Below are 72,089 nucleotides of genomic sequence, written 5' to 3' on the forward strand. Positions count from 1 at the left end.
AAAAGTAAAGTAGTTTTTATTTTTTTATTTTATTTATTTTTTAACAAACGATATTATTTACACTAAGGGTGTGGAAAAATGAGTTAAGCTTCACAATGGGCTAGCAATAATGTGGTTCACATTCATCTTTGGTAAGAATCAAATCTAAAACCTCTCACTTATAAGTAAAATTGAATGCCCTTTTTTTTGGTCAAAAAAAAGAATATCATTAGACTATAATATTAAATGACAATAATTTAAAATAAGAAAAATATGATCTTAAATAATAAAAATTTAAGTCACACGTCAACTTAGAATTGAACTTTTACTTATTGCATTTACTGTCTCATGTTTCTGAAGTGTCAGATGTATGAATCTCTTCTTTTACCACGCCCGTATCTACCGTAATAATTGTGTAATCCAAAAGTGGGGATGCGTGCAGGAGTGCATCAGATTTGAAATGTATACAAGGATCGACGGTGTAATATTGGCCACAGTCAGCTAATACGGCGGTTAGGGGACAAAACGGTGTTCCGTTTTCGAGCGTTGACGGAAGTAAACGCTCATGATTGGGATATAAACCATTGCAGTAAAGGGATAATAGCGGTGGTCACCGTTTATCGTGAGTCCCGTCAGGTAAAAAAGTGGTCATGACAAAGACTGCCTTTTGACTCATTCCCTAAACTATATTTCGACAACAGTATTAAGTTAGAACTCAGATGGAATTAAGAAAGTTTATTTTATGGAGTGATGCAGCATTTTAGATGTCATTACATGGAAATATGTAGTACAATTTAGAGCTCAGAAAATGGTTATACATTAAAATACTTAATACAATTATTTATTAAAGATTATCATATATGATCGTCAACTGTTATTATAATACGTGATCATTAATTGATGATTACACTAAGTATATGCTGTATTGTAGCCAAGTCTTCTCATAGAAGATTTTTTTTTTTTTTACTACATTTTGTCTACACTAAGAACATCTCTAAGGAAGATAGCATTTCAGTAGCAAACTTAAATTTGCTATGTCACCTAGGAAAAATGCATTCTCAAAGGAGGTAGCAACTCAATTAGCAAAATAAAAAATTAGTAGCTTATTTTGTATATGGGAATTATTAACACTCTAAAAATCACATTCTACACTTCCAAACTTTTTATATTAAGAAAGAAAAATACACTTGTGAGAAGTGTAGAATGAGATTTTTGAAATGCCAATAACACTTCCCTTTAAATATTTACAAAGTCAGTTGCTACTTCTTCAAGTTAGCAATTGAGCCCCACAATGTATTTTAGAATTTGGCTACAACACTTATACTTTATTCAAAAGTATTGTTTAGTAAAGAGTTTGTAAATAAATTTGGTGCCAAGATAAAGTTAAGATACCAATAATTTATAGTGAAAAATAAAATTTCAAGAGTTGATGGGAGTGACAAATTTTTAACATAAAAATGTCATATGGTCAGCAAATGGCACTTTAAGGAAAAATTTTGCTAACTTTTTTGGAGATACTCTAAGTTGGGGGGAATGGACCTCACAATGCGTAGCCAAAATATTTTGGTTTGAATTTGCTTTTTGTGAAAATCAAACCTAAGACCTCTCACTTACAAGTAAAGAGGAATATTACTAGACCATAATACTAAGTAATTTCTCATGAAATACTTTAAATTTGCAAGATAAAGCATAAACTAAAAATATTAAAAAAAAAAACCTTATACTTTATATGATATGCATTAACAAATTACCAAGTCTCCTAAATTCTAATGCATGTTAATGCTTGTATCAATATGCATTGCAAAGTGATTTTCACACTCTTATTCTCTTCCACACCTTTGTTGTTTTATATCATTGAAGTATTATTAAAAGAAAACTAACAAATATAAACAAACAAAGCATGTTAATGGAGAAAAAGATGATGTATAAGTGATTTCTTTATGCATGATCTGCTGCGTGTATAATCTAATATATATATATATATATATATATATATATGTATATGTGTGTGTGTGTGTGTGTGTGTATATATATATGTGTATTTTGGGTTGAAGCACTATATGAAAATATAAGAAAACGAAAAACTACTCAGAAGGAAGTAAGGAAGGAGAGGACTTGAGTTCTGTCTTGTGATTATTGATTACATATTTACATTTATACTATTGTTTTTTACAATATGTTTTGGTTTTTATTTTTCACAAACAAGCCATATTGGAAGAGGTGGAATTCAAACTTTAAACCTTTAATTTTTCAGAGCGAATGCCTTTGCCCAATTGAATTGCAGAGTCCCATGCGCTTTTTACAATTGTATCTCTTGTATGCAGAATAGGGACGGTTCGATCCCCACTCACTCTCATTCTTTTATTAACTAACTATTTAATCCATTAATACTATCACCTTACTTAAATCTCTTGTTACTTAAATTGTTTTCCTTTAACATATTAACTTTTTAACCCACACACTTTTTCGACACATTAAATTAAGTTGAATCTCTTGTTATTTAAATTGTTTTTCTTTAACATTTTAGTTCGCAACATTTTAACTATTTAACCAATAAACTTTTTATGCACTGCCAAATTAGCTAAAATTGTGTGCTTTTTTCTGTTCACTCAAGTTCAAATCCCCCTCATCATAACAATTTAGTTCATCCTCCAATCACAAATTTAATTAAAAGTAATATGTGTGCCCAAATTCTACAATATTGTTGACATGTTTTTAAAAAAGATAATCATCATATATGAATTAACAAAAACTTCATTCAACAACATTGATTAATATATGACCTTGAATCTTCTAGGTATTATGCCGTATACATCACATGTAGCTCTAGAGTTTTCGTTAATGAAATTAATTCTTATAGTAGTGTAATTGTTATTATCATTATTCCATTTCAAAGAATATCTCTCCCTTGTATAAGAAAAGAGTGATCCACGGAAAAGAGACTACTATTAAACCCTACCCGAATCAAAATGTAATAAAGAAAGAGTGTTTATTTAACGCTTTCATTCTTATATAATGGAAGAATATGTGTGCTAAGTACATTGCATTTGCATCAGTTGATGAAGAGCCGCCTAGGTGCCCAACCTATACATATGCTACTCGATTGGTATATAGGATTGGATTGGAAGAGACAACTCTCTAATTTTAAGGTATACATATTGAATGTAGAAGAAAATAATTTTTCGTTTGGACAGGATTAGAAAATTATTAGGTCATGAAGAAAACTCTCCTTCTAAAGTTTCAATCCTGCAAATTTGAAGAGGATTGAAAGGGATAAATTTTCTTTGTAAGTAATCCATCCAATACTACATACCAAACAAGCGCTAAAGGGTCGATTCCACAAAATCATAATCTCAAAGTTGAACTTTGGATCTCTTAATAAAAAACCTAGATAAGGTACATATACCTTTAGGTCTATTTTTTTGGTAATATAGTAAGTATAAAGTTTAACACGCACTGCGCATAATCACCACATACAAGATGCTGTCACATCCCAGAGATACGTGAGATCAGAACCACCAATATTGGGTTTAGAGAAAATCCCATACTAATCAGCATGCTTATAAATATATAACCACCTTGATTTTCTTATCTTTAAACTTAATATATTAGTAGTGTTGGTAGGTGTTTGTTATATAAGACCCACATGATAGTAATTGTGTGCCACAACATGAGCCAGTTTTGGTCAAACTTTGGGTGTTATGATCTTTCAAGCAAAAAGAAAATCTTATTGCTGCAATGAAAGTAGAAGCATCCAAACGTTTTGGAATAACATTTTGGATTTGCTTAGTTGGGGTATCAATACAAAATTGTGTATATATATACTTTGGTTGTTCATGCTTTCGATGCGATATTCTACTAATCTAGATTTTAATATCCCACAGATGATCTTGAAGAACGGCATGTGTTGATCAACCCCGATCTTAATAACAATGTTGTTCATGCAGATTTAGACACGTCGCATTATTTTAGAGTTTAATTAATTAGGGATATATATATATGTGTGTGTGTGTGTGTGTGTGTGTGTGTATGTATGTATGTTTGTAAGAACAAATCTTATGATACACACACATAGTTAAGAAAAAGTGTACCGGTTTAATAAGTTTGCACACGTACAATTACATGCATGTAACGTACAGTAAATTATACATATATACACACGTATTGGTTCCAAAAAAAGATATCCTCTTAAGAGTACTGTATGTGTGCTCCAAATTTATTATCTTGCAAAGAAAAGAAAGCAATAGCCACTATCAATTAGTAGTTGTTACTTGAGTATAATAATATTATTAATGAGTTAAAAGTGGTAAAACGTCATATTTCTCACTAGTATAATATCGTTATTACACCACCAACAATAACTAATAAATAATGGTTACATATTGCTCTCTTTTCTTATAGTGCAAGTATAGTAGAAAAACACTATGAGACCATTTTGTCTAGTATAGTATGATACTCTTCTTCTGCATCTGTACGACGGTGTTGAAATGTTATAATCCATTGCCTGGGGAATTATTTGGTTTTCCTTTAAATGATGTCCTTTATGAGAGGTATTAGCAAATAATTGACTGAGCAGGAACTATGGTGCCCCAGTTGCTCCCCACGCCAAAATTACAAAAGATGCAAATTAAAACTACTTTAATTAGTGACAGCAAATAGGTCCCTCCATGGATAACCACTATAGCTCATTGGTCCTAGTCCTAAGTGCACTTCGTACGCTCTCACTCTCACTCATCTATACTATTCTCGATCCTTTAGGGTAAAGGTAAAAAAAAGGAAGTTTAATTACCATGTCTTTTTCATACTGCTAGACCTGATTGAAAATCATCAACGAAAAGACTAATAAAATCACTTATCCATTTACGGCCAATTACCATGTCGATACCAAGGATGAGAATTTGGTTTTGTTTTTATAAAGATAGGATCGATATCAATCTGTTAGTAGCATGTAACATAATGTTTTAGTTGAAATCGATTATCCAGGTTCTCTGCATAATTGCATTTTATTGATTAGGTTATGCAGTTTTTTTATTAGGGTTTGGTCCACTAATATTAATTCAATATACACAGCCAGCTTTGCAATGTTATATGCCTATATTACCCAAAAGAAAGCTTATTATCTTATAGGATTTAATTATGACCTTCTTCAATTGGAAAAAATTATATATTGTCCTTCTAATTAATGAGAGAATTTCCCCGCTTAATATTACGGTCTAGTGGTATTTCTCTTTATTTGTAACTAAGAGGTCATACGTTCGATTCGCCCTAAAGACGAATTTGAACCACTGTATTACAAGTTCATTGTGAGGCTTAGCCACTCCCCCACCCCTAAATGTAGATAATATCGTTTGGTCCAAAAAATAAAGAGAATTTCTAATAGCCGTTTTATTTGACTAAGAGCAAAGGCAAGGAGCTGGTTTGGATCCACCAAGGAGTAGCAGATCCAGATGTCCCTTGCCACAAGATAGTGACTCTCACCAGGAACAATTAACAAGCTAGGACCATCTTTAAGATGTGACCTTAAGTTGGAGGAAACCCAACTGAAAACCCTAGCTAGGGTCTCACGATGCTGATGTATATCAGTCTCTTTTTTTGAACTGCATCTTTCCTTGTCTATAATTGACACATTGATTTAGTGTTGCACTTGTGGGGTTCAATTCCCAGCACACTATTTCTACAGTGAGCACACGTTGCAGACCAGATAAGATCCCTATATCAAGAGATTCAAAATGTTCCCCCATATTCCTCATTCCCCATTACAAAAATTCTGTTTTGTCATGCTGCTGAAAATGAAATTCTTCAAACCTTTCGGTTAACCACAGATGGTAAAGCTGTGGTCCATTAAACAGAGAAATTATACCACGATATGGTACCACCAGCTGGCATTGCTGAATGGTAGTACATCTCCACTCAAATTTTGCCATGTGGTCAAATCTCGAGGCGACGACGGCGACAGAGTAGCCATAAAGATTAATTAACCCCCGAACAGAAGGAAAACCTTTTAAACTGGTGTTAGCTGTTAAACGGCGGAATTTTAAGTTTGTTGATGATGAATACATAATAATTTTCTCTTTGTCAAACAACTAGATCAAGATATCAAAGGTTTAATTTTGGACCATGACTTAAATAAAATTTATTGATCTCATATTTACTTATAACCAAGGTTCTAAAAGAAGTTAGACGCTAGTAGGACGGCTGGGGCCTAGTGCCTAGGCGACTAGACGGATTTAAGTAAATTTGTTGTATTTCGTGTAAATAAATGTATGTTTATGCTTAAAATACATATAATTTTATCATAAACTAGAAAATAGAATGAAATATATATTATGAAGTATTGGAACATAATGAAAACATGTGGAGCAAACATATAATGTGTGTTTATTTAAGTGTTAAATAAAATGCAAAAGGAAAGTTATCTATTTTTATCTAAGTGAGTCGCAACCTAGGTAGGTGTCAGCATGTCTAGGCGGGTCTGGACGAGCTAGGCAAGGTGCCTAGGTGGTCTAGGCGGGCTGCCTCAGCAAGGTCTAGGCGCTCTTTCTTAATTTTCACATACCTAGGCATTAATCGGGGTGGTAATCAGTCACCTAGCGCCTAGGCGGGGATTTTTAGAACATTAGTTATAACTTGTAATGAATGAAATTATAAGTTATGTGCAACATATTGATTCATGCGTTTACTAAAGAGAAATACAATTGCAAGAAATTTTTCTCGCATTCATATGTTTACTCAGGTACCTAAAGAATAAATAAATAAGTGAATCTCACATTGATTTCGAGATGACATATTTGAAAATCAAGGTATGAGATAATAGGGATGGGGTTTCATCTCATTGTAATTCCTTCACATATCCATAGTAAGCATACCACAAACTTCTGTCTAAATATGTGGCACTTATTTATAGTATATATGGTACCATACAACATGCATGCTACTTATCTAATAAGAGAATATTACTCTTAATATATCAGCTATTTTTCCCTTTTTTCAAAGACGAAAAGGCATTACAAAGACCATCTCGATGGATCCTCTTACAATACAAATCAAATAATAAGCTAAGAACTATTGGAAGAGGAAAATTACAAACCAATTAAATCCAAAATTAATGGTAATTATGTGCTAAATTAGCAAAACCATCTGTTGTTTTATTAGCTTCTATATAAATATGAATGATTGTATAATTGAATTAATTGAACACTGTGAACCATGCGTACATCTATCATATTACGTTCAATCCATTATACGAACACTGTGAAGCCACAATGATATTAAGGTGAAGTATTCATCAAGAATGTAAAGCCTGGCATGTACTATCACCACCAAATTTCTTCACGCATGACCAATTTAGTTTTGATGTTCTTTCCATGCAAAAGGACTGCAGTTTTGATGTTCATTCCGTGCAAAAACATGCATGCATGTGTCAACTGTTGAAAGACAGCGACTCATAGGAAACCTATGTTGTTTTCCATCTCTCATCAAATTTTACAAACACCATAAGATTTTCATGACGCTGTCAATTTTACGACCACAGAGAGCCCATCACACACACACACACACACACACACACACACATATAAAACTCATTTTTGGAATGCTCAAATTAAAAAGTGGTTTGCTTGCTAGCTAGTTTTTCACATGTCGAACTACACTTTACCGACTTCTTGCTGATATTTTTCAAGTTATTACATCAAGCCAAAAGGGGTCAATTTTAATAAAATGAAAGTTTTCTTATATGATTAAGACAATTCGTACACATATATGTAGAGCTTTCAGAAGATTGATCATTGAATTTTTTTGATTTCAAAATCTATGATATATAGCAATGTCAAAATAAATATTCCAAACTTTTGAGAATTTATCAACCATCGATCTATGGGACGTAAATTAAGCAATATTATTATAAAGTATTATCATGAGAAAGAAGTATAAATCTAAGGCAACTGTATATGGAAAACAATACACCTCAATTCTCTGTCGCACTTTATGTGAATTGGTGAAAATGAACATTAAATGCACAATCGCACGAAGAACAAACACCTAAATAAAATGTAGTTTTCCCGAGTTAAGAGTAAAAGTGAAAACTTATGCGGTGTTACAACGCGACTGATAAAGTTATTACTTAGACAAAGGTTTGGTCCTGATTGATGTCGACATGGAGAATAGATTGCAGCATAAGCCGGAATAATGGAAGGTTAAACTCCGTTAAGACGAATGGTAGAGGTAACCTCAATTTTTAAACTCCAATGCCTAGGAGAACGGGACTGTAGGAAATAAAACATGCAGAGGGTCACCTAATTCTTAAGCCTGCCAGAACCCAGAAGACATCATTTCAGCTTAGAATATCTGGCCCATCAAAGGCCCGTTTAATACTATATTTATAAAAATGATTAGTGGAATGCACTGATCGAGAGCGTCGATATGTCCGAGTGGTTAAGGAGACAGACTCGAAATCTGTTGGGCTTTGCCTGCGCAGGTTCGAATCCTGCTGTCGACGATTTTTATCTATTTTCTTTCCCTTTTTCCAAACTAATTAATTTCCGGGGCGGAATCGTCATTATACATAAAAATACTAAAACCCGTTGTTACGTTTGCTTTTTATATTTTATTTTGTTTTTGGTTTCTCCACCAAAAAATCATATTTTATTTTCTTTTAAAAGGGCAAATTCGTCATTACAGATCAAAATCCAATGCACCTTTTACCACCTGCCTCCGCTTTCCATCTCCTCTCCACTCGCATACATGGCTTCCTCACTGCACACGAACGCAACCCACTTCCACTCGCCCAAACCAGTCGCACCCACACCTACCCGCTCCACAACCCGCGTTTCATACGGTGCGGACCACGCGACAACCGTGGACCTTTGGTCAAAGGCCGGGTCCTCAGCATCGAGGCCATCCAAGCCGTTCAAACCCTCAAACGGGCGCAAAGATCCAACCCGGCCCAATTCCCCGCCCTTGTCTCCAAAACCCTCTCCCGCCTAATCAAAGCCGACCTCGTCGCCGCTCTCCGGGAGCTTCTACGACAGGACCAGTGCCACCTGGCCCTCCAAGTCTTCTCCGCCGTCCGATCGGAATACCCGCCCGACTTATCCGTTTACGCTGAGATGGCGCTGGCGCTGGCGAGAAATGAGATGGGGGAGGACATGGACCGTTTGATTTGTGATCTGGAGACAGAGAGTGGGGTCCAGTGGGAGAGCGATAAGGGGCTGATAAGGCTGATCAGGGCCGTTATTGGGGCTGATAGGAGGGAATCAACGGTCAGGATTTACGAGATGCTGAAGAGGAATGGGTGGGGGTCTATTGGGTTTAAAGCGGATGAGTATATGGTTAGGGTTTTGAGTAAGGGATTGAGGAGACTAGGGGAGGCTGGGTTGGCTGATGAGGTTGATTTGAAATTTGGGAGCCGGTTGAAGGGTAGTTTGGAGAATTCAAGTGTATAAAACTAGTGAAGGAAATTTTAAGGAGGGAGTTTTTATTTACACCATCCAAAATGTTTATTTATCCACATTCTAATGAAACAATTTGGGCTATTCAATTAATTTCAATTGTCTTTTTCTTTGGTAAATTGTATTTCCATTACTTCAGATAAGCTTTCAAAATAATATGCGAGCAAATCGGTCTGAAATCAACGGTATTACCTAACTTGCTTTGTATATATTATATAATTTAGGAGACTGACGCACAAAATAATTAACTAGGAACATAAAAACAATTTGCTGGTCGATTCAATCTTAAAACACCGGTATTTCCTTACTTTAGCACATAATTGACAGGTTTTGAAGATAACTGTTATTAGTACTTCAAAAATTTCATTACACACTCCTCACAAGTGTACTATTCTTTTTAAATATCGAAAATTTAGAGTGTCAAATGAGAATTTTGAAATGCCAATAACAATTCCTTATTTTGAAATATACGTACGCCCCAAATTAGTCTAAAACCGACGTTATTACCTCATACGATGTCTCTGGTAAACACAAATGTGAGAATTTTTACAAACTTATATTAATTAATTACCAAATTTTCTTAATTGAGTTAGTTCCAAAGCAGATCAAATTCACACAAAAGGTATAACGGATAAGGGCATAGAGAGATCAAAAAGGCAAAAGAATGAAGCTCTCTCTAATCAATAGATGAATGAATGATTCTAAAAGGAGCAAGATTTCTAAATTTCATATGTTATTTTCCCCTCAATTAAAAGGTTTTTCTTAGGAGGAGGAAATAAAGTAATGCTACTTTCAAGCATTAGTTTATACACTTGTGCTTATACTATAAACTGCTTTGCTTCTCCACTGTAATCAATCATTGCTTTGGCTCGCTAACATGCCGCTGCATTGCGACCACCGGCTCATTGCATCTGGAGCATCGGAAAGCTGGGACTGCAGCACACCGCGTCCTAAGGCAGTAATAACAGTATCTGCCCAACATGAACAATTATTACATTGCACGATAAATATCAAATCGCTACTGTAAATCATCATTTTGTCTAACGAATATTTTCGCTTAATTTTGATAAAAAAAACTCAAAGATGGATCAGATTTAGTGATGTACCTGTGCTCGCATGGAAGAGCGAGAAAGGGAACGGTTGGACTGGACTGGCAAATGGGGCAAGTAAGGTCATCCTCCTTTGAACTTGATGATTTATCTTTGGAAAATGGACTTAGAAGTTTTTTCATAGAGGATGAGTTTAGAAGAGGAAGTAGTAGCAATAACATCTCCTGCCATCAGCACAAGGACTCTTTAAGTTCTATCCAATGTTATGCGAAATTCCATAAAGTAAACCCAAAAGCGGACACCAGAACAACAAATCATAAGGCAAAGATGTAAAGATCATTAGGCAGAACAAAAATCTAAAGAGAAGCACGCGCGCACACACCAAGTGTATACATTTGCAACAGTCCAATCAAGTAATTAATATTGTTTTTTTCTTTTCTAGTTTCAGTACCTAAAAGAATGCCATGGATGTATGAGTCATGGATATGAATTCAGGATTGGTACAAAATCTAGAACTTTCCCTCGCAAATCCAAAACTCTGAAAATGTTTTTGCTCTGTAAGATGGAGAATGACTGCACATATCCATTTGGTTAACCTTGGTCATTGGTTTGTGTATTTAACATCGTGCAAGAAGGATTAAGGATTGAGCACATAACCTAGAGCTTTCCTTGCAAAAAGAACTCTGAAAATGGTTGTGCTTTGTCAGAATGGACTAAATATTGTAAACATAAAATCATCGTACCTAAATGTAGGTGTCTGTTTTCAAATCAATGCAATCACATGCCAAGACGCATGCAACCTAGGCAGAAAAAAAGGGGCGGAACCTCGTGCAGTTTGAGCAGTTGCAGAGATAAAACTGACACATACGATCTCTAGAAACCACTTAATCACATTAACATGGAACTAAAAGGGAGCAAGCTTTTCACTTATTAACTAAAAAGCTTCTTTACGAATACTTTCTTTTTTGCCATTTTTTTGTCTGAATTTTTTAATTTCTAATGAACGCACCTCATTCGTCAACTACATATGATACTAATATTTCTATCAAGCATAAGTTCTATTACAAGCCATCGATCTATTTCTGGGTTTTTAATTGTGATTCAGGGCAGCGGTTGTCCTTGAATTTTGGGATACCACCTAAATAACTGCGGACAGAGAGTTAAATAGGTCAGGAAGAAAGAGTCTGAAGTTGGGTTGGACGTCATACATCTTGGAAGGAAGGTTCATTCTTTGAGTCCGATGGTGACTTTTGTTCTACTGCTATCGTTAAGGAAACATTTGGGAGAAGATCCTTTATAATTTGGTCTTCAATACTACTTGTCATATCAAAAAATGAAAGTATCAACAACCCTAACTAAATACAAATTCCATCAATTCTGAGCCCTGAGTCTCCCCCAATGAATGCATTAAATGAGAGGGAAGCAGATACTATGCTGATTCTAATTGGTGAAATGTGGAAAACATGATTTGAAATAACAGAATTGTTCTCATATATCTGTCATATCACATTTAACTGTTCATCAGTACAGAAAACCGCAAAATCATAAATATTGAGAACAAATCCCTTTAACGAAAGATTCAACTCCGATAAAAGGAAAAAGAACTGCACATAAACTTCATCCTTAAAAAACCTTGACGACTATTCATTTGTGACAGATGGAAAGATAGACAGTGAAATGAACCCAAACCAACAAAATAAGCATTGAGATGAGCTTTCAAATAACCTAGAATTTTTCCAGTATCAACTAAGCTATCAGCTGTTTTGAGCCAATCCCCTACTACCAAATCATAGATAGAATTACTTGGTGTGCGTCAGAGTGACAATTCCTCAAACTACGAATGTAAACTCACCTTATACAATAATTAAAATGATAAATCAAATAGAAGGGCATACCGAGAATTCATTCCATACTAACTGGCGGTTCATGTACTCAAAGCTAACTGCTCTGTTCATATTAGGGCTTCCATAGACCAGCCTAGCTCTTAAAACTCTTTCAATTAGATTCCTATACCTGCATCATCAACATGTAATATGTAAAGTTCTGCAAGCTTGCCAAGGGAAATGCTATTCCTAGTTCACATTAAGAACATCACATGAAAAAATTCTCACATTATTATATTATACATGCAGCTTCAACACGTTGACCTATACAAAATGGAAGTAAATGAACAAAGATGAATATCAAAAGGTTCATGCAATATAAAAAAAAAAAAAATAATTTCCATTAAAAAATATTACATACGATGCTGCAAGTTCAGTTATATGTTTTAACATGTCCAGGGAACAGAAACTACCAACTCTACAGGTAGTGCACTTATGCACTCTAAGCTGTGTTATGAGGATTGGCTTGATACGATAACTCGCTAGATTCAAGGCATACTGAAGGAAGAAATGAATGACAATTTGCAAATTTTGTCCAAGTTTGAATGTTTGATGGTAGAAGGTGGATAACTCATGAAGCAAATTCAGCCTTCAGTTGGAAGGTTCCTCCATTTCTTCCATATGCCTAGAACCTAGTGAGTTATCCTATCCAATCTAATCCTCTCTAGAAAATGCAGCCTCAGTTTCTGAAAAAATTTGCTTAAAGTCGCATGCACACGAGTACATTGATTAAATGACACCATCTTTCAATTATCAAATTGCATACCTTCCTGTGTAAAGAAATAAAAGCAGGTTGCCAAATGAGGCAGCTTTGTAAAGTCCTTCTATACGTTGTATCAGAATCCATGCTCCTCGTGCCACTGACCTCTGAATAAAATGCAGAGCACCTCATTTGCCTGCTTCAATAATTCTCCGAATGGTGTAATGAAGGGGAAAAAAGGAGATTGAAAAGAAAACAATACCTGTTCAGAATCGCCCCACCTACGGAAAGCAGAAAACGATTGCACACGTGCCCATATGTATTGACCACCAACAGTAGCAACACAATACCAAAGCTTCTGTGCAACTGTAAGTCCAGGTCCTTCCAAACCCGTTCTGACTGTAAATAAGTTGAAGACAAAACCATAAGTACAACAAATAGGAATACTACATGTAATTATGATGTACATTAAACAAGCTGAATGAAAAAAAATTCAAATTGCATATATCAGACAAAATATAACTGTTCACAGCTCAATTTATGATTGGCAAATTTAGGAACAGCCTGGTTACTACATCAGACAATTATCTGGAATTGAAAACTTCTACTTTAACAAAGTCTAGAATGTTCGTTCAGATATGTCATATAAAGTTGGTGTACGTTTGTTATTCTGTTGTGAGAGTATAATCATATTTGTTAACAACTAATATAGGGAAGAAAAGTAAAATTTTCTAGAAATATAACAATATCAACACTTTTGGTTATTGTATATCACCTAAAGCAGCAATTTATGATCAATCTTGGGACAAAGTGCATGCACACCAAACAAAGCAGAACCGCCTGGAGAATATAACTCCATTTATTCCAATGCCAAAAGAAGAACATTAAGCCACGATGACTCATATAAATCAGTGCCAAGACAACAATATTTAGAAAGCTCATCTTCTTTGGTTCCTCCTTAACCTCACCGGTCACACAACTTTGCCTAGAACCTAGAGCCAACCTATGCAACAAATTTCCAGAACTTCTTACCTTTTCCTCTTGCTTCCACAGCACGCTCGTCTCTATACCTCAGATTCATGAGCGCGATTCCTGGGGTAGGTTTATCCACCCAAATTGAGAATCGCCAGATAAGAAATTCGAGGAAAGCATCAAGTTCTGCTTCATATTGAAATAGCATTCCTGGCTAATCCCAATGAAAATAATAACAGTTTAGGGATTCTGTAATAGCTATGCATGGTTACTCGCTTTGAGGACTAGCACTATAAGCCGAGACAAGGAGAGATACCTTCATTAAGGAGAAGACCTTAACCAACTGTTCCTTCAACATGGCTGACATTTCAATGTCCAGCCTTCCCGCATCGAATTGGTTAACTCTAGATATCGAAATTGGGATTATTGACTGCAAAAGAATTCCTCATTAATCAACAACACACGATAACTAAGGTAATTCAACTTGAACAAATTCACATAAACACCCCAACACATGTGTATGCACGCATTTAAGCAATACCCCGATAGAAAGAAGATTCTTTTAAACAGAATAAGTTTAGATTTAATAAATACTTGGTTTTGTTTTGCCATTAAATTACCATTTTTTTTTTTTTTTTTTTTGAGAATTCACTGGTTCTATTTATGTGCTAATTCTAATCAAAAGACTGAATTTAATCTAAAAATAAAAAAATAAAAACCCACAAACGTAAGTAACCTTGGGAAATCCAGAAATTGAAAGATTGAACTAAATTGATAGCAGAGGCATGAAAGCTAAATGGCAAGTAAATTAATTATGAAAGGAAGAAGGAACCTGGTGGGAGTGAGAGATGGATTGCCACTGTGGAAGTAAGGACTTGTAAGCTTGAAGCCAAGCGTCTTGTGCTGGTGGTCGAACATTACTACTGCTACTCATCGAACGACTGAACAATTCAACAATCCCCTCCTTCTTCTTCTTCTTCTTTGAAGGGTTCGGCGATTGCGAACCGAATGAAATTGATTTGGAGTTTTGATTTGAGATTGGGGGTGGACGGCGGAGTCGTGGATGGGTAGGTGCTCTTCTCAAGGCTCTCTCTCTCTCCCTCTCTCTCCGTACAAGGGCGGTTGAGTTTTGGTAATGCTACCATCAGCTACCGGTAAAAAGCTATATTCACTGGAAATCGTATTTCCCAGGGTTTAGGGTTACATATAGAAAGGGCTTTTGTTCCCTATTTTCAAATTTCTTTTAGAACTTTCAACTAGAAATATCTAACTGACCATAGAGTTTTTCAACAAAATTGGTTAAGTCTCACGATAAATTAACAATGATGCAGTTTAAATTTATTTTAAGCGTGAACCAAACTTAAAATTTTTCATTTATAAGTGAAAAGTCACAACTGACCATAGAGTTCATTGAATTAAAGTTACTTACCTAGTTCTTCTCATTCATTGAGAAACATATTTGAACAAATTCTTATATTTATTTGTTGTCATATTACTGGAGGATGTATAAAAATTAGGGAAACAAAAGTTTCGAATCAAATTAAAACTACAATGTCAACTAAATGTTTTCACAAGTGAAAAAAACTGAAAAATTTCTAATAATTTTGAAAGGGAATTGTTATTGACATTTCAAAATTTTTATTTTACACTCCAAATTGTCTAAAGAAAATTACACTTGTGAAGAGAGAAAACCTAAAGATCGAAGTGGAACATGAGCAATGTATCACACAGTTTATTTTTTTGCGCTAATGTTAGACAAGTGAAATAGACGTAAAAGAAGAGATGTGAAAGAAAGCGGTATTATCTTTATGTTTTTCTTCTTTTCTTGTGTAAAGGAAAGAGAAAAGTTCTCACATATTGTTTATGGGTTGATAAAAATGGGATGATATTTACATTACAAATGTCTCTTTATATAGGGAAGCCTTACACCGTAGGAAATAAATGAAATGAGTGAAGTCCTCATTCATTTTACTATTTTATCTCCCTAAAACTCATCCTACCTAAAGCCTTTAATTGGTGTAAACACAATCCACTTTTGGTGCATGTTGTTTTTCTTCTTCATCATTCATATGTATGATATTCATATCATATTTCACAACACTCACCTTGAATACCCACATAACAACATAAGTTGCCAATTAAAACCTTACCAGAAAAAAATTCAATAGAAAAAACACAGTCCACTTTGGGTGCATGTTGTTTTTCTTCTTCATCATTCATATTGGATGCCCACATAACAACATAAGTTGCCCGTTAAAACCTTACCAGAAAAAATTCAGTAGAAAATATTGTAGCGAAGAAAAATAGTACAACTTTACTTGGATTATTGATATAGTGTCAAGTATGCTTATGTTTTCTTCGTTAAAACCTTAATAGGAAAAACTGGTGAAAAATATCCTAGTCGAAAGAAAAAAAGTACAACATCCATGTGTCCTGGATGCTCCCCCTACTGTGTATCTCCCTAATTCTACTTTAATCCGACTGATTAATAAGTCAGTGTAATCCAATACCATGAGCCAACTTCTGAAATGTACACTTTGGTAAAGATTTGGTGAATAGGTTAGCCGGATTGCCATTAGAAAGGATTTCTCTGACATCAATAACTTTAACCTTCTGAAGCTTATATGTATTGAAAAACTTTGGAAATATGTGATTAGTCTTATCACCTTTCATGAATCCTTCCTTCCTTTGAGCAATACACGCTGCATTATCTTCATGAATGATAGTAGGAATGTTTGTTTTGAAGATAGACTGCATGAATTCAGGATGTGATAGATCATTGATCTTAACAAAAAACATTCACGATTGATTTTATGGAGAATAACTATTTCCAAGTTATTGTAAGATGTAACAACTACTGTTTGCTTCGTTGAGCACCTCGAGATTGTGTATTTCCATAAGTGAACACATATCCAATTTGTTAGCGGGTTTTATGTGGATCGGAGAGACAACCAGCATTTACATATCCAACAAGACTATGGTGATTTATGGGTTTTTAGGAGTAGAGTAAGCCTATGTCTGTTGTCCCACGAGAGAACGTAAAACATCTTTGATTCCCTTCCAATGTCAAATTGTTGGAGCAAAGTTATATCTTACTAACAAGTTGACTGAAAAAAGCTATATCTGGTATACTACTTTGTGCTAAGTGCAATAAAGAACCTATTGCACTCATATGTGGTACTTCTGAACCAATGACTATTCCATCATCTTCTTTTGGGTGAGATGGATATTTCTTAATGTCAAGAGGCTGACCGACTATTGAAATGCTGAGTGGATAAGCTTTATCCATGCCAAATCGCTTTACGACTTTTTTCAATGTAAGCTGATTGATGGACTAAAATTCCACCAGCACAATACTTGATATGTAAGTCAAGACAATATTTTGTTTTCCCAAGAAGGAAAGTTGCAACTATGCCAGAGAAAGAAGGAGAAAGATTTAGCCACAATAAGAGATTCCTTAGGAACCCTGGAAATAAATCAATCACCTACAAAAGGGAGGTCAGTTAGAAAGGGGATCGACAAAAAAAAGGGAAGGAGAACGTTCGGAGAAGATTAAGGATCATAGAGCACCAAGTTAGGGAAATCACTCCCTTAGTGCGAACAACCTCAAGCCTTAGAAAACATCACTTACTGTAACATGAGTGTTCTCCATGACTTTCCTTTAAGCTTCCTAGCCATTAGAAACCTTGTGATCACCCAAGGAAGCCCAAATTACCCAATCTAGGGTATCATGCAACCATGCAAACTCCCTCTCTCTCACGCTAAACTGATAAACTTCTAGCTTCCATACCATGGCTCACTTGAGTAAACCATTATTTGCTTAATTATGCTATCTTTGAGTCATTTATCCAATCGGGGTATTTCCTAAGGCATGCTACTTCTTTCAAGGTATTCCTGAATTTGGTACGAAAGTGAACCAAAGGAGGCAAGATAACATCTATAAAGCCCCAGTCCACCTCGACCTAAAAGTCCCCCAACATCTTGCAATCTCATTTTTCACATTGCGTTTTCCTATGAACACCATTTGTAACCTATAGGGTTTATGCCAAGCAGGTTTAGACTATTGGTCCAAAAATGCTTCATATTCCAAGGAATTTAATTTTTCCTGGATTGCAACTTTCCTTTTAGGTCAATCTTGTCTCTTTTTGCATTCATGAACAAAGCGAGGTTCAATATCTTGCTTAATATGATTTCAGTAGCTACTACAAATGTCAATATATCGTCAATGATCGTTTTAATTTGATTCCACAATAAATTAGTACATGCATAATTTACAGAGATTTATTTACTTTCATGTACTTTGGTCTCTTCAGGGACTTATGTTTTGTCAATGACATTTTCTTTTTCTAAAAGTATTGAATCAAGAATTTTAGGTTCTTCATTCATTTCCTTTTCATGAATGAATTCATTTGAATTCAAATATGTCTTCATCTTTTTCTTTCGAGGAGCTGAATATTTTGAACCTGGGGGGCTTACTATGCTTCAGACGTGTAATAGACAAATCATTCACTGCCATATTATTCTACCAAATAGGGACATTAATTCTTGAAGGAGCATTTGCAGTTGGTATATGTGATTTTGTCACTTTGTTGCATCATTAAATGCATCTGACATTTGCTTGGCAATACTTTGAAGATGAATGATTCTTCTCACTTCATTTTCACATTGAGTGCTTCGTAAATCAAAATGAGACAAGGTGGATCCATCCCATGTCAATTCTCGTTTTTCTTCTAGAACAGTATTTTCTTCCCCCAATAACGGAAAAATTGTCGTTTTTATTGAAACAATGCAAACATATTTGAGTATGGGTTCCAATGTACGAGATCTTGTAGCACTTACCAATGAGGCCTTATCGATTAGTATTACATAGCAGAAATCAATTATAGGCACTAATATAATTAGATCTGCCCCCATAGACAAACTTGGGATTTGCGATCCCAATACGACTAGTGCCTTTTTCTAGAAGTGTGATTGATGAATCTTTTTTTCTCGTTATTGTGGAATTCGTCATCAAAATGGATCGCCCTTACGCGGTTAATAAACTCATACTAATGCTATGACTTTACACAAGCAAATTCGGAAATGAAAGAAATCTATCGAATACCCTTAGTACTTGTTTGATCAATCATACTAATAGCTTCAATTGTTCATTTTTTTCACCGATTACTAATCCACAGTACATGTAGTAGGCCTCTTTCCCCGCTCCACTATCCTATTGGTAAAACTCACTACTTGAAATTCAAGAAATCCTCTGTTTTCATCCTTTTCTTCTTGTGAAATAATTGAGATGAATGAAGCGGTAAAATTATTACCCATCAAGAGCTTCAAATATCGAATGATAGATGATGAATAAAAGCTTACATAAATTCCCAATTTGCATTGAGGTCCCATTTAAGTACACTGTGTCGGTGCAATAGGCACATAAATAGCACAACCAATAACTCGTAAATGTGAAATGTTTGGTTGATGCCTAAACACAAGTTTGTACTAAGCAATATTGATAGTTGGCAACAAGTCTCAATCGAACTAATGATGCACCATGTAAAATGGCATGGCCACATGTAGAAACTGACAATTTTGTTTTCATGAGCAGTGCGCGAACGATTAATTGAAGCAACTTGATAAATGTTTATGCTAAACCATTTTGAGTATAGATATGAAGAACATGGTGTGCAATATCACTCTTTAGTATCATGTAATAATCATCAAAAGTTTGAGACATAAATTTACTAGTGTTATCAAGTCGAATTGACTTAATAGGATGATCTGGGAAATGTGCTCGTAGTTTAATTATTTGAGCAAGAAGTTTCGCAAAAGCTATGCTTTGAGTGGACAAGAGGCAAACATCTAACCATCGAGTAAGGCTGCAAAATGTGGCAATACATAGGAATGTGGAACCAAAGATTTTGATCAAGAAATTAACCAAGCCAGGGAAGCATGTAGAGCTATGCCTGATCATAAAGCTAATAACAATAATAATTTAAAAGACAAGAAGAAAAACAAAGGCAACGAGAAGTAGTAAAGTGAGGCTGAAAGCTCCGAGGATTTGCATCAACCAGAAACATAAAATATTGAAATGTTCCACGAGGAGATTGAATTGGCCCAAAAGTGATGGGGATTCAATATCAATCTTTGATTATAATGGTTTAATTATCAAATTCCCTTGAGAACGAGCCTTGCAAGGTTTCCATTTGATATAGCAATATGTCCGCTTAACAATGGATGCCCATTAGAGTTTATAATAATTCTACTTATCATAGAGGATCCTGGATGACCAGATGGTCATGCCAAAGTATGTAAATATTTTAATCAATGAACTTCTAGTTCACGGCATTATGTGATTCAATTGTCTTTATATATGTATAATACAATCCTCTCGATAAACCACACAACTTCTCCAATGTACATTTATGGGTATCATTGGAGGCAATGCATAAACTGTAATTTTGTGCCTTGGAAAAATGCAAAGTTGCTTTCAAGGCATTCTTCAGTTGTCAATTGCTACATACTATTCTACATTTCTTAAAGAGTTATGGGCTTTTTCTAGTGGGAAATTGGGAAATTATATCTTTGTCATATAAGCTGGGTGAACTTGACCCACACACACCAATCAAACAAACCTACTCTCTCTGCTCACTATTTCTTTCTCGGTGCGCCACAAAGTTGACGCCACTAGCACTTCTAGAACACCAAACCACAACCAATCATCACCAAATGCCTCACTCACTATCTTGAAACGTCTCATTTTCCCTTAGACCTTTCTAATCCGACCCCAAACTTGAGGACTTTCGACAAACTTCATTTTGATTTTGAAAACTTCGAAAAGTTCCCTGACGTTACAGGCAATTGTAGACCAACAAAAATATTCTCGCTCAATTCCTAACGATCTCACGTAACCTCCAAGCCTTTTGCATGCAAGTTTTATCTTTAGGTTACAAGTTTCGAAACAAACTAATGACATCAAAATTTTTTGGATGAAGTTGCAGGTTTTCTAAGCAGAACGTTGACCAAATCCCGTCAATTTGGTTGAGGATTAGGTGACCAATCCCCTCAATTCCCAAGACCTAGATTTGAGCTTGCAAGCTTGAATCTGTCTTAACCCTAGCAAAACCAAAACAAACTGAGATTCCTAAGGCTTTTTACAAGCAACTTTGGCCACTCTTAGGTCTCATGATAAGTATAAAACGATCCATTTCCCTCTAACTTTAATTTGATTCATTGTGTGAAAATTGGTGTTGAAATGACTCTAATAAAGCTTTTTGAAAATTTTCGAGGAAAAACCCAGATTTTAGCAAAACTCAGGCTGGCAGCCACCAGCGAGCGGACCAATAGAGAAGAAGAGAGAATATATGTCAGTTCTGACGGTATATTCTCACGGCGTCAGGTAACGCTTAAATCTAAATATTCCATCACTGACCTCAACCCTCAACCCTCAACCAACGCGTGTGGCGCATGGTCACGCGTATCAGCTCTAGTCGACTCTAGCCGGTGCATAGCAGCTCAGGTTAGCTCGTCTCAGCGTATGGCAGTGTGTGGTGATGTGTGTCGATGTGTGATGGCATGCGAAACTTCATTTCAATCAGTTTTAAATCCTTTTTTTTAGAACACAAAGGGTAATAAGGTTCCTTACATTAATTGTTATTAGTGTAATGATTAGTGTAGTAATCTCCCATATAGAGAGAACTATCTAGAGAAGTTCCAAGGGTCAACTAGGCCAAGCGGCTATGCCCCTGCTACTTACTAGTGAGTGGGTTTTTTACTTTCAAAAGTATTATTATATTATATAGTTTCCATGCTTTTAACTTATGCTTATTAATGTGACATGCCATGTTTAGCTTAACAACTAATAATTGTCTACACTTTATTATTATATTATGATTTGTGAGTATAAATTGCACCATGTACAAACTTGCATATTATATACTCATTATTAAATGTTTGTGTGGTGTCACTTTAGTTGTATTGGCCGAGCAAGGACAACCTCATTTGTATGTTCACATGCACTGTTTGCATTCGCTTTGGATCTAGAGTTAGGTGCTAGACTGTCCCTAGGGTTACAGTTAAGACCCGTACATAAACGTTTAGCACCAATCTCATGTGATTGTAGTACTAGAATGTAAACCTACATCTAGCCCGTTCATGTAGCTACTTTCTGCATCATTTATGTGTTTACATAGATTAATGAGTATTGCCTTTACTTTGTTAACACTGTCATATATGTAGCCCGTATCTTTTGACTAACTATATCTACTTGGTATTATACAGTATACCCTAACTATGTTGAAACTATCTTATTTTATAGCAAAGGGTTACAACATTTACAAGCGAAGATTTCACAAACTTTATTTTATAGGCCCACTCACCTTTATTTTTTGCCGTTCCAGGACCAAGAGGCTGAATGTTTGAGGACGAGGAATTTTGGCTTTAGCTGATCCGTGTTACAATTATAGTAGGAAACTTTACTTTCTGTAATAATATTTGTCATTTCGAGGATGTGAATGCTTTTACTTTACTCTTATTTATCCAACCTGCTCACTTGCGCACTCTTGTTTTATTTTATTCAAGTTAACTTTATTTGCATTTTTCACAACTAAACTTTATGACTTTGTCGCCCTCTAAGTGTTAGCCATCACATCTCGACTTGTGAAAATTCTGTATCGGGGTGTGTCAAAAGGTGTATGAAAAAATTGGTACAATTTACATGAAAAGTTTTGGTACATTTTACATATATCAAAGTGACACATTTTTTTAATGAAAAAATGAGTACACTTAACTAAATTATTAGTATAAATAAAAATTTAGAAGTATTGGCACAAAAAAATTAAATATATGGGTCCAAATTAAAACTAAAAACATTTGTACAAACTAAAAATGGGGTTTTGAACTTTAATCCTTCAAGAAGATTAAAAATTTAATAAAAACCTGGTGTTGGATTGAATAAAAACCACCGTAGTCCTCCGCGCTGGCCTGCAGCTTAGTCGTGTCGAGCACGCCACCAGAATGACATCATTTCGACGTCTGGACCATGGCAGCAGCCCTTTGGGCCTTGCTACAACCACACAGACACACCAGGTCTTCGGTTTAATTGGCTATCTTGGGCCTGAAGCCCAACCTTCCTTGGATCTGTTCATGTGTCCTCGGCCCAAAATACCAACATTAATAGGCTGCTGGGCCTTATCCTGCACCCCAACTCTCTTACCTGAAGCCCTGTCTACTGGGCTTAGCTCGCCTTGACCCAATAATAGTGAAACTCAGCTTCGGCTTAGCTTCCTAGACTCAACCCAAAGCCAGCTTTTGCTAGGCTTGCCTCATGTCCACACATTCAACCCAAATGCTAGCAGTTGCTACTGGGCTCCCTAACCTCGACCCGCGACCTGTAACCACATGTGGGTTGCATTTGCAGCCAAACTCGAGGCCCAATAGCCTCTAGGGCTTTGCCTTACCCATGGCACCCAAACCCAAACCCTTTTGGGCTATGTTTTTTTCGACCCTATGCTATTATTTGGCATTTTTAAATATTTTAACCCAAATATTATAATTATTTTGCTTCCATGATCGACCCTGTTTGGTCCCGATCTATTAAATTAATTAAAAGTGACCAATAGTCCATTAATCTGATAATTAATCCAAAATTATTGACCTGAATATCACTTTTGGACATTAACGATTCAATAATTTATTTTCTCTTTTTTGAATCGTTAACATCCTTTCGTAGTTCCGAAGTGCTCACACTTGAGTTCCTGAAGCTTCCACTACACTTATATCAGCATATTGCATTCTGTGTTCTTGCAGGAACCTCTCTTTTATGAACTAAACGTTCATAAACTAAATTGTACCTGTAGTTCAAATTTAGTGCCTTTGAAACTCGAAGTTTTCATAAAATAATACACATGAAAACCTGACGTTTTTCATGCAAACCATGTCTTAGAACTCGAATGTTCTAGCATTGATGCTTATGGATGATTCATTCCCATAACACTAATCACAATCTTGTTCCCTCCAATTCATTCCCATAAACCATGTCATATTGTAACAAGTTCGATTTTCCTAAATTGGATGCTTCTAATAGAAATCACTTTATGTGGGGTACAAGACATGAATCTTCACTTGACTATCAAGAAGCTAAAAAACCATTGAAGCCAAATAAAGCTTCCGCCATGCTCTTCATTCAAATACTTATACCCGAAGCATTACAAATAGAAGTACTTCCCGAACGAGGATTCCATGGCTCTTTGGCTCGCTCTTATGGACTGTCTAATCATGAAAGATATTGCTTGAAGCATGCCATAGTTACATCCATGAATAATTACGATTCTGAAGTTTATAAATCCAATCGAATTTTGACTAGAGAATACTTTTCTCGTCCTTTCTTATTTCTAACTTACTCCTGAAGTAGCAGGTTAGAGAACGAAAGTTTACCAAATTCCCAGATCTGATTACTACCACAAACATGAGAGAAAGGTATAGACCTAGCTTCGGCTGAAATCTATTGAACGGTATAGATCCAATTCGGCTGGAGTTTATCGAATGGCTCAACCCAGTTCGATCGAAGCCTACTGAAGGGCATGATCTTCTTTGGCTGAGATGCACCGAACGATATTGCCAAACAGACCCGTCCAGCTTCGGCTGGAGCCTATCGAACCCAAATATGGGTATATCTCTCTTACAATCTAATTTCAAATTTGTCTTTACAACATATGGTAGAATCAGGGCTTGCCAAGGTGTGGCATCATGCCCGAAGCATGATCCTTGGCACCTAAGACCTAAAACTTCAAAAATAAAGGATAATATTTCCAAACCTTAACCTGCAAAATCTACTTCCGTCTTGATGGAATAAGATCATTATTATGCACCTGTTCGTGCCTCTACCAATGTCATTGAGGAATACCCCGTAGTCATTATGTGAGACTAATTTTTGCTCCACCGAACATCGTTGGAAGAGTAGAATTTTGACATGGATGGCCATGTTGGCCAAATCCCCTTAGTAAACCATTTACTTTGTGAACATTCTTTATGTTCTTGGATTCACATTTGGTGTTTATTTTAGTTATGGATAATCTTATCGATCTTGTCCAAAAATGAGCTAATTGAATCATGTTTCTTGTATACATGTGACTGAATTCAATTAAACACGTAATTAGGTACGGATGTGGGACAGTCAGTTGTTTGGATGAATGCGATACTACGCACAGTAACTTTACACCTAAATCACATCTCTAACAACGACTTCAGGTCTATCCAACCTAATTAAAAGCATTGGCATGCTCCTCGTTGTATGAATGGTATTACATTACCATGTCAGATACCTTATATTCTCCCCGTTCTGGAAAAACATTGTTGAGTCTTAAGGATATTTGAGAGAACAATGATCATAAATGAAACCAGTGAAAAAAATTGAGTTGAATATCTTTGCACCACCTCCAAAAATGAGCCTGAAGCTTTACTTTAAGGCCAATGGGCTATTTCCCAATTGAGAACACGCCACATGTGGCTGGCCTGGAGCTAGGTGATTCAAACAGTTTACTTGCTTTGGCACGACCATTTGGGACACTTGGGTTGAATAACGATGCTCTGACGTATTTCCTTACCCGAAGTAAGGATCTTGTGCTTACAAGCACATTTTGCCATGCCTGCTCGTTATGGGAAATTGATTTTCTAAATCATCCCTAGCAAAGATACGAAACGAGCCTTTTTTCATAGTGGATTCAAGGGAATATATGTGGACTAATCCAACCAAAATGCGGACCATACAAATACTTATGGTTTTGGTTGATGAATCGACAAATTGGTCACATGTTTGTCCACACACATTGCTGCTAAACCTCCTGGCCAATTTTAAGGGTTCACTACCCTACTTATCCTATAAAGTCTGGGAGACTGGATAATGCTGGAGAGTTTATTTTGACGGTTTGCAATAAAGTATTGCATGTCATCTTGGGTTTATAATTGGACATCGAATTTCCATGTTCACCCCAAATCATCCTCATAAAGCAATCATAAAGTGTAATTTAATTGATTGCCCAGACCTTGGTGAACGCACCAAGTTTTTAGTTTTTGCCGAAGGCTATGCAATCTTGTACGCAACCATATTGGTCCACCTTGAGGCCCATTGCCACCTAACCATTTTGACGTTACAATTGATTACTGGGTACGAACCTAAAATTTTTTGTATTTATGCATTTGGGTTTGCATTCCATGTGCTAAGTTGCACCGCCGCAATGTACCAATATGGGTTCGCAAAGAAGGATGTGAATCTTTGTTGATTATGATTCTTTGTCACCTTAGCTCTCTTAGAGCCCTTGCATGCGATCTCTTTATAGCTCATTTGTGGAGTCACTTCAATGAGATAATCTTATCGCCGTTAGGAGGAGATAAGAATGTTGATGTTCTTGTAGAAAGACTCAAATTTACATGGACGTTACCCACTATGTATCATCTTGATCCCCATACCACATAAGTGAATAAGCAAGTGTGATGAATTCTAGCTTTCAGAATGTTGCTCCAGACGCATTCCTCTGATCTAGCTAAAATGATGAGATCATATACAAGCTGCAAACATGCTTACAAAGATAGACATATTTAAACGGATGTTGAGTCAACATTCTCGAAGGGTGTGCCACCCCTGTTGGACGGTTTAGCCATCTCTGTTGGGTGGTCCGGTACACCAGCGGATAGCCAATTAATCTGTCTTAACTTGGAACATGACAGATCACTCGATTCATAGGATTATTGGATCAGTCAGGGATATAAATGAATGCCCTTGCATCTTAAACTACGAAGTCTTATTCCGAATTGCTAGAGTTACAGTTTATGTCATTGCACCGCCGCAATGTACCAATATGGGTTCGCAAAGAAGGATGTGAATCTTTGTTGATTATGATTCTTTATCACCTTAGCTCTCTTAGAGCCCTTGCATGCGATCTCTTTATAGCTCATTTGTGGAGTCACTTCAATGAGATAATCTTCTCGCCGTTAGGAGGAGATAAGAATGTTGATGTTCCTGTAGAAAGACTTAAATTTACATGGACGTTACCCACTATGTATCATCTTGATCCCCATACCACATAAGTGAATAAGCAAGTGTGATGAATTCTAGCTTTCAGAATGTTGCTCCAGACGCATTCCTCTGATCTAGCTAAAATGATGAGATCATATACAAGCTGCAAACATGCTTACAAAGATAGACATACTTAAACGGATGTTGAGTCAACATTCTCGAAGGGTGTGCCACCCCTGTTGGACGGTTTAGCCATCTCTGTTGGGTGGTCCGGTACACCAGCGGATAGCCAATTAATCTGTCTTAACTTAGAACATGACAGATCACTCGATTCATAGGATTATTTGATCAGTCAGGGATATAAATGAATGCCCTTGCATCTTAAACTACGAAGTCTTATTCCGAATTGCTAGAGTTACAGTTTATGTCATTGACATAAATCTCACTAAGACTCTGGAAGAGCTTGAGAAAATTGCCTCGCACCTGAAGAGGAAATTTGAGATAAATGATCTTGGGAAAACTCATCTTGACGGTACTTTGGTTTACCGGTTGAACTACACCCCGAAGGTGTTACTTTTAAGAATACCTATGATCTTCCATACGTTATATGCAAACCCTTGAAGAGGTTATGGAATCCGAAATTCCATATCTAAGTTTAACTTTACGCTTCGTTGTACTTAGCTCATTATTTTAGACATGACATCTCTTTCGCTGTTGATCTATTGGTAAAGATGCAGCATCGCACTTACACGTAACCATTGAATTGGTATTAAAGACATACCCCGAAGGTACTACGGATTTAGGCAAATCTGTACGCATCTCCAAAGGATCCAACCCCCCTGATCCTCGGAATGATGCTTGCCTTGTTTGTTATGTTGACGCTGGTTACTTATCAAACCCACACAAGGCACATCTCCAAATAGTTATGTCTTTACCATTAGGGATATTGCAATATCTTGGAAGTCTAAGATATGACCTTAGTTGCAAAATCTTTGATTCATCCCAAGACTCACCTCACTTCATTATACCACATGTGAGACATGGTTAGTAGCTCTTGTTGAGCATATTCAAAGTACTTGCTGTTTTCATCCATCGTTGAGTCCCAATGATGATCCATGAAGATTATGCCGTATGTATCCACTCGACCAAGACATAATACATCAACAAAGTCAACACTAAGACATATTGCAGCTACATCTACATCAACAATGCATCAGGAGATTGAAGTCATGCAAGCCGATCCTAGACAACCTTGCCAAGCTCTACACGACGTCAATGTCGACGTCAACCTTCCATAAGCTTGTCCGAGGAATTGGTATGCCTAACTATTCATTTGTAATGCTTGTAGTTCTCATTTGGAAGTTTTGTCAAACTTAAGGGGAGTATCCAGAAGTATACTCACTTGATCTTAATGTACTCTTTTCCCCTACGATTATGAGCATTTTTCTCATTGAGTTTTTGCTACCTAACTAGGTTTTAATGAGGCACCCATCCTAGATTGATCATACCCTTGTGAGCTCTTCCACTTGCGTCCAGAAGATGTATAGTTTTGACTTAATGCAACTTCGCACTTTTCTCCTTAGTCTATGGGTTTTTCTCCCACCTTGGGTTTTACCATAGTGAGGTTTTGTTAGTTTTACTTTTTATGCATTCTTCCGTTAATTTGAGACTCACATTCGCTTATTGTGCCAACGACTTCGTCAACTGAACTTATTTCATCATTGAAGACCTGATGCGCCATTTGTTTGGGTATTTACACACATAAGGAGGAGTGTTGCAGTCCTATTGGAATATGAATGTGATTCTGTAAATCCTAACATATCCTTATGGGGTTTTACCATATCTCCTAGGGTTAGATATTAACCTATTAGAGTTATAATCCTAAAAGGGTAAAGAATTAACCTTCCATACTACTATAAAACCTCACAATTACACACCTTTCTCTTCTCTTTCTATGTCGCACCCCCTCCTTCTCGCCTCTACAATTGTTCAGTAACTTATGCTTACAACAAATGTAACGTTTTCAACACTAAATCGATATGCTTACAACAATTTTTAGTTATAAAATTAAAATATACTGACATGCAAATTTTTTATTATTGAAATAGTGACGTAGATAAAACCAAAGAACCTTAATAAAAAAAAAATTTAATCAATGAAATAGGAAGATGAGTTATGACTTGTGAGAGCTCCGAGTCTTTGTTTGGTATGTTATCTTCACCGCTTTTAATTTTAATACATACATATGTGTCTCTCTTCATTCTGTAAAAGTTAGAGTTGGTATGTGATGGCCTTTTCAAGAGTGATGGGCTTTCCACTTTGGACCAAGATCATCTCCGAATCCTTTACGTGCCGATCCTGGGGACCAAATGATCTTGACCGTCCACAATAACTTGAACGGTTATGAATTAATATTTATTTGACTTATACTTTAACGCAAACCGATTCTTCTTGGCTTGCGCTTCGCTGCATCAATGGCAGCGAACCTGGACAGTGTGGCGTTGAATATCGGCTCTGGTTCAATTTCGTTGAATTTTGAACTGCAAAATTCTTCCGTCTTCTCCCTTTCCTCCTGCTCTGCTTCCTCTCTCAATCCAAATTTACAAGTACTAAAATAGGGTTTGGGTTTGGCTGCCAATTAAAAGAAAAAACATATTAAAGTTGGGTATGGACGAAATTTGAGGGAAATAAGAGAGATCTGAGTGGAAGGAAGAAAAGAGAAATTTGAGGGAAAAGAGAGATCAGAGTGGAAGAAATAAGAGAGAAGGATACTCTTCGTATCAAGCTCACTCGCTTATGCAAACTGGGTTCCCTCTTTGCTTCCGGCCGACATACAACAAGAACACGAAAAATTGAAGGCTTCTGCAACTGAAAGCAAAATTACAGGCCACAAATGCAAAGGGTAGAGCATTGAAAGATTGATAATTTTGCTCTCTTTTTTAAAGAGGAAAAAATGAAATTTAGAAATTTTATGTGGAAAATTGAAAGATTGAAAAACAAGTTCATGTTTCATATTTTCTTGTGTTGTGTTTTCATTAAATGAAGCTCTAGAGCTTTCTTCGCTGGATGGTGAGAGAACCGGAGAAGAGAGAAGGCTGGTCAACAGGAGTAAAGGAGTAAAATAAAATATTAATTCATAACCGTTCAATCTTTTGCAAACGGTCAAGATCATTTGGTCCTTAGGATCCGCTCGTAAAGGATCCTGGTCCTTCCTACTTTCTCAGTTTCTCATGTCAATGTCACTAGTTTCCAGTGGTTTTTGAATGATGTGTGAGCAGTGAAAGAGTCAGCATGAGATCATCGGTTGTTCTTGATCTCAACAATTTCAAAAAACCACATGTGTATTTGTTTGTATACAATTAAATTACAATTTTCTCTCCTCCTGCTTTTATTTTCTTCTATCATATTTGTGTTCATTTTCTCTCTTCTTGTGTGTGACTTTATTTTATGCATCACGTGCTCGATGAAATACTATATTTGAAAAGCCTTGACAGTCTTCAACATTATTCACAATATTTTCCATCCACCTTCGACAAACCTCTACAAAAAATAGTCGTTGTAAACATATGTTGCAGTAAACTTCCGGCATATGTTGACAAGAATTGGTAGATGCCTATAGGTGCTCGATGAAACAACTCATTGAAGCTTTTTTGGTTGCTATTGTGATCCCATTATTTGTGTGTGAGCATGATGGAAGAACTAGTTTTTGTTCTTACGGATGATATACTTACAAGGTGTCAACGTTAGTTTTGAAGTTAAATTTACAAATGAGAAGGGCATAGAGATTGTTGTAGAAGAAGGGTAGCGTTTGTTTAAAAATGTCGTAACTCTCTCTTTGGTCAATGGTGGAAACCTGGCACCGTCGAAATGACTATGGGTAACAAATTAACATTGTATGTTTTATTGTTTAATGAAATTATGAATGATGATTATGTGGAGGAGTTGTCGTGGCTAGACAAAAAAAAAAAAGAAAAAAAGAAAAAGGATATCTGAGTACGAATGAGTTTTAACCACTTTGCCTTTTATTTTCTTTTGTCAATAACCACTTTTTCTTAGGGGTTAGTCTACGCTACCTTTAATACAAAAAGTAATCGGATGTTAATAGTGTAATTATAAACATGGTTAATCTATTGTTACACTTGTAATAGGACGTTCTTAATATAACTACTAACCTTATTGGAGTAATAACAACTTACATTATTTGATTAACTATAACCTTATCATGTTAATGTTTGAATTAAATGGAATCTATACCATTTTTTATTAAACGTACGATAGAATCCTCCTTTTCATAGACCATTATTTGCTGGAAAATCGTGACAATCCAAACAAATTAAGATGAAATAACCTAACTACAACATAACTTGAGTAGGACTCGTGTTCAAGTAATTAAACAGTCCTAATGTCAACATAAAATCTTATTACAATCCAATACTCTATTAATTAAGTTCATGGGTCTACCATGTGGCGCTATTTCACGATAGCGTTCATGGTTAGATTGTTCTTTGTAAGGCAAGAATCAAATATTAGGATTTTCGAATTCAATCAAATATATAAATGGTAAGAGTATCATTTTTATAGAATCTTGGCTTATTATAATATATTATTGCTCAGTTCATTCTCCTGATGACTAATATGAAGTCGAGCTTTTTGAGTTTAACATTGTGTTTAGTTATATTGAAAAGATGATGAAGTAAAAGCTTGACAGGATGCATGCTTTGCAAATAATTATGTCGAGAAGGCAATGGGGTTTCTTACAAATAAAAATACTATTATTATGTTTTTCATATCACATTCTAATTTTTAGACATCTTAGACTTTGTCTCCTCTTCTTAATGTATAATTTTATTTTTATTTTTAATCATCTATGTTCTTTGTTTTATAGCTTGTTTTGTAGGTTTATACCTTCTCTACACTCGTAAGTAGATGATATATTCCTACTATATAGGACCGTTAGGTCCGATTTACTCATACGACCGAAAAATCTTAGGCATGACAATTTTGTTTATGGCCTGAATACAGTGCTATGACTTATTAATTAATATCCACTATTTCCCGACACTATCTTTTACAAATGCATAATGTGGATTGTTTAATCACGCACCCACTCAGATTCTGTAGCCGGTTTGTTGAAGTGAATTATTGCATCAAGAGTAAAGAAAGCATATATACATTACATTGATATGAATAGTACTATTACACCCAAAACCCTAACTCCAATTATAAACAAGGCCAACTTCTTAAGGTACAACCCTAATTAGAGGAAGTAAGCCTTAATAGCCATTAGTTTATGGGGGCCGGAAAACACTTCCCACCCAGCTTTATTTGCCCTCACTTTAGAAAAAAGCAAAAGCAGGAATAAAAAAAGATATTACTAAACAAATGAAACGAGAAAATGGAAAGAAAAACATACAATATGCAAAGTTTCTCAACCCCATTCTCTATAAAAAAAATTTAAAGGTCATAGACTTGAGCTTCTTCAACCTCATCCGAGAAAGCAAACAGTACTCATAAAGCTTTAGTTAGCAAAGTCTTGTTTGGGTGCATATACAGGGAAATATAAGAAAGTGAGAGAGAGAGAGAGAGAAAGAGGGAGAGAGAGGGAGAGCGAGGGAGAGAGAGAATAGAGAGAGAGCAAAAGAGAAAGGAAAACAAGGAGAAATTTTTTTCTCGCTTCCTTTTGTGATCTTTTGATTAAAGCAGCAAGCGCATCAACTGGACAAGTCTTTTTGGGAGTGGTCATAAGAGCAACAAATGATGGCTGGAAACCCTAACTGGTGGAGCAGTATGCATCCACCATCTCTCTTCCCTTCTCAATATGTGCAGCTTGGATCTCCTAATTCACTCCCTCTGCCTGACCATAACCTAGAGCCTCCACAATCCTGGAGCCAGTTACTATTGTACCTCTCTCCCCCCCCCCCCCTCTCTCTCCCTCTCTCTCTCTCGATTGATCTTTGACATAGTATTGTATGTTATGAACTGAAATGTTTTGTAAGGTACTTACTTTTAGTTATTTGTTGGATGTTTTAATCATTTTTCAGGGGTGGATTGTCCAGCCAGGAAGATACCTTTGGTACTCTGAGTCATAATTTTCAACCTAAAAGTAGGTTGGAAAGTTGGGAGGAGGATCAAATCTTGATTACACAATATCCAAGGGCTCCTCTTCCTCCTCATGGTGTTGATAGTATTATAAAGCAAGAGGCTAACTCCCAGAACAGCATTAACTTATTGGGCAGTAGTCCTCATGGAGATGAAGAATTTCAGCTGCAGGCACCTAGCAGCTGCAGGCCTGTTTGGTCCCCAGTTCAAACCATGCCAGTTTCATCCCCTAGGTCTTGTGTCACTAGTTTAAGTAATACTAATAATATATTGGACTTCTCCTATAACAAAACTGACAATAAGAGGAACCAACATGCAGATCACTCATCTGAGGTAATTAAGGGAGAATTATATCCCTTCCGATATATACATATTGGCTTTCTTCAGTTTTGTCTTCATGTACATTAGATTATGTTTAAATATAGGTTTTTAATTTTATTTTTACTTTTAATTTATGTTTCCCATATGCACATTTGTTTGTAATAGTGTAATAGCACTGCCACTGGTGGGACAAGCAAGAAGGCCAGGGTTCAACAATCTCCAAGCCAACCACCTCTCAAGGTAGCAAAATTAATCTCTCTTCTTATTAAGTGAAGTTAAGTAAATCTCTTGTGGTTAGTCAGGTAACCAATATTATATGATCGATCCATCATCAAAATAAACAAGTGCTAAATTAACCATCTTCTAATCTAAATTTTCTTGTTAATTTACTGTGAACCAGGTGAGGAAGGAGAAGCTGGGTGATAGGATAACATCCCTTCACCAACTAGTTTCCCCGTTTGGGAAGGTGACTACTGGGGATTTCATATTTGTTGAGCTCTCTTTTTTTTTTTTTTTTTTTTTTCTTTTCTTTTCCTTTTTCCATGATAAAATCCAACGAAAAGAATTTTTTTTTTCTTCCCAAAAACTCAGATCAAAGCGGCTCTTTTACTTCTTTATTTGTATTTATTTCACTTGGATTCTCTCTTTTAACATTAAAGAGGACCAGAGAGAGATGACTTATAAAGGGTTTGCTGTGGTGTGTGCATGTGTGTTTCTCTTTTGCAGACTGACACTGCTTCAGTCTTGTTAGAAGCCATTGGGTATATCAGATTCCTTCAGGGTCAAATTGAGGTGATGTTTCTATCAAATGCTATATTTTATACTCTACTCTGCTAGCAACTCAGAATCAGTGAGCGCATGCACTTAAAGTTTCAATAATTCATGCTTTTCGTTACATTATTTAGTTATATGGAAGTCTTAAACTTTATTCCTTTTTCCCTTCCCTTTGTTTGCAGGCCCTCAGCTCCCCTTACTTGGGCAATGCCTCAAAAAACACGAGGAAGCAACAGTCTGTAAGTACTTATATCCCATTTCCCAAATCATAACCAGTTCACTACATTTTTGTTCACCATTCTAAATTGGTGATGAGTGTCACTATTTCAGTGATTATGTGCAATTTAATCTATTTACTTCACAATTTTGAAATTTATCCTCGTTCAAAGGTAATACGGTGGTGAGCAAAAATATTTCCTCTTTCTCTCTTCATCTCTCTTTCTCTCACACACACATATACTTTGAGAAATTAAGCATGTGGACTAGCTAACTTAATTAATTAATTATTGTGGGCATTGATGAATTAGAATAATGTAATTGATGTAGGAGAATTTAATTACTTTAGGTTCAAGGAGGAAGGAATTGTGTATTTCCTCTAGACGCTGGTCAGGTAGCTTTATTGGATCCACCACCCCATAAAAAGCAAGGAGGGGAGGCTTTGAATATATAAATTAAAGCATCTAACAAATTAATTATTTTATTCATGATAAATAAAAGCACTCAAGGAACAAGATTCTCAGCTTTACAAAAACTTTAGTAGCATAGATTTAATGTAAATTAAAAACATGATATGCTTTTTGGATCATAAACTATAGTCACTATTGGATTCAAAAGTTGAATTTGATAATATAGAAATTGACATTAAAATTACTGATCATATGGTGATATCTTTTTTATTTCTTTTGTCCTTTTAGCTGCTGAATGACAACTGCCTGAAAAGCAAAGGCGCTCCTAATCAGGTGCATTTTCTGAGTTTGATCACACTGTTCATTTGCATTTCTAAATTCAATACAGTAATCATATGCATTATGATGATCAGCATCATTAACCTTAAATCTCATCATTTGCCATTGATCTTTTACAATAATTACAGGAATCACAAGATCATAAGGCAAAGGATCTAAGAAGTAAAGGGTTGTGCTTGGTTCCTGTGTCATGCACTCAGCATGTTGGGAGTGACAATGGAGCTGATTATTGGGCTCCTGCTTACGGAAATGGGTTTTAATCAACCCTAATTTGACAAGCAGTACTAGCAAGTGCATGTTTTTGACTGTAGGAGCACTGCAGCATGGTACTGAGCTTTTGTAGAATGAGATAACATTATGAGCAGTCAATCTGTTGCAAGTTGAATTAAGGTTGATTGGGCATGATGTTATGCATTCTAAATTAGATTTGTGTACTGTTGCTAGCTTTATATTGTACTCATTTACTAACTAAATAACAGCTCAATGTAGTAGTACTGTTCTTGTAGGAAGAAGTACTCCATGCATCTCGCTTTATCTCTCTTTTTTATGGATAGCTTCATGAAGTTCTTGCAGGTTCTAGGATTGAAAACTATTAATTTGGACTAGAGACATAATTAATATCGAGTTATCTTGAATAAAAGGAACTTTTTATTAAAAAATAACTTGTCAATGATAATTTGGTTTAGTGGCCTCCACTTTGTTGAAGATTGGAGGTCCTCGGTTGAAATATTTTGAACAAAAAGAAAGGGAATACTTTTTTTTTTTTTTTTTCTTTTTTAACTAAAAAATTTAGTTCAAGTTACAGCTCGAGAGATTATAGTTAGTTGAATTCTTTACTTCGCCAGAGAAGAATGATAACCAATATTAACACAAAACAAGAAAAAAATTGGTAATCGTAACACTATGATCTTGATGATAAGGAAATAAATTGGGCTTTATATATTGAAGTGGCAGGACAATATTGAAAGAATCATGATGATATACTCCACACTGAGTTCTTTTTTTTTTTTTTTTTTTTTTTTGCATGCATGTTTTGCTTCTGAATTTTTCATAAATGTTGATTATAGAATGGAAAAAACTTTGATCTGGTGTTCATGTTGTATGCATCAAACGAATTCGCCATCGCAACGAAATCTCATTCACAAAGACTCTAAAATTAAGATCCCGTCTAACGAAATGAAGACAAATCCAACTAGGCCAAATAATCATTGATTCCCAAACGTATTCATCTATCATACAAGACCGTAGAAATAAGTTATACAGAACTTTTGGATCTATTAATCTCGAATTTTACTCTTGAGTATACTTCTTACACTTGCGTTGTAATTCTTTCATTAATCTCACATTCTCACTGCCTCACACATCCATATTTAATGTGATTTCGAAACCCTACACATATTTTGGCCTTTGCCATATAATTTCTAGGTTTCTAGCTTACTGGAAAGTTGAGAGACTCATGCCAGACACTCATGTGGGAGATGGCTGAGCCTGACTAGAGTATGCTAAGATAGACCCCATTTTTGGGTCCTTTTGGACCGCTTTTAGAGATTGCACTCAAGTGACATGCCCCATCCCCCAACACACTCCTCAATGCAACAAAAGCACCTCAGCCTTTCGTAATCTTGACGTTATAAATTGCATCACAAAACCACACTTCAATTATTTGTAGAATCTATTTTCTTGCATGAATTGAAGCTATGTCGTTAATTCTTTAACAGATATTTCTTGTCCATTTCTCATTCTTCCCTACTCAGGTTGCAAGGACATCATCAATTAATAGAAATATACTAGCTAAACTTTAATTCAAAAAAGAAAGAAAGAAACAGAAAAAATTAAACCCTAATTCCAAATGCATAATACAAGCTAGCTATGTCGTTGTGTTGTTTTTTAGTTTTATTATGCTTGTGGTTTCATTGTTTGTTTGCTTGGTTAAGGATTACAAGGACATCTTCGCGATATCTCATTGCAAGGCTTCTTCGCCGAATGAACGTCATCCTTTGCAAGTTCATAAGAAAGTGAAGCAAGATTTTGTCCTCATGAGCGTTATCCTTTCGTTTGGTTAGATGTGATTATGTGGGGGTAGGTTTTGTATTGTCTTTCTATATTGCGTTGCAATCTTCAAATTGTATTTCATTTTATTTGGTCAAAGGAATATTTATTATCTTTAAAAAAATCTTAGGTTAGTTGTATGGTATAAAGCTTGTTTTTGCTGTAATTTAAGAAAATAATAATCAGATTTGTTGCATGTTACAAACTAATTTTATTGCCGTAAATGTTCCATTGAAGATTGTATTTCATTTTATTTGGTCAAAGAAATATTTATTATCTTTAAAAAAGGTTAGTTGTATAGTATAAAGTTTGTTTTTGCTGTAATTTAAGAAAATAATAATCAGATTTGTTGCATGTTACAAACTAATTTTATTGTCTTAAATGTTCCAAAAATGAGCCAAACTTTAAAAATAAAATATGATGCCCTGGCCCTAGGCTATAAAGTGTAATTAATCAATTTGATTGTCGTCCATGCATGTCGCGTGGTCCAAGGACCTAGTCCCATTTTAGACAATGTTGAATGTCACATATCGCTCGAAACCCAAATTCTAGAGAGAAGATTGTGCAAGACCAAATTACAAACTTACGTGTACTCTTGCATCTGTTAGAACAATGTTAGAAAATAAAAAAAATAATAATATAAACTCTAATAATAATAAGAATTATGAAATTAAATTACAACAACAAGTATAGATATAATCAGTGTAAACGAAACTATATAGTACTCGAGGTGTTCTTTGGTGAATAGATACAATGGGTTTGCACCGTTTGTAAACCTACACGTCTCTTGTATGTATTACGGTAAATTACCTTTTCTCACCTCAATTTTAGGTTACATACCAAACTCATACTTCATTTTTGAAATTACAATTACAAGTAGAAAAAAAAACCATTTGTGCGACAAAACTTTATGCAACGAAGCAACTGACGTTGCGCAAGGTTTATTGGCGCGACGAACTTAAGTCTTCGTCGCGCAAGTTCATCGCACAACAAGTAAAGCACCAAACATTTCATTGCGCAAAGCACCTTTGCAAGACGAGTAATTTATTCCGTCATGCAAAGTTTGCAAAAAAATGCGTGTAAGGCTATAAGTTGGTGCCAAAAACTTATGCGCCATCTATATACTTGCGCGACGAATATTCGTCGCATAAGGTGTCAACATTTACTAGACAGTTAGCTTTTTTAGTCAAAATTTTTAGTGTATGTTTGACGTTTTTTTAATGTTTTTTACAACTAAGAAAAACATCCAAGGACATTGCCGACAACTGAAGATGGGGTAGGTCACCCAGGTGACAAACGGGCGTATCACGATAGGATATGACGAGAGACATCGAGCTGCACCTACACCAAAGCAACATAGTGCATCGGTCCACGATGTACCAATTGCCCTATGTTGTGGAAATCGTGGTGCGAGATCCCAGTAGGAGTTGAAGGCTAACATCCGCAACTTTTTATCGATAAGTAGCTAGCTTTGTTTAATTCAATTTTATATAAAGTTCATATATTTATATTAAAAAAATGTTTTCCACATTTAACTTTATTTTAATTTAATATTTGTTAATTATTTGAACCACATTAATGCTAGCCCATTTGAGGCTAAGTCCCCCACCCCCTTAGTGTAGATAATATCGTTTGTTAAAAAAGAAAATACTTGCTAAATTGTAGACAAACTATAATTTCGACGAAATAAACAAGTCGATGGACAGCTACCTGAACAGGTTTTTCTCGAATCGGTACAAGCAGTGGAAGAGTGACCTCCACAAACATTTTGAGTTGTTTGATGATCGGGTCACTCTCGAGGAGGGTTGCCCGTTGGAGTTAAAAGGACCAGCTGGACGACCGGGCGTGGCTATGTACCCATTTTCTGGAGCCCACATATATATATATATCTAGTACGTATGTAAATATTTATTACTTAATTATTTATAATTATTACTAATTTGGTTATTTTATTTTATTTTCTTTAAATATTACACTAATACGTTTATTTTACGTTAGCAAAAGAAGGCGAAGGCAAACAAGATCAACTTTGACAAGAAGACTCTTCTCCATCATTCTAGGTTCAAGGCCCTTGTCCTACAGGATAGAGGTGCGACGACACGTAATAAAGTGTTTAATATTGGCACTTCCAATTTCTGACAAATATTAAATTTTTTTCCACATTGACCTTGTTTTTATTTCTATTTTTGTTTCAGGGGGTTCAAAATTCCCCAAGGTAAACGTCTTTAAGGATGTTTATGTTCACCCCAAGGATGAGCTTGCCAAGCAGCTGCACGTAAGTAAAATTTCATTTTAGAATAGCATCTTACACTTCCAAGTATTATAGCATTTAATTTAATATTAATTATTACTAATCTGAGTTTTATTGTGATATGCGACGATGGTGAGGAGGAGCCAGTCTGTGCTTCAAGAGTCCGCCCGAGGATGTTGAGGTTTCAGATCCTGACTGAGAACTTGGATCAGACCCTCAACGTAGCCACAAGGCCAGGTCACAGCTTTGACGCATGAAGTGGGCAACCTGAGGAGTAAGCTCACGCTTATCGTTGAGGCCCTTAGCTCGTCTGGCATTCGTCTCCCACCAGGCATTGTTGGCCCCTTCACCTCCGAACCCATCCACCTGGAGTAGCCCCAGAACCTGTCGGCCATCGAGCCCCTCCACCCGCAGCAATCCCAAGACTTGTCGACCTCCAAGCCCGTCCAGCACCCAGCCCAGCATCCCAACTTGTAGCAATCCTTGCAGCCCACCTTGTTTAATGACCAAATAGATTATCACTTCCTTTTGTCTTAGTTTAAAACTTTTGATTTGTACGTACATTTATCTTTGATTATAAATACATTATTTTCATTCTATTTATTATAGTTACAATTTAATTAAAAAAAAATAAAATATTATTTTAAATAAAATATGTAACCAGAACCAAAAAAAAAAAAAAAAAAATAATAATAATAAAATTAAACCATGCGCGACGAAAACTTTGTCGCGTAAAAACTAATGCAACATAAGCTTTTTTGTTGCGCAATAATTATAACGATAATATTTTAACAATTTATTTATGTTAAAATTAATTCAATTTTGTTGTTTTAATGTTTACTAGACAAAATATATTTGTTGCGCGAAGTTTTATTCAATGAAGGGCTTGCGTCCCATTTGTCGTCTTGCGACGAAAGGCTTATGTAGCTTTATTTTTTGCATGACAAAGTGATTTAGTCCCCTAACTTTTGTGCGATGAAGGAGAGATTTGTCGCAAACTTTGTTTTTTGTGCAATGAAATTCAAAAAATTCTTCACGCAATGTCATTTTTCATGAACCTATCGCAACGAACACTACGTGACGAAATGTACATTGTTTAAACATCTATGCAACATAATTTGTATTTACGCGACAAATTATCCCTTATCGCAAAAACTGTTAAATGTAGTAGTGAATCTCATACATCAATTTTTGTACATTAATATAATGCAACTCTTTACATAAGATACCACGCACTTCTAGGAGAAGAAAAAGAAAAACAAAAAAACAAAACCTACCACTATTTAAATCTTTCAGTCATGCATCAAATTCCATAGCAAAGCTCCATCTTTTGCTATGCTTTTTCTCCTTGTTCTTCCGTGGTTTCTTGGGTGAGTTTAAAATGGTAAGGTTCTTCCTGCACATAAAGGGAGGTGCGCGGCTCAAGGATGAATTCTGCCAGCGCATGAATCTAGGCAAACTAGATTTAAATCTGGTTGGGTGTGAAGTGTTTTAGTTGGGTTGTAAGGAAAGATGTAACGATTTATCTCTCACAGCCTTCCCATACGAGGTTAAAGTGGTGGCTTGAATTTTGGTGTTCCTAAGCAGTTCAAAATCTTCACAAATTATAATTCCAAATAAGCCCAATGGACTTTTGCAACCGACACACCACAACCCACTCGTTCATTCCCATTATATGACTTGGGCCACTTAAGAGTGTTGAGTCATTGGAGTGATTCGAATTAAAATGTTAATGTATTAATATTATAACGACGAAATAAAAGGTAAAGCGAATAGTATCACGATTGATTTTTTTAGTATAAAAATATGGTTTTTCGTTAAAGTGAACAATAACGAGAGTTTTTCGTTAAAATTCCCTTATTTTAATGCTTGCCGACATGGTGGGAAAAGGAACAATGCACATTTTCTTTAATTTTTATTGTTATTAGAAGGAAGAATTCGAAACTATTACAATAATTTAAGAAATAAGGAGTTCCGAAACTACAACAATGAGCATAAGATGGTACACTGATGAAAAAAAGCTTGTGGCGCTAAGAACCGGATGCTTGATGTTTATATTTTTCAGATTATTCCATGAAATCTTTCCATTCTATTGAAAAGCAGATTACAAGAGAAAGCTTGCCAACTTATCTCCTTGTATGAAAAGCAGAGTCCCTAAATAGCTTGAAATTGTTCTTACTATGATATGAAGCGCACGCCTTGCCCGAAGCTCATTGAGCAAAAAACTTTGTATTGGTGAGACATGATTTATGAGACGTTGGCATGCCTGTTGGCTTTTTGTTTGAGAAACAGGATGGGCTGTTCGGGTAGGAAGGATAAAGGCACCTTTGCTCAGTTCATCAAAGGAAATGTGTGAAGGAAACTCATTGGAAGCAACTGACTGCCTAAAGTTGGCTGTTTATTCTTATTCATTTTCAACGTCTGCTAGCTCTAACAATATTTATATTTCTTTTACAGTATTTTGGACTTTTGCATTGTAACGACCCATTCCCAAATATTATAGTTTTATAATTTTAAAGCATGAATTTACAAAAATGCCATCTGAGGCAAAAAGCATTGACTTTCGTTGACCGTCTTGTTGTGTTGCGCAAGGCTTTTTTCCTTGGCGTATCCTTGTAGTACTCATCATTACGGATGGGTGGGAACGAGCAGAATCAAATTTGGAGTTAGAACAGAGATTTTACAAAATTCTAAACAATAGGAGCATTTCGATAATTTTACGTTCTGCAAGGTATTTTTCCCAATTTTTCTTTTCTTGCTTTGTTTAGTGTGCCAATGGGGCCCACCCCTTTTTTTGCCACCCAGCCCACACGCACACACTCTTTCTTTCTTTCTCTTTCTCTCTCTCTCTCTCTCTCTCTCTCTCTCTCTCTCTCTCTCTCTCTCTCTCTCTCTCTCTCTTTCCTTCTCTTCTTCCTTCTCTTTTCCTTTCTTTTTCTTGAAAACTCTCTCTTCTCTCATCTCTCTCTTCCTTCCTCCCCCTTTCATCTCTGTGACTCTTTCTTCCCGAGCCCTCACCCACTCAACAAAAACCACAAGACAACGCCCTCACCCCCCTCCACATCTTCTATGAGACCCATGAACCAGAATCAAAGGAGGAAACCCCTCCCTTAAGTTCCTCTTTCCCTGCATTGTGCACCGTCACTGTGCAACCCTCATTCGGTGAGTTCTCATCATCTTCAGCTAAGGTAAACCATCTAGAACGCTTTAGATCATGTTTTAGTATGTGATTAAAGTATTTTTAGGCATTGATCGTGTGTGGACATAGGGAAAACCCAGGGAATGACATTGTACATTTTATGGGAAAACTAAACCGTGTGTCACATCTCGACCAGGGCCTCTACCACATCCTGGGCTTGACTCTACCATAGCATGATATTGTCCGCTTTGGGCCCCTACCACACCCTCACGGTTTTGTTTCTAGGAACTCACACGAGAACTTCCCACTAAGTAACCCATCTTGGGATTGCTCTCGCGTGAACTTGCTTAAGTTCGGAGTTCCAATGGAACCCGAAGCTAGTGAGTTCCTAAAAGACCTCGTACTATGTAGAGATGGGAATGTGCATATATGGCTTACAAGATCCACTCCCTTGGGCAATGTGGGATGTTACATCGTGACTATTTGGCCACTTTCCAATCACTTTTTCGGCCGGCTCTGGCTTCCATTGAGTCTCAAACAGGTATATATATATTTCCTACATTCCTAGCTTTACATAGGATCTAGAATTACTTGATGTGGCATTGTATCGAGCTCGGAATGAGCTCTGGAAGTTGGCCCTTCCAACTGCAAAATCTGCAGGTTTTGTGGACAAGGCGAGTATGGCGTACTCGCGGGCATGTGGGGTTGCGCGTAAGGTTGTAGTACTGGCACATGGAGTACACGCGCCTTCACTAGAAGTACTATGCTTCGCCACTATGCTGGCAAATTTTCTGGCCAACATTTTGGCGACTTAACTCGGCACGTGTTGTGACTCGTGGCCTTTCGGGCTGCTACCTTGTGAAGGCACATACGGCGGCGCGTTAGGGGAACACTAGGTTCCTCCTTAGGTTTCTCAAATCCGAATCCAACTTCGTTTTCCCAAATTCAATCGTTTTAGTAGGTTTTTACTAATTGGTCCCCTATGTGCTTAAGTGCGTTGTTAGTGGCGATCTCGGCCTCCCTAGTTCGAATGGCTTTTCGACGATAGAGTATCTATGAGTGAAACCCTTCTTAAATTGCATGATTTTAAATGCTAGGATTGCATTCACGAGAAACATGATTTCATGATTTTTCGTTTCATGCATTACTTATGATTTATTTACGATTTATTGAATTTACGTTTATGAAAGATTTATGAAGCATGACCTTTTACGCTTTACAATATATAATGGATTCACAAATATGAATTTATGATTTCACATTATTGATTTATTATGGTTTATTAGTGGGTATTCATTCAGCACATACACACAACCTGAGTATGTATACTGTCTATGGCCATAGAACACAGTTGAGATATTTATGACATACTCACAGCTTTACTGGCGCGGACAGCTTAACTAGCCACGGCTAGTGTCAGTGTGTTATGTATATGTTTCTTATCCAGCATAGCCAAAGTCGTACAACTTCACCTTCGGGTGATGGGACCTGCCATATTTCTTCACTGGTGTAACCCCAGTGTCGTACAGCTTCACCTTCGGGTGATGGTTATGCGTTTGGACAACTATGATACCTCTAGTTGAGAACATCATTGATTTGATTAACGAGATTCTTTGGATTTGCCTTGCGGGTGCTTTCGATATTACTTTTAGAGATGATTTATTGTTACAAACATTTTTGGCATGTGAGAGTTGTTAGAAAAACCTATATGTAGTATTATATGTGTTTTCAAATAGGGGGTTAGTATATTCAGAAAGAAATTGGTTTTCTTATTATTACTATTCTAAACTATGGTCCACTCACCTTCTATTTTTGCACCCCTTCAGGACTTAGAATCGAGGCGTACAATCCTGGCGTCAAGGCACTCTCGTATCGGTATTTTTGAGTTCTTTCGATGTAGGACCCTTTTCTTTGTAATCATACCTTCTTATAATATTCTTTTCGCAGTATTTTCGATTAGTTGTATGCTTTGAACACGTTCTTGCAATCGCATGCTTCACTATATTCAAATTTACATATTTTATTTACGTTTGTTCTTTCCTCATATCTTGCGTTTCATGTTAAAATGGCTTTGTCACCCTCAGGTGTCGACCAACACGTGCCCATCCAGGTATTTGGAGGATATCGGGATCAGAGTGTATCATGTTTATTGTGCTAGTTCCATCAGCTCGCATCTTTCTTTTTCTTATAAAATAAATTTTTGCGTGCTTTTATATTTCTATCTTGTTAGAGTAAAATGTCTCGTTGACTTCAAAATTTAAGCATGAATAAGTAGAATCGAATCATTTCTTCTGACTCTTTTTCAAATTTGATAAATGTTGGTTGATCTTATATTTCATTATAATTCAATGATTCATAGAATATTTGATCCATTTGAATTCCATATTCGAAGTTGCAACCAGATCTATCCATTAAAAATAATCAATTCAATACATTTCTTATGTACCTATAGGTGCTATATTGGATTTGAATTAGATTTTGGATCAATCTATATTGATTGACTACCTCGAAAATATGCCTAAGCATTTCTTAAGAATCCTTTTCCGGCGCATGACCAAAGCTTACATGAACCAACATATCTTGGCGAGGATTTCTTCTTTATCTTCCAACATTAATCCAGGCTTACAATGGTAAAAATAATTTTCTTTCTTGCGTGTTCATTTTGTAAAGCTTATCATAATAGTGAGTTCGGGACAACTTTGTTAGCTTGGAATACATTTTTCTTGTTCTCCTCGTAGTGTGCTTTGCACATATTTTATGTTTGGCCTCTTATTTATATGCTAATTGCTTGGGATCCCATCATGGATTTGGCCTATAATCCAAAATAACATTGCTAAGATAGATCTCCATGAGAGCTTCCTCATCCTTCACATCATAACAATCAAGAGTAAGGTCCAAAAAATGATGAACAAAGCTAACAGGGTCTTCTCCATGTTAAGCTGGGTTGTGGTAGCCTTTTCCTCGTGCTGGAAGTACTTGCAAAATTGTTGGCCAAGTCTTTCCATGTTCGGGTAGAACCACATGCAAGCGTGGTGTACCAAGTATAACCACAACCATAAGGCTTTTTAAGAACTCTCGAAAACAAAGATTGTTATTACCAATGAGGACCATGTTTTTTCGGACTTATAACCCGTGACACCTTCGGTGACAAAAAAACTAGAAAGCATATAGCCTATCAAGTTCAAACAATCAGATCAATCAGGATTCCTAGTCAGAATCAGAGTAAGCTATTCCAATGGATTGATTGGTCAGAGGCGTAGTCAGACAGACATTCCGCAACTTGTATTACTTGTTTCCCAAGTAAGGAAATCCTAATTCAAGTGATATCTTTGGAATTAGGCAATGCAACCATAATTTTGGAGAATCGAATACCTTATCATAGATTCCCTCCTAAATAGTCTCCTGATTTAATTGGGATTACTTTCTCAACAAGGAATCTCAATTACTATAACTACTTTAGCTCGGGTATTTATCATAGGACCTTCTCTAGTTCTCTAGTATGATATTCTCTACCAAACTATGACTCTTCATCTTTTCTCTAATACTAACACTCTATCTTCACGCTGCCATCTACGCGCAGACATGTCCATAAAGAACTCATCTCCTATATGTGCTGCCATAGGATATTTGTCAAAAATGTATTCTAATGTATCGCACATAATACGTACTTCTTTCTTAAAACTACACCATGATTTGATTCTACTTCCTGAAGATATGTAGGCGGTCAAATCTAGATTCAACCGCACCCTCAATCACCATCATTCTCCCCTCGCCAAAAATCATAAGCAACTCTAGATGTATCTCTTCCACACACGGTGGTGCGAAAATTGAGTTCCAACAATTAATGCGCTCATTGAAAGTGAACTCATATTGACCTAAGCCACGAGCAATGACAAAAACCAGAATATCCTGAAAACGAAGCTTTGACTGATGCTCTAGAGAACAAATATATGGTGAATCACGCAAATAATGTTCTTTTAATAGACGTGTTGCTTTTCATGTCCATGATCATGGACTGGGTTTTCCTAGTAGACACAAAAATGGAAGGTTTCTAATACTTTTAGTTATTTTCTTCTAATATCTTATTATTTTGAAAAGTGTAAATCACTTTATCATGATACCACTAATAACACATTGTACTAAGTGTGACACCATTCTGGTGGAGCCAATAATTTTGACAATTACATAATTGCTTTAACGAGCATAGCATAGTCCTTATACATGAATATTTTCACTAGGGCAAGTCACCCCTAGCAAAAGCGCAAACATCAACTCCAAAATGGAGCAACAATCATACTTCCAAGCCAGGAAGCAAAGGCAGATTTGGCTCCGCACGAACCAACACCTCATCGCAAGTTCGACTCTTAGACCTTTCGCCTGAAGTCTATAATTAGATTCTCATGCAATCAATCTGAGTCCAAAACACTTCAATTGGGACAAGTGATCGTGAAGCCTTGGGGGTAGGCTTGGCAAACAGGTCGTGTTTGTTATGTTCGTGTCGTTTTCATGTAATACCTGTTATCCTGACAGATCGTGCTGTGTCACACCTATCATCTTAATAAGTTCTTAACAGGTTAGGTCATTGTACTTGTTGGGTAAAATAACCAAACCTATTATGACCGGTTAAGATTTTTTTTTTTTTTTTTTTTGAAATTTGCACATACTACATTACCACATAAATATTACTTCAAAACATAGAAACACATTTGTTGTTAAGTACTACATATTCCAAACGACATTTGTCACTCGATCCAGAGAGAGAATCGGATACAAAAGTAGTAGATCGACTGGTGGTGGGTTACTAGGTCCTATGTGTTGACAGTGGTGTGGTGGAGGGAGACTAGAAAGGGTGGTCGTGGACTCGATGCGGGTCGAAGTTAAGGTTAAAGATTGAGATTTGAGAGTTCAATTTGGTGCTTTGATTCGAGCCTTCAAGAATGAGAGAGAAAGTCACATTTAGGGCTGAGAAAAAATATTGGGTTCAATTTTTAATATATATATATATATATATATATATATTTGGGTGTGTTGATTTAGTCTCTGAACTATCACCTCAATGAACATTAGGTTCCTGAATTATTTTTTCAGTAAAATAAATCCATAAATTCATTAAAAATTATTAATTTCATCCCTGCTATTATATTCAAAGCTATTTTATCCAATTTTTCGTCAATTTAAGTCACTTGACACACTTTAGAGTGCAATACCATAATTTTCTCGCATATAAGTCATTAACATTTTATATAGGTTGCGAATCTAACATCTAATTTACCATTCGAAGTTAACTTACACTATTTATTATGAAAAACTAAACTCCATACACTATTTCTTTATGAAAAACCACCAATCTACCCTCCAATGTGTATCACATGAAAGTAATGCGACTTAAATTGACACAAAATTGAATATAATAGCTTCGAATATAATATTAGGATATAATTGGCAAATTTTTATAATTCAAGGACTTATTTTTCTAAAAAAAAAAATAGTTTGGGGACTTAATTTTCACTGAGTAGATAATTCAGGGACTAAATTGGTAGTTCACCCTATATATTTTAACTCTCAGTTTGGTTCGCGATTAAATCCTACTACTGTTAATTATAGTATTTTTTCAAAGGTAAAAAATTATTAAAACAATATTTTTCTTATCGTTTAACGGGTTACTCATGTTACCTAACCGTTATCTTAACAGTGCTTATGGGTTACCCAATAATGACTAGATTCGTTGTCATGTTGACCCGAAAACCTGTTAATTTCATGTCGTTTCGTGTCAGGTTAACAACTCATGTTAGAAATTGTCAGGCATACTTGGGGGTAATGTAATTATGCCTTAGAAACCAATGATGTTCGCTTGAATGACTTTTAGCAAAACATCAACTTTATGATGAACTTCAACACAAGATCAGTTGAAATGGTAGCCAAGACGCTGAAGATCGTTGTATCAATCTTCAAAATTTTCCAACACAGCCAATCCTTCTATTTATTTATTTATTTTTTTTTAACAAAGACAACCAAAGCTGCATGTTCGTTAGGAATGCACAACTATGGGAAAACAAATATTTTGAGCCTTCGAGATTTTTATAAGTAAAGTGCCATACACACCTAGAAATCTAAGAAGTAGATTTACAATGTTTGTATGTCTCTAGAAAACAAAACGGTTTGACCGAACCGCAAGCTAGTCCAACCAACATATTGCAGCAACACTGTCAAATTGACAGACTAAATTGTACCTTCTCGGAATGAATTGGGTTTTGTGCCATACACCATTGCAAATATAAAATGTTAGCCTTCTGTAAAAAAATAAAATAAAATTCAGAACGCGATTTCAAGGTACGTGTAAAACATTATCAATGTTCTAGCACTCATAGCACATGCTGAAATTCTCTGCGAAATTCCTCAAGTTCTTCCTTTGAACTCATACTGAATGACATATAATGTGCTGCAACAACCTATGAGTTCAAGACACACAAGTCATGATCAAGTTAATGGTTAACTAAAATGTTCCAACCAATCCATGTCTGCTCCGACGAGCTAAAAATAAAGTCACTCACAAAGCACCGGATGACAACTGCAAACTTGTCCTTTTCCACTACTAGTTTGAATGGAACAAATTCGCGCACCTATGGATGGTGGAGAGGCACAAACTTGTTTACCTGTTATACTGCAAATAACCATAAGTAACCTAGGGGCCAATGGGGGTGCCGCCAAAGGCTCTCTGATGATCAAGCTAGTAAGAAATATTTGAGACTCAAGCAGTGGGTAAGAGAATAAAGTACGCGATAATTGCATTACTAGAGATGAACCCTAGAAGTGTGTATTAATACCAGTCGAAATAAAGTTCTTTTAGGATATAGAATCCGTATCAAACAGGAAAAATTCCAAAGGATATCTAGGAATAAATATCAAGGTCCTAAAAAATGTTAGGCGCTAGTTGAGCGGCGGGCTAGCGCTTAGCGCCTAGGCGGCTAGGTGGGTCTAGGCAGCCTAGGCGGATTTAGGTAAATTTGTTATATATCTTGTAAATGAGTGCATATTGACACTTACAAAAAAAAAATTATACTTGTATGAAATCCATAGATAAGATAATCAAGGTTCTAAAAAACGCTAGGTGCTAGTCAGGCAAAAGATTGGGGTCTAGCACCTAGGCGGCTTTAATTAAATTTTACTATACATTATATAAATCAACATCAAATAATACTTATATTTTTTTTAAAGGTAATGACACAATATTTATATAATGTGAGAGTTTAATTTAAAGTGAATACGGTGGAGTCTTAAAATAGAAAACAGAATAAAGAAGGAAAATAAAAGTTACAAAGGATAAATAAACAATCTTTAAAAATGATAAATGGATAAATAAATGACAAAAAGAAAGTTGAGGTCATGAAGGAAAAAATAAGGGAAAATGGTTAATCAAATGACAAAAGAAAGGTGTGTTTAGAAAGATTAGAAAAAGAATAAAATGGTGGGGTCTAGATTCAGTACGGTTAGTTTAGAAAACCAAGGTATACAAACGAAAAGTCAGCAAAATTAATCGACATCTTTTGCAAATAACCCCGTTTAGGTAAGGGGAAACTTCATGAAGAAGACGGCTTCGTCTTCTTCAGCAAGTTGTTGCTGCTTTGCAGCTCTTTTTTTTTTTTTTTTTTTTTGTAGATTTCGGTTTCCACATAAGCCCGCCTAGCCCCGCACAACTCCGCCTAGCCCCGTCTAGCGCTGCCTAATTCCGCCTAATCCCGCCTAACTCAGTTCAGCTACCGCCTAATTAGCTATCCGTTTTTGGGTCTGATTATAGGCAAATCGCATCGATGGACAAACGACTAGCGCCTACGCGGCCGCCTAGGCCTCTTTTTAGAACACTGATAAATATTGCATCATTTTAGGAATGTGATTGTTTGTGGTGCACGCCAAATTCCTAGAATGTAGGAATCTCCAAGAATATAGGAAACCTAGCTGAATTCATAAGGTCATGTTTCCATATCTTGCGAAACAAGCATGCTAGTCTTAGTGAAGTCAACGGACTCCACCCACTACTCCGGAATATGATAATGGTGTCATCGCTGATCCGTCTATACAGCTCCATGATGGAATTTGTTTAGTTCATAACCGGACTTTTGAGGTATCCATATTTCAACTCGCCTTAGTTCTGCCTTGGAAAATCATGGTCTCACAAGTAAGAAGCAAAATTTTGAGACATGCATACACCGGGACAACTTTCAACGTTCTCAAACGTTAATTCAAAACGACTCCTACATCATATAGCGGTTATGGATCCTGATTGCCACGTAAAGAAATTCAAACGACATTATTACTCCAACTTATTCTGATGCTATATTCAAGTAAGGTAGATCAAAGTAAGTGCCCGTTGTCGTCCGGTCATGGACTAAACTTGGGATAGGTTTGGTACGGTTACAGTACCAAAACCCCTGCGCCAATTACCATACCAAACTTTCGGCATGGCAAAATCTATTACCATTACTGTACCAAACTATCGGTATCATGAGTTGTAAATCATAAACCATAATAGAAATATCTTCCAAAGATTCCGCAAATAGCTTATGGCATTGTCAATGGAACCTGTAAGTACCCTAGTTCTTTCCGTCTTTACATCTATATCTTCATCAAGGTTAAGAGTAACAACATCTGAGGAAGTCTACAGAAGGGATTCTAGATAACCTGCAGTGTCATGTCCGATACTTCTAATGCTGTTCCAACATTCCTTCAGTGTGGCTAGTTTCCGCTTGTTAGAAAGTAAAGAGTTCAAGCCCAATTGTCAAAAGGAAGTAACAAAAGCTCTGCCGCAAGTGAGAAATTTGCTCCAAATCATAACAAACCATATTTTACACGTAAAATACAGTTAAAACTTTGAATCATATATTTAAACATGTAACTAATAGCAATCCAGGACACAAGGTGTTACACGTCTTGCTCTAAATTCTCCATTGGTTAACACTTGAGCAAACCAAAACTCTCCTAATGGTTATTCCTTGTTACCATTATATATTCATTGTGTTAGATCCAATTCGGAGACCTTACTCAACCTACAAGTAATTGCAGCAATGGAGAATAGGGTAGAGGGAAGAAGATGGAGCTGAGCTCCATTCTGGACATTTTGTCATATTGATAAAACTCTAAAGAACATTCTCCATGTAAGTTGTAACAAGAACACTCCATACAATTTGCCCATGTTCAGCACTTCAACATGCATGAAATACGGCACCATCATAAGATTCTAGAGATTCCTAAATGAAGTGGAAAAACAATCCTGGCATCACAGGACATAAATAAAGCGGTTACGACAAGGGACAGGACGAGCAGCTTCAAGAACTTGAGCATTTCATCACAAAAATCAGCCTCACATATTCAGAATGTTACAAAATGATAGGCATTAATCTTTAAGGATTTTGCTTGTGAGGGTTAAAAGACTAAAGAGTACAACAATTTAAAGTTGTTATTCAATAAAAACTGAAGCCAAAACAAAAAATTTATTTCTAGAGTGAGAATGACTATCGTAGTGCTTAAAGGGTGAACTTGAAAATAAAATCTCAAGAATATTATTATTGATTGGAAATAACATACATAACGTTGCAGATGTTGGCTCTTTGTCATTGGCAGAGGGCGATTACGTGTTTGCATTGTCATATTCTTATTACGAGCAACAAGCTTAATGGAGCGTTTACATATCCATAATGAAATTAGAAGGAAATGAATTGAGGAGGAGTTGGAATGAGAAGAAGTTAGAATCGGATTCTTGTTGAAGTTGTTTACTTAAATGTACTGGAATCGGAATAGAAATGACATTAATTTCATAAAGCTATTTACTAATTCAGCAGAATAGGAATATAAATCAGTCTAATTACTAAAATGCCCTTATCCCAAATCAAATATTTTATATACTTTTTTTAATAAAATTTGATATAATATATAATAGTAAGAAAAAAAAATTAAATTGCTTTTTTATTTCATAGATACACTAAAATGCTTTTCTTTTGTTTTGTTTTTATTTTTTTTATTTTTTATAAATTTAAGTATTTACTTTAATATTTAATTTTTCTTGCTCAAATTTTAGTTTCTTCACTTCGGCATATGCATGAAGTTGTGCATAAAGTGAATGAGGGCATAATAGGAAGAAAAAATGCATTCATGATTCCCTCACCCTCCTAGAATTCAAATACCTCATTTATCCAGAGAATCTCACTCCTCCAATTTCAAGAATTGCATTCCTTGTTTCGGGTGGGGGTCCACCACACTATTGATTCTCCAGTATTTAGGAAACACCGGAGTAATCCATAATTGGAGTTCAATTCCGTTTTTTTGCAGGATTCATTAAATTGATAAAGGTTGGGCAGCATGTTGACAGGAACAGACAAGGATTGTCTGCCTTTCCACTTCCGGAGCCCTCCTGTTTGTGTGGTCACGGTTAAATCACGTCAACATTTTACATTGTTTTTTTTTTTTATAGAGATAATAGGACAAAAATGAATAGTAATATAAAATGTTGACGTGGCTTAACCGTGATCACATAAAAAAGCATGGAAAAGTACCAGAAGTGGAAGCGCAGACAATCCTTATTCAACAGGAACCGTTGTGTAGCAGAGTGTACCCTAGACTTCCATCATCATTCTGATCCTCAATCAAAATTGCCCCATACCTACATCATGCATACATTACAGTGAAACGAAGAACAATAAATAAGAATTTCCAAGCTCATTATAGTCAACTAGAACTTCAGCTACTGGTTTTGTTACAAGAAATCATTCATTCAACATTATTGTTGTAATTGTAGATGGAACTCACAGTTGAGGAAGAAAATGTGTGCACAATTTGTGAAATTAAATAATTGCTAATTTGTTAATGAAACTGGCGTAGCAGAAAGGATCATGGCTTGCTCTATTAATTTCACAATTTTGTCACATCTTTGATTAATGACCAAATATCTACTTCAATCGACTTGCATTACTAACAAAGATTGATGGGTCGATGAAATAGATCTACACCATCATTGGGCCACCTATTCTGCTCTATACGTCTCATCTACACTAAATCTTGTTGGTAATGCTAAGGCCTCTCTACACATAGTAAGTCTCTTCAACAAAATATAATGAGATGCAAACCTAATTTTCGCAACTTTCAATAACTCCAACTTGGAATGACTCCTGACCATCGTTAAAGCCTGAAAATGGTTTAAATAGAATTTGACAATTAACTTTCCTTTTTTGTAAGTGCACCTAAACCAATCAAATTTTCTGCTAGATCTTTAAAGATGAGATTTAATGTATGCACAACATAAGGAGACCAAAATATATGTTTGTGTACCTTTCGAATTTCTTGTGCCGCCACATGATTCTTTGCATTATCGATGACAACTTGAAGGACATTGATTCCCCCCAATTGTTCAATTGCTTTAAGCAAATTATCAGCAATCTGTTTACCATTTTTTGTTACTCCAAAAAAATCATCCGCATATAACAACATACATTCTCAACTATTTGCTGCAACAACATTAATAAATGGATTGTGCTTCATGTTTGACCATCCATCTGACAGGATAGATACCTTGTGTGTGAGCCATGTCTCTCCAACAGGTTTCAACTCACTTTCAATACTAGTTTTGCGTGCATCAAGTAGAGTAGTTCTAGCTCTTTCATATCTAAGAGCCTTGTACCATTTAGGTCTATTGTTTATGGCAGTGACCATTTCATGGAATTGTGGATTCCTCAATACATTAAACGGTATGTCATTAGCGTAAAATGCTCTAATAAGCTTCGTATCAACTGTTTCTCTAGCCATAGTTTACATCGCTTCTTGAATTAGTTTCGTTGTTTCACCTTTGCCGCCACCTCTGATCGTTTTCTCCTCTCGTGGTTTATTTCTAAAGTTTTAAGGTAATTCAAAAAATTTCTTAACTACACCAAAACAAGCAATATATGCACTTTTTCTAATTGGCGAATCTAAAGTCAAAATATCAAAATTAAAAAATAAATAATAAATAATAATTTTTGTAATACAATATTAGAACCTATATCTGTGGAGCCAAAAATAATCCAAAAAAATCATAAAGGTGACATGTGGACTTTTGGGTGAAAAAGACAAGATTACCCTCGAGGCACACCGGAATTCCCACACTTATGTAACGGACAATAATGGCTCAATCAAGGAAGAGTCAAAGGTATAAATATGGTATTTATTCAAATCTCTCTCATCACTCCTCATCAATCCCTTATTGATTTATTCAAAAGGTAACTCCCAAAACTTCCTATTTAATTTAGGAATAATTGTCATGTTAATTGCAAGATATTATTTCACGAATTATTCTCCAAATACCACCATATATGATCGGCCATTCTCCACCCTAAGGGCCAGCCACCCTCCTATAAATACTCCTCTTATCCCACTAAAATGCAAAATCATTTTGCTACCAACAAACTCTTAAATACATTTTTTCAGAATTCTAACTTTGGCATCGAAGATTCTTCAGCCAAATATCATGAACGCGTGAGGCTTTTGGCCTTAATTGAAGGTGTTAGAGCAGTTCCACCCCTAACACAAATGCGCCAGCACCCAGCACATTTATCCACTCAGTGAACAGTGATAGACCCCAATGAACAGTAATAGGTCAAATGCATCTCCATCCCTAAAAAAAATGCGCTAGACAAAGTTTAAAAATGTGCTAGCACAAACGATCTCCACCCCTACAAAATGCGTTGATACCCAACCCATTTAAGATACTTTAAATTTTTTTTATAAAAGAATAAATAAATAAAATAGTTTTAATTTTGGATAAGATTTTAACCAATCTCGTCACGTCATGTGTCATTATCCGAACGTACTATTTCGTGAATAGATTTCCACTAACATTTGCAACCAATCCCGACACGCCACGTGTCACTATCTGTTTACAATAATTTAGCCAAGATTACGATAAGATTTTCAACCAATCTTATTAAGCCATGTATCATTATCCGAACGTACTATTTTGTGGATAGATTTTCGATAAGATTTTCAACCAATCTCGACACGCCACATGTCACTTCCTGTTTGTAATAATTTAGCCAAGATTTCGATAAGATTTTCAACCAATCACGTAGTGCCACGTGGCATTGTCTAGAACCTCATCCTTTCTTTTTTTGTCCATCCCTACCTCTTTACATCCATCTTCACACCAAACTCAATCCTTCTTTTCAGCTCAGAATCCTTCTTCATCGTTTTCAGATCTTGAGTTTTTTTACAATGTCTTCTTCAAGGAGAGTGCATAAACAATTTGAGGAGCAATAGAAAAGATTGTTGGCACAACAGGAAGAATTGATTAATCTCGAGAAAGGTGGAGGTGGAGATAAGGCTTTGACAATGGAGGAAGATGAGGATGATGACCATAGAAGGCAGAGGGCCTCACATTCTTGCCGTGTCATGGAAGTTATGGGTCAGATAGCCAAACCCAGACGTGTCGCAAACTTCAATAGAAAAAGGGAAAGACGAGGTAAAGATCTCTTGGAAGACTATTTTATTCCCAACAACATATTCCCTGATCATGTTTTTAGACGTCATTTTAGAATGCAACGAAGTTTGTTCGACAAAATCATGAGTGCTATTTGCAACCATGATCCATACTTTATGCAAAAAGATGATGCTTTTTGTGTTCTAGGTCTTCTTCCTGAGCAAAAAATTACGGCTACCTTGCGAATGCTGCATATAGAGCATCTGCAGATCAAGTGAATGAGATCGCAAGGATGGGAAAAACAATTGTTCTGGAGTCCTTGATGCTGTTTTGCTCTGTAATTGAAGCCCTGTACACCAATGAGTACTTCCAGACACCCACGCCAAGGGACATGCGAAGGCTTCTGAGGAAGGGTGAGATGCGAGGCTTCCCTGGCATGATTGGAAACATCAACTGCATGCACTGGACTTGGAAAAACTATCCAAGTGCGTGGTAAGGAGCTTATGGCGATAGAAAATGAGCCAAAAGTATCATTTTGGAAGCGGTGGCTTCATTTGATACATGGATTTGGCTTTTTTTTTTGGTGTTCCAGGAGCTCAAAATGACCTAAATGTCATTGCCCAATCTCCATTGTTTAACGAACTGCTACAAGGAAAATTGCCGAGATGCACATATTGGGTTAATGGCCATAAATACGAGGGACCATACTACCTTGCAAACGGCATTTACCCAAGGTGGTCAACGTTTGTCAAAACAGTGCCACATCTACAGAGTGCAAAAGAAAAACACTTCGTAAAATGTCAAGAGGGGTGTAGGAAGGATGTGGAGCATTGTTTTGGTATCCTGCATGCTCGTTAGGCGATTCTCAGGTCTGCTGCTAGAATGTTTGATGTCGAGGCTCTTCAATCCATCATGATGACGTGTATTATTCTCCAAAACATGATTGTGGAAGTTGAGTATGATTATGATGTTGTCGATGAATACGAGCCGGATCCGATGAACAACTCAAGAACACGTATCTACTGTGCTTATGATCGGATCGAAGATCCCATGCAACACGAGCCGTTGGAACAGGATGGACGTTACAATGAATTGATCGTTCAGCGGTACACTAATGTGCAAGAGCCATACTGGCACGTAACCCACCAGAATGACTTGATTGAGCACCAGTGGGGATTGCAAGAATGTGAAGATAATTAAAATGAGCTTGTGGTTGAAGAATAAAATGTATTTTTTTAAGCTTATGTAATTTTATTTGGTGTGCTTTTTTTTTTTTTTTTTTTTTTAAGTTTATTTGGTGAGGTTATGTAATCTTATTTGATGTGTTTAAATAAAGTACAAAAAATAAATTTGAAATTGCATAAAGTTCTAAAAATAAATAAGAAATTACATAAAGTACTAATAATAAATAAAAAATTACACAAAGTACTAATAATAAATAAGAAATTACATCTATAAATAAAATTGTTTGGGCCCAAAATATTATGATTGGGCCGAGCAGCAAGATGTGCTCGGCCCAAGGTAATAACACATGCTATGGGCCAAATAATGAAACTCGGACCAGCTGGCAGGGTCGGCCAGATCCTATCTTAAGTAGTCCAGATAAATGAGGAAAGGTCGAGGAAATCCTGGTGCGACCAGGATTCTCGACCGGCAAGGGATAAAGCCTCAAAAGGAGGAGAATTCAGAATCCCAGTAGGACTAGGATTGTTCGAGTTAAAGGTGAGATGGGAGACAAGGACTCCCAATCCAAATCAGAATGGGATTCAAGGAGCGAGGTGCTATAAATACAAGAAATTACGCAATAGAAAGGCCCTTCAACATCAGCACACAATTGCCCTGCGCAAAACCTCTCAAACACCTTGAGATTTTTCCTTTTCTTTTCCTGCCGACACACCTTCAGTTTGGATAAATAGCACTATGGAAGCAACCGGTGAGCACCTTCAGTTTGGATAAACAGCACTGCTGCCGCAGAATCAGCCGACCGAGAAACACCTTCAGTTTGGATAAACAGCACTGCGTCGAGGTCGACCGATTATCTATCTAAGTCTCGGCCGAGAAGGGTTTTCGAACCTTTGTTGGTAGAGGTCATCTGACTAAGCCTTTTCGGCATAGTTGGGTGTTCGAATTGCATTGCTCGGCGTATTGGACGCCGAGTGAGTTTATGATTGGATACTCGCAAGTAAGTTTCAGGGTTCGGCATTCCGACGGCCGAACTACGTTTACCATCAAGACATACATCACATTCGAGTACCTGTGCCCATATAGTTTGGTCTCGATTCGGCGTGCTTATACTCTTACGAATATAATCACAGTGACCGAATCAGGGTCCGACGACCTGTGAACTCCGTAGAATTAGTAGCCTTGTCTTCAGGCTATAGAACCCAGAGACCGAGAACGTTCCTTCCTCGGTCGCAATCGCAAGATACAGAAGTCGATAGCGCACCCAACGCGACATCACATTTTACTCCTCGGCCGAGCTCGGCCGACGAGTTGGCACGCCCCGCATTCAACTGAAGGACGTAGTTAGCTCATTAGTTACTCGGCCTGCGCGCCACGTAGGTTTTGTAATTTTTGTAGTCAACATTTTGGCACGCCCAGTGGGACATTTGTGCTAAACCTTCGGAGTTCATGACCGTTGAGACACGGTCTACCAAGAAGAAAACAACCATGGGGAAGTCAACAGCTGACTTACCAGTGCAAGGCCTTGGGCAGGATTCGCACCCAGCAAAAAATCCGATAATTGCCGCGCCGCCCGAGGCTACAAGTGTGACGCACCGAGAAAACGAAATTTGTCTCGGCGGGCAACCACAAAACGCGGCGATCCCGAATCAAATGACAGGTATGTTCGTGGAAGGGATAGTGGAAGATTGCGACGACGATGGTCGAGAAGGCTCTGATCCACCAACTAGGTCGTTTCTTCGGAGACGACTTGATGAACAGTATCGTCGAGTCGAGCACTCGATTGGTCAAAGGATGAATGATTTGCTAGAAGCAATACGGAGTAACAATGATACACAGACCAGAATGCTCGAGTTATTGGTTAGTAAAGCCTTCGAAGATGGCCCGGTTGGCCAACCTCGGCAGCTCTCGACGAATGTTCCCATACCAGCCGAGAGAGGGTCCGCTCGGCCGCAACCAGTCACTTAGAAAGAAGGGGACCAGGAAACAGATCCGAAGGACCAAGCCAGGGAGAAGAAGCCACTTCTGTGAACATAACCGAAGTCCAAAGAATGATTGATTCGGCCCTGAAGAAAGGGCCGAAGTTTCCAAAATTTATTCATCCATACCCGGCTTATGTAGAAAGGTTTGAATACCCACGAGGATTTAAGATCCCTGATTTCAGCCTCTTCGCCGGGGAATCGTCTTTGTCCTCATTAGAACATGTGGCTCGGTTCACAGCGCAGTGTGGAGACGTCAATAGCGACTTCTACAAACTACGCTTGTTTAATTTTTCATTAACCGGCTCCGCTTTCGCCTGGTACATTAATCTTCCACCCAATTCTGTGCAGAGTTGGGAAGAGTTGGTCGAAAAGTTCCATGAACAATTCTATCGGCCAGGGATGGAGATGTCCGTATCATCCTTGGCCAGGATGGCTCAAGCATCCGACGAATCTCCAATGGAGTACTTAACAAGGTTTAAGTCGGCCAGGAATTGGTGCCGAGTACCGCTCCCCGAGGTGGAATTCGTCAGGATCGCTCTCAACGGATTAGACGTAGAGTACAAGAAGAAGTTCCTGGGGGCAAATATCCGCGATATGTACGAACTTGCTCAACATGTCGAACAATATGATTACCTGCTCCGAGAAGAGAAGATCTCAAAGTCACCATCCCGGGGAACGTTGTATAAGAACCCCACGGTCAGCTATGCATCGGCCGAAAGCGGGGACCCTCAGTATGTCAGTGTGGATGCGGCCGAGATAGTAATAGACAAACCTTACGTCTGCAAGGCTCTGGCCCAAGTAAATAGCAAAGACACCAAAGCCCATTCAATCACCGAGGAGATGAGTAAGTCATCGAAAGTCTACACTTTTGACATCACCAAGGCCGATGCAATTTTCGAACAATTATTAGCGGCAAAGATCATCAAGCTTCGGCCAGGGCATGTTATCCCTAAGGCCGATGAATTGAAAGGAAAAATATACTGCAAGTATCATAATTCTAATAAGCATGCAACCAATAATTGTGTCGTATTCCGGGATACAATCCAAAGTTGGATCGAGAAAGGAAAGTTGAAATTTCCAGAAAAGCAGATGGCGGTCGACGTCAATCCCTTCCCTTCAACAACAATTGGTATGATAGATGCTCATCTTCCTAAAAACAAAGGGAAGGACGAATACGTCCCGGTGCAGCATATCCGTAAAGGGAATGGTCGAACAAGGCTAAAGCTTGATATATTTTCGAATGCACCACCCACGGAACAACCGGGACCGCTCGCCGATGAGCCTATGACGAGGTCGAGTTCCGACAAAACCCATGGATCAAAGGTTTTATGTGACCGTTGCAAAACATCGGTTGAACCTGGGAAGAGGACATTTTCCACACCACCCACGGCCCTTGCCACATCACCAAAGGAACTTGGTCCGCGACGTCAAGTGTTCGATCGACTCGGCCCACAGGTATGGTCGAAAGACTAGGCCTCGGTCAGACGGCGTCTTAACTTCGACGCGCCTTTCTATAATGAGGATTACTACTCGCACAAAACCAACAGTTCCAGCTCATCAGCCGATCGCAAAACCTTCAAACCACCCAGGACATCGGATCAACGCTGGTACAGTTACAACTCTCCGACTGGCTTATATACAGCGCTGTCTAAGTCCCAAAAACGTCGCCGTCAACGGATTGATTGCATGGCTCGGCGACGAGAAGCGCAGGCCAGCACTGCCAACCAGTGGCAACCAAAGAAGGCCGCGGAAAGCGTAAATGAACGGCCAACCCCGACTATCATGACCGAATTGGCCGAAGGGAAGCAAGTAGCAGCTGCCGGTTTCGAAACCACCATTGGGGATGCTGAGAAACGTATCAAAATCCTTCTCCGGCCTGGGGAAACGAGAGCTCGTCTAGAACACTTCACACAAGAGACCGAAAAGAAACTTTCCCCGTTACCACCGCGCGAACCGTTTATCAAAGTACGGCGCAACTTACATCCCCCATTCCTCGGGGAATCCTTGGAATACATGCGAGAGTTTCATAAGAAATACTCCGCCAATGACTTGTACGGACTACCCAAGGTGTGTCAGGAAGCCCTCGACTTAGCTCTCACTTGCCCTGATGCCGAGCAAATCATTCAGAAAACTTCCGACCCAACAATTAAAGCGCGATTCCAACATATACGAGAGGCTCGAGTACTTGGTTTTGAAGTCGATCCTTATACAGATATCGACACCTCCGAATTACCTTTTTCGCTCGATGACCTTCAGCATTTGCGCTATCATTTCGAAGTTTTTTTCGGCTGTATCACTCTTCGGCCTCACGGCCGACGAAGAAAAACGGATAGCACGGTTGGATACATATCTAGACACGAGGAACGCCCGTATTGCCTATGAAGAACGAGCCCGTATAATGAAGGACCAACATAAGTCTTCAGCAGTCAACATGGTCGAGGAAAATAGCCAAACCACACTCGACTTGGTTAACACGTCTCGGATACCGGCTCTCACCGAGGAACTCAAAAGTCTGATTGAGGATGTTCCGCCGACCGATACTATGGTTAGTTCTGCAGAAGACGACGACCACGATCCGATGGGTCCCTCGATCCTTGAACAAATGGAGATCAGTATGGTCCACGTCCTGCCAACGGAATTCCAACCAAGTACCCCCCAGACGAATTATTTGGATGGGGACGTGGTCGTCGAGGAGGCAACACAAGTCGATTTCGTCGCAAACGACGACGACCGAGAAACCCGAAGCACGGACAACCTTAAGGCGGCTTTGGCCGAGCTATTTCCTCTCTCCCCTTCGGTTAATCTCCAACACCTGAAGCCGTTGTACGTCACGGCTCACATCGAAGGATTCCCTATTTCCAAAATGTTTGTCGACTGTGGAGCCACAGTCAACATTATGCCAATATCTGTCATGAAGGCTTTACGCCGTTCTGATAATGAACTCATTCCATCAGGGATCACTATGAGCAGCTTCGTTGGTGACAAGTCTCAGACCAAAGGAGTACTACCGTTGGAGGTTAGCATTGCCGGTCGTCAACACATGACGGCATTCTTCATAATTGATTCCAAGACCGACTATAATGCATTACTCGGCCGAGACTGGATCCACCAAACCAGTTGCATTCCTTCATCACTATACCAAGTTCTCATCTTTTGGGACGGCAAATCGGTCACCGTCCATCCAGCCGATAATCAACCATTTGAGACCAACATGATTCAGGCTCGCTATTATGACGATCACGTCGGCTACATCACCCTCCAAGGCCTTAACGAGGATGGGCGGCCGACGCGAATTTCAGTGCAGAAAGTGATTGAGGTCGGCGCCGAGACTGTCCAACAGGATTCGGCGAGACTTGGCTTGGCAGATTTAGTCACCAATGCCGATGATTGAGCACACCAAGCAAGAGCAGCGTCAGGCCGCGGTTTCGTCAACAATGGAACGTCTGCTGGCCCATTGGTACGCCATTACCAAGCAACCACATTCCGACATCAATTTAATTGAGTTTTTGGCCGAAGCAGATGACGGCCCTGTTTTGTCTCTTGATAAAGTTCGGGCTGCACCGACCGAACTCGAGGACCATCGGCCTCAAGTCAAAGACCCATTAGAAGAAGTTAACGTAAGCACGGCTGATGATCCTCGCATATTGTTTATCAGTGCGTTACTCCCACCGACCACGAAGGTCGAACTCCATAAGTTACTCCAGGAATTTAAAGATTGCTTCGCATGGAGTTACCATGAAATGCCCGGCCTCGATCGAAACTTGGTCGAACATGAGCTACGCATCAAAGATGGCTGTAAGCCTTTTCGGCAACCTCCTCGTCGATTTTCGACCGAAGTACAACTCGGCATTAATGAAGAGTTGGTTCGGCTTCTTAAGGCCGGATTTATTAGGACCGCTCGGTACGTCGAATGGTTGGCCAATATCGTCCCCGTGTTGAAGAAAAACGGTGCCCTCCGCATTTGCATCGATTTTCGTAACCTAAATCTGGCTACTCCCAAGGACGAATATACAATGCCAATCTCAGATTTGCTCATTGATGCCGCAGCTAATCATGAACTACTATCTTTTATGGACGGTTATGCGGGATACAACCAGATTTTCATCGCCGAAGCCGACGTCCACAAAACGACTTTCCGTTGCCCAGGGGCACTCGGCACGTACGAATGGGTAGTCATGCCATTCGGCCTCAAGAATGCCGGCGCCACATACCAACGAGCCATGAATATGATCTTCCACGACTTAATTGGGACCATCGTCGAAGTATATATCGACGATGTGGTGGTAAAGTCGAAACGCCGCCAAACACACCTGGATGACCTGCGACAAGCGTTCCTTCGCATGCGCAAGAATAATCTCAAGATGAACCCAGCCAAGTGTGCTTTCGGTGTTTCGGCCGGCAATTTCCTAGGGTTCTTGGTGCACCATCGCGGCATCGAAGTCGACGCCAATAAAGCCCGCGCCATCATTAGCGCCCTACCTCCCACAACAAAGAAACAGTTGCAGTCGTTACTCGGGCAGATCAACTTTGTCCGCCGTTTCATCGCCAATTCGGCAGGTAAAATGAAGGCATTCTCCACTCTCCTTCAACTTAAGGATACCGATAAATTTGTTTGGCGCGAAGAACATCAGAGTGCATTCACGCAAATCAAGGTGGCCCTTTCAACCCCACCCGTGCTAGTTCCTCCTTGTCGCACCAAACCCCTTAAATTGTACATTTCGGCAGCCGCCGAATCCATCGGTTGTCTCCTCGTGCAAGACAACGATGTAGGACGTGAGCAAGCTGTCTTTTATCTTAGCCGAAATCTGAATTCCCCAAAGCTCAATTATTCGCCAGTCGAAAAACTTTGCTTAGCTTTGTTTTTTGCCGCATCCAAGCTTCGGCATTACATGCTCCCATCAGTTACGCAAGTCATCGCTCAAACAGACGTAATTCGGTACATGCTCACTCGGCCTATCGTCAAAGGCCGAATCGAGAAATGGACGCTCGCCTTATCCGAGTTCAGCCTACAGTACGTACCCCAAAAGGCCGTCAAAGGGCAGGCTCTCGCCGACTTCTTGGCCCAACACCCCTCCCCATACGGTTTTGAAGGAGGCGATGTCGACATCGGTCTAGTCACTATACGCGATAACCATTGGACCATGCATTTCGATGGCTCCAGCACTTCGACTTCGGCAGGTGTCGGCATTGCGATTCAGTCGCCCAACCACTGCCGATGGTATTTTTCTCTCAAGTTGGATTTCAGTTGCACGAATAATCAGGCCGAATATGAAGCCCTCATTATCGGCCTACACGTTTTACACGATCTACGGGCCTCTCGTGTTCTTGTCCTCGGTGATTCCGAACTTGTGATTAACCAATTGAACGGCATTTTTCGTTGCATGAGTTGTACTTTAGCGCCATATCACATGGTCGCCACCTACCTGGCCGAGTCATTCGAACGGATCACGTTTGAACACATTTCACGAATCCACAATACCGATGTCGATGAACTCGCCCAGATCGCCTCCGGAGCACAACTCATGGGGGGCAAGCTCGGCCGAATCGCAGCCACAGGCCTGCAATCGTATCCGGCCTTGATCAATCGGCAAACTCTCCAGTGCAGACACGTAATACGTACCAGGGTAATGTCGCTCTCATCCCTACTAGAACGAGGAGACCCCATAGAAATATGTGCCGTCGAGGTAGAACCAGATGATTGGAGAAAAACGATGTTACGGTACCTCGATAATCCCAATGGGAAACACGACCAGAGAACGAAGGTCCTCGCCACGAATTACGTGTCGTATCAAAATGAATTATATCGCAAGGGCGAGGATGGTTTACTACTATTGTGCCTCGGCCTAGACGAGGCTGCCCAAGCAATGGCCGAGGTACATAAAGGAATTTGCGGAGCACACCAGTCTGGATGAAAGATGCGTTGGTTGCTCCGACGACACGGTTACTTTTGGCCCAATATATTAAAGGATTGCATCGAATATGCACAGAGATGCGTACCATGCCAAATTCATGGACACGTACAGAGAGCCCCAGCTGAATTGCTACATTCGGTCATTAAACCATGGCTGTTCAGAGGTTGGGCAATGGACGTGATTGGCAAAATCACGCCATCATCGGGGGCAGCCAAACACGCGTGGATTATGGTAGCAACTGACTATTTCACTAAGTGGGTCGAGGCAAGATCATACGCCGAATTAACGGCCAAGGAGGTATGCAATTTCGTAGAGGAAAATATTGTGACCAGATTCGGCGTGCCAGAAACGATCATAACTGATAATGGCACCATATTCACGGCCGATAGGTTTAAGGAATACGCGGCAAGTTTGAACATCCGACTCGAGCAATCTACGCCGTACTACCCACAGGCAAACGGGCAGGCCGAGGCAAGCAATAAAGTGTTGATCGGCATCCTTGAAAAAATGGTAAAAGAGAAACCTGGGTTGTGGCACTTGAAGTTAAATGAAGCGTTATGGGCATACCGAACTTCACCCCGGTCGGCCACTGGAACCACCCCTTACGCGTTAACTTATGGACACGACGCCATGTTACCGGTCGAGTTGAGTATAAGTTCGTTACGAGTAATCGAGCAGAGTGACTTATTCAGTATTGAATATTGTCAAGCGATGCGGCAAGAATTAGAAGATTTAGAAGAAAGTCGAATCGACGCGAGTAACTTATTGGTAGCGCAAAAGAAAATTGCCGAACGAGCGTATAACCAGCGTGTAAGACAAAAAACGTTCGGCGAAGGAGAATTGGTTTGGCAAACTGTGTTGCCTGTTGGGATTAAGGACCCAAGATTTGGGAAGTGGTCGCCGAATTGGGAAGGGCCATTCGTCGTTCACAAAGTCCTCGGCAAGGGGGCATATCATCTCAGAGATCGGACGGGTTCAGTTCATAAATTACCGATTAATGGAAAGTTTTTAAAGAAGTACTATCCAATTACATGGGAAATGCAAGAGTAAGACCATTGTATTGATAGCAAAACGATCATTGTATTGATAGCAAAAAGATTATTACAAGAACAAATACAAATACAATGATGGGTTCCTAAGGGGTCGAAGGGAGGAAAGTCTCGAGGGCAGCTTTCAGCTCCAGCCACTTCGCTTCGCTCAAAATTATCTCAGCCTACCGTGTCTTCTTGTTGCATTGCAACTGCTGGATACGCCGTGCACCGGCAGCGAAGGCCGTCAGCCGAGCCTTATTAGCCTCACCGGTCGTGCTCTGGAGTAGAGCGTCAAGCTCTAACTCCCACAATGGCTGCACATAAGAGGAAATTTTTGTGAAGAATAGTAAAAACATCGTGATATAGTGCATAAAGGAAAAAGGGGATTGTTTTAGACCTGTCGAGATGAGACTTCGGCCATGCCCTCTGGGTCATTGCTCGAACCCAGGGAACTTAATGGCCGAGCCCAGTGCCTTAGACCACTATGCAATTCACGCGGCCGATGGAGGTTATCTACATTTGATGGCCACGACGGCGGCCAGGAAATATAAACAACACCCCTCGGCGCATAAAATTGCCGGTGAAATGACCGTTCGGGCACCTGACATTTAATAGTCTTTTAAGAACATGTCATGGAAAAGTAATGGAAAAAGTGAAGACTTACATAGGCCGAGGAGACTTCCTGCGGGGGAATGGGGAGGTCTTCGTCCTGCGGGTGGATCGGCGACTCGGCCGTGGCCTCAGGATCGGCCATGGGTCTCTTGCCGCGATCCGCTGCAGGAGGGATCGGTCGAGCGGTCGCCTCAACAACCGGAGGATGAACGGGAGGAGAGTTGACTGGTCGGCGCCGGCGTTCCAAGGGGACCTCTCCGCTCTCGCTCTCGACATCTTGAACAAAAAGAAACTTCTGCATCATGACCGAAAACCGAAAGGAACAATGGGAGAAGTAGAATTATACCTCCAGAACGACCGTTGGGGAAGAGGGTCCCTCGACCGGTGCTGCCGACTTCCCCGCGGCAGGCGTCACGACCGGCTCCGAGGCTGAAGCTGGTGCGCCGATGGGGGCGGCCGTGGCCTCAGGAGAAGAGACGGCCGGTGGAGTCGAGACATCCGGCAAAGGAGGAGAGCCGGCGGGAACGGCCGTCCCTGTAGTATCACTAGGGACGACATGAATTTCCCGGTCGCCCTTCTTCGCCAATTTCTTGTCGCGTTTAGAAGGGCGAGGGGCATCAACCTCCGGCTCGGCCTCTCGGTGGGGGCGTTTGGCCGGGACTGCCCTCTCGGTGGCGATGGGCTTCGGCACCTTCTTCGCCTTCGCCACCGCGGCGACCACCTCTACCCTCCTCGGCACACGACTACCTGAAGGGCAAGGTGATTAGTAACAAGGATCAAGTTATAAAAAGAAAAAAAGAAAGGCGGAAAGACTACCTTGGGCCGGCTCCTTAGGCTGAGCCGAGGACGTCGACCGAGGACAGTCGCCGAAGATCTTCTTCACCAGATCTTCGGCCGGGGATCCGAAGAAGTCGCCAGTGTACTCCTCCCACCAGTCCCCAAAGGTGTCGGTTCCCAAAGATTCAGGAACCGCCGGCCGGATCCGGAACTTCCTGCACTTCTCCTGGAACTCCTGGTCGGACGCCTTGCACTCCCTCTCAGAAGAGCCGGTAAGACGTCCCCGACTCAGGAGTGACCGAGAAGCGAGCAGGGGGACTGGGCTGCCCTGGAGGTAGCCGAGCTGCCGGGCGACAAAATTGGGGTGGTAGACCTCCCAGCCCGCTCGGCGGGCATCGCAACCCAATGGAAGGTCACGGGCCACAACGAACGACCCCCATCGCTGACGAATGTCCGCATCCTCGGACGCGGCCCACGTTGCCGTAGGAAGCCTGAGCGAGGAAGGGTACTCCTGGCGCCGGCACACCAGGAACTCGTCATCCGAGAGGACGTCGAGGCTGAAGAAGTGTTTGAAGACCTCGTCGGCTCGGTGAGGAGGCGCCGGTCGAGAGGCCAGTTGAAGGCCGAGGGCGGCCGTTCGGTCGAAGGCAGGAACCTCCGGTCGAAGGGTGGAAAAGTAGACCTGCAACCAGAGTTGGAACACCCAGAGGGGTCCGTTCTGGTGCGGGTCAATCTTGCCAATGGTCGCCTCATCCAGGCAACGGTAGAGGTTGGCGAGTATGGCTGGACTGAGCGCCAGCAAGCGACCATTGGCCAGTGCCTGGGCCACTGGCATGTTCTCCACCAGGCACTTGTTCGACCTGGTACAACAGACGAATTTGTTGTACCAGTAGAAGAGGAAGGCCTCGTGCTTTCCCTTCCTCAGGCCCTCCTCGCCTCGACCGGCGAAATGCAGGATGAGGGTGTTGTAGTTGAAGAAGTTCTTATGGAGTTTTTGAACTTCTTCCCTTGAGGGCTCCCGATCGCCCCGGCTCAGTGTTTCGACGGCCCTTTCGTCGAATAGCACCTTCAGGTCGAGAGGAGAAGGGTATCCAGAAAGGGCGGCGTCAATGGGAAGGCCGGTCGGGGAAGTCCCAAGGATGGCCGAGACGTCGAGGATTGTGGGGCCGAGGGGGCCGAAAGGCAAGACCATGGTGTTGGTGGCCGAACACCATAGACTCATGGCCGCCAGGAGCAGCTCCTTATCCATGGCAATCTCCATGGTTGACAGCATAATGGCATCGTAGATGCCAAGAGCCTTCCACTCCTTGGAGAAGAATGTGCTCATCCGGTCGACCCAGGTGGCCCAAGCCGTGGTGGTCGAGGGCCAGGCTCCCTGAGGCCGCGCCAGAGTCCACTTGGACCAGTCGAACCCTTGCAGCAGGGGTATTAAACACTGCTCCTTGAGCAGGTCAGTAACGGACGATGGCACTGCGTCTCTGAAGAGGGGACCCAGAATCTGGTGGGTGGTGGCCATGTCCTCTTCAAATCGCAGCGTCTTGACGGTGCTCCGATCAATGAAGTCTTTGCATTTGTTGATCTCCTCGGAAAGTTTCGCGATGAAGGAAGCCATTAGAGTAATCTGGAAGAACTGGAAAGATTGCAGGAAGGAAAACTAGAGGGTTTGGTCTGAACAAGCAAGAATGATTAAAATTTGAGAGTCTGAGATTTTTGAAAGCGTAAGATACGAATAGAGTAAAGTGTGGGTATTTATAGGCTTTTCAGATAGAAGATCAAACGCCTGAATTTCGAAAGGCATTGGAATTCGAAAAGTGTTCGTTCAAAAGTGGGGGGAAATTTAACCGGGAAAGCTTGCAATCATTTCGGATATTTTGGGAACCTGCGAAAATGGGATCGAGGGGTCGAAAATCCAGGACGCACGATGGCGTGCGGCGACAGGTTCAATGTATTAATAAGGATAAGACGGTTCAGTTAGTGCACGGTTTCGAGGCCCATGATTGAAGCTTTTAAGAACGGCGGAGAATTGACGTGTGGCCACGCGTTGGGGGCAACGAGGAAGGTGCAATCATGTCTCATAAATATGCAGGAATAATGGTCATTAATGAAGTAAGGTCCAGAAAAGCAATAAATGTTTTCGCTTCTTCAAGACCGAGAACCGACCAAGAGTGACAGTCGGCGACCTTAGAAGCGAGGGGGCAATGTTTGGGCCCAAAATATTATGATTGGGCCGAGCAGCAAGATGTGCTCGGCCCAAGGTAATAACACATGCTATGGGCCAAATAATGAAACTCGGACCAGCTGGCAGGGTCGGCCAGATCCTATCTTAAGTAGTCCAGATAAATGAGGAAAGGTCGAGGAAATCCTGGTGCGACCAGGATTCTCGACCGGCAAGGGATAAAGCCTCAAAAGGAGGAGAATTCAGAATCCCAGTAGGACTAGGATTGTTCGAGTTAAAGGTGAGATGGGACAAGGACTCCCAATCCAAATCAGAATGGGATTCAAGGAGCGAGGTGCTATAAATACAAGAAATTACGCAATAGAAAGGCCCTTCAACATCAGCACACAATTGCCCTGCGCAAAACCTCTCAAACACCTTGAGATTTTTCCTTTTCTTTTCCTGCCGACACACCTTCAGTTTGGATAAACAGCACTGTGGAAGCAACCGGTGAGCACCTTCAGTTTGGATAAACAGCACTGCTGCCGCAGAATCAGCCGACCGAGAAACACCTTCAGTTTGGATAAACAGCACTGCGTCGAGGTCGACCGATTATCTATCTAAGTCTCGGCCGAGAAGGGTTTTCGAACCTTTGTTGGTAGAGGTCATCTGACTAAGCCTTTTCGGCATAGTTGGGTGTTCGAATTGCATTGCTCGGCGTATTGGACGCCGAGTGAGTTTATGATTGGATACTCGCAAGTAAGTTTCAGGGTTCGGCATTCCGACGGCCGAACTACGTTTACCATCAAGACATACATCACATTCGAGTACCTGTGCCCATATAGTTTGGTCTCGATTCGGCGTGCTTATACTCTTACGAATATAATCACAGTGACCGAATCAGGGTCCAACGACCTGTGAACTCCGTAGAATTAGTAGCCTTGTCTTCAGGCTATAGAACCCAGAGACCGAGAGCGTTCCTTCCTCGGTCGCAATCGCAAGATACAGAAGTCGATAGCGCACCCAACGCGACATCACATTTTCCTCCTCGGCCGAGCTCGGCCGACGAGTTGGCACGCCCCGCATTCAACCGAATGACGTAGTTAGCTCATTAGTTACTCGGCCTGCGCGCCACGTAGGTTTTGTAATTTTTGTAGTCAACAAAAATAAAAAAAGAAATTGCATAAAGTACTAAAAATAAAGATGAAATTACATAAAAATTACATAAGAAATTAAATAAAGTACTACAAATAAATACGAAATTATACAAAGTCTCTAGAGCTAGGATATGTGGTGCTAGGATCTTCATTGCTAGGATTTGTGTAGCTATAACCCCCTCAACTTGTTTCCGCATCGCCTCCTTCGCACGACGTTTCTTTTTTTCGATGTCCAAAAATATTTTGAATTCGGAGACAGTCCTACTAGAGACTTGTTCATAATGTCACGATATGCTTGAGCTATCTTTTCTTCTCTAAGCATCTCATTTTCTCGATTAAGTGCTTATCTAATCATCTCGTTCTCTTGATTAACTATTTCTCTTTGTCTCTCAGCCGCCACATCACGTCTCTTAGTAGTTGCTAATATTGCTGCCATACCAGCAGCTTTTTCCTCATCTCTAGCTGCTTCCCGCACCATGTTCAATTCACCTTGGCGAGCAAGTTTCTCCATATATTTAGTGTAGTCATTTTTGGAAGAACTACCTTTTTTCTTTTATGCCTTTTTACCTTGAGGCTTGAGGGACTGATGAGTCAGTTGGGTCTCCAGCACTTCTTCAGCCGTCCCTTCCGTGTCTTTAAATGTGTTGCCTTCTTGTTCGGCCGTGTCTGCTTCTGGCGAACTGTGTAGAACCATGACGTGCATGACAACTTCTGGAACGGTTGCCACAATTTTGTATCTGGGGCAATCTTTGACAATTTCCGAACATTCCCATTTGTTGAATGATTTGTTGTGGTTCTTCGCATTGTAGAAAGCTTATGCTTGTAGTGTCTATAAATGTAGGATAAGACAGTATTATAAAATGTGGGTGTAACACAAATAAACAAATTAAAATATTGATGCGGGTGGAATACATATAAATAAATAAAAATATTGTCACATGATCCACTAAACTTGTCCCACTACACAGATTACCGAAAGCATGAGACATGGTGTTTTTCCAATAATTAAAGGATGTGATGAGTTTTTTCCAACGACCTTGACTACTTCTGGCGTCTTTTCCATGTACATCGCAAAACGCTTTCGTAATTTTACTCCACATTTCTCGCTTATCCATCTCATTACCCATAATCAGGTCATGAATTGTGTGAATCCAACATTCACACAATGTAATATCTTTAATGAGCTTCCACGAAGTCATTTTTTTCTCTCAAAGTGTAGAAA

At 38.7% G+C, this 72,089-nt stretch overlaps 3 protein-coding genes and 1 non-coding gene across 5 annotated transcripts; 3 read left to right on the top strand and 1 right to left on the bottom strand.

Moving 5' to 3' along the window:
- The first annotated feature begins 8,391 nt into the window (after positions 1 to 8,391).
- TRNAS-CGA lies at positions 8,392 to 8,473 on the top strand. Its single transcript has one exon. It is a non-coding gene; the product is annotated as a tRNA-Ser (tRNA).
- Positions 8,474 to 8,650: 177 nt separating this feature from the next.
- LOC103937861 (protein THYLAKOID ASSEMBLY 8, chloroplastic-like) lies at positions 8,651 to 9,518 on the top strand. Its single transcript, XM_009347834.3, has one exon. It carries the CDS (start codon positions 8,667 to 8,669, stop codon positions 9,417 to 9,419), a length of 753 nt encoding a protein of 250 aa, XP_009346109.2. The 5' UTR covers positions 8,651 to 8,666; the 3' UTR covers positions 9,420 to 9,518.
- A 562-nt stretch (positions 9,519 to 10,080) lies between these two features.
- LOC103937848 (peroxisome biogenesis protein 2-like) lies at positions 10,081 to 15,247 on the bottom strand. Its single transcript, XM_009347818.3, has 8 exons — positions 14,862 to 15,247; positions 14,346 to 14,459; positions 14,090 to 14,243; positions 13,320 to 13,456; positions 13,124 to 13,224; positions 12,370 to 12,487; positions 10,532 to 10,698; positions 10,081 to 10,396 (listed from the first exon to the last, which is right to left on the bottom strand). Exons 1-8 carry the CDS (start codon positions 14,961 to 14,963, stop codon positions 10,282 to 10,284), a joined length of 1,008 nt encoding a protein of 335 aa, XP_009346093.2. The 5' UTR covers positions 14,964 to 15,247; the 3' UTR covers positions 10,081 to 10,281.
- A 17,213-nt stretch (positions 15,248 to 32,460) lies between these two features.
- Positions 32,461 to 35,725, top strand: LOC103937847 (transcription factor bHLH68-like). 2 transcript variants are annotated; one of them, XM_009347816.3, is made up of 8 exons: positions 32,466 to 32,926; positions 33,068 to 33,458; positions 33,612 to 33,686; positions 33,847 to 33,912; positions 34,173 to 34,238; positions 34,403 to 34,459; positions 35,135 to 35,179; positions 35,314 to 35,725. In XM_009347816.3, exons 1-8 carry the CDS (start codon positions 32,781 to 32,783, stop codon positions 35,443 to 35,445), a joined length of 978 nt encoding a protein of 325 aa, XP_009346091.2. In that variant the 5' UTR covers positions 32,466 to 32,780; the 3' UTR covers positions 35,446 to 35,725. The 2 variants fall into 2 exon arrangements, with proteins under 2 accessions (XP_048439726.1, XP_009346091.2); XM_048583769.1 differs by lacking the exons at positions 35,135 to 35,179; positions 35,314 to 35,725 and adding an exon at positions 34,786 to 35,123 and having other exon boundaries at positions 32,461 to 32,926.
- Positions 35,726 to 72,089: the final 36,364 nt, after the last annotated feature.

This window comes from the organism of the source record quoted next, unplaced genomic scaffold, assembly GCF_019419815.1.
Source record: "Pyrus x bretschneideri cultivar Hongxiangsu unplaced genomic scaffold, Pyrus_bretschneideri_v1 Contig20, whole genome shotgun sequence".
Taxonomy (NCBI): Eukaryota; Viridiplantae; Streptophyta; class Magnoliopsida; order Rosales; family Rosaceae; genus Pyrus; species Pyrus x bretschneideri.

Coding starts and splice junctions, on each gene's coding strand:
- LOC103937861 (XM_009347834.3), top strand. CDS start 8,667: ATGCACCTTTTACCACCTGCCTCCGCTTTCCATCTCCTCTCCACTCGC.
- LOC103937848 (XM_009347818.3), bottom strand. CDS start 14,963: ATGAGTAGCAGTAGTAATGTTCGACCACCAGCACAAGACGCTTGGCTT. Junction 14,460..14,861: donor CCATCTCTCACTCCCACCAG/GTTCCTTCTTCC, acceptor ATTCTTTTGCAG/TCAATAATCCCAATTTCGAT. Junction 13,225..13,319: donor GGTGGGGCGATTCTGAACAG/GTATTGTTTTCT, acceptor CATTTTATTCAG/AGGTCAGTGGCACGAGGAGC.
- LOC103937847 (XM_009347816.3), top strand. CDS start 32,781: ATGATGGCTGGAAACCCTAACTGGTGGAGCAGTATGCATCCACCATCT. Junction 33,687..33,846: donor CAAGCCAACCACCTCTCAAG/GTAGCAAAATTA, acceptor ACTGTGAACCAG/GTGAGGAAGGAGAAGCTGGG. Junction 33,913..34,172: donor TAGTTTCCCCGTTTGGGAAG/GTGACTACTGGG, acceptor TCTCTTTTGCAG/ACTGACACTGCTTCAGTCTT.